The 72,089-nt window shown below is 37.2% G+C and overlaps 1 protein-coding gene and 1 non-coding gene across 4 annotated transcripts; both read left to right on the plus strand.

Moving 5' to 3' along the window:
* The first annotated feature begins 25,289 nt into the window (after positions 1 to 25,289).
* On the plus strand, positions 25,290 to 31,575 carry LOC107789494 (uncharacterized). Of its 3 annotated transcripts, none has more exons than XR_012693862.1 (14): positions 25,290 to 25,482; positions 27,050 to 27,470; positions 27,665 to 27,756; positions 28,015 to 28,173; positions 28,323 to 28,659; positions 29,126 to 29,244; positions 29,344 to 29,416; positions 29,481 to 29,701; positions 29,783 to 29,839; positions 29,923 to 30,085; positions 30,305 to 30,419; positions 30,500 to 30,670; positions 31,059 to 31,118; positions 31,193 to 31,575. XR_012693862.1 is itself a non-coding variant. In XM_016611317.2 (14 exons), exons 1-14 carry the CDS (start codon positions 25,439 to 25,441, stop codon positions 31,310 to 31,312), a joined length of 2,157 nt encoding a protein of 718 aa, XP_016466803.2. In that variant the 5' UTR covers positions 25,290 to 25,438; the 3' UTR covers positions 31,313 to 31,575. The 3 variants fall into 3 exon arrangements, 1 of the variants encoding a protein (XP_016466803.2); XR_001648860.2 differs by having other exon boundaries at positions 30,305 to 30,424; positions 30,500 to 30,797; positions 31,193 to 31,271; XM_016611317.2 differs by having other exon boundaries at positions 30,305 to 30,424.
* A 553-nt stretch (positions 31,576 to 32,128) lies between these two features.
* TRNAN-GUU (transfer RNA asparagine (anticodon GUU)) lies at positions 32,129 to 32,202 on the plus strand. Its single transcript has one exon. It is a non-coding gene; the product is annotated as a tRNA-Asn (tRNA).
* The last annotated feature ends 39,887 nt before the right edge of the window (positions 32,203 to 72,089 follow it).

Below are 72,089 nucleotides of genomic sequence, written 5' to 3' on the forward strand. Positions count from 1 at the left end.
AAAATTGAAATCGTTTCTGATTATAAAACCGAGACTTGGTCAGAGTTTAATAAACTCAAAGGAGTTGTTAAACAAAATCATAGGTATGCTGACAAACCAAGGATGCAGACTTATTATTATCCTCGTCCTACTCCTCAAGATGTGTTGATTGAGGAACGAGATTGGAATCAGACTAATACGTCTTATAACGGTTCCGAAATTTATGAATGGAATCTTGATGGTCTAACTGATAGACAATTAACCATTCTCGTACACAGAATGCTTATGTATTCGACTATTTGTAAAAGTGTTAAAAATACAGATAGAAATATTTGCAAAATGATTATTACAGGATTTACTGGCCAACTTCGTGGCTGGTGGGATAATCATTTATCTGTAGAGGAAAAGGCTTTCGTTATTAATGCTACGGCAACCGACGAAGGTGTTGATAACATAGGTATGGCTCTAGTAATGGGTAGAGAAGATGCAGTTTATACCCTTATCCTTACAATCTTAGAACATTTCAATGGTAGATTTACCTCAAATCATCAGACCATCCGAACCTTACTTAATGGACTTAGATGTAAGACCCTTAGTGAATTTAGATGGTATAAAGATACTTTTATGAGTAGAGTTATGGAACTACCCGACAATAAATTTGAGCATTGGAAAGCCAAGTTTATAGACGGTCTCCCTTCCTTATTTGCTGAAAGAGTAAGGGATGTGTTAAAGGGTAGTTGCGGTGAGATTCTGTATAATAATTATACCTATGGTAAGCTTATAGGAGTTTGTACACAAGAAGGATTGAAATTGTGTAATGAGCTAAGGCTTTCTAGATACCTTAAGATTGATAAGCTTAAAGAAAAATCCCAATTAGGTGACTTCTGTACCCAGTTCGGTTTACCAGGAACTTCTACTCAAAGTAGGAAGAAGAAAAACAGGTATCATAGGTATCCTTACCCGGATAGCCCGTATAAGAAAAAGAGGTCTCGATATAGGCCTAAGGAAGAACGTGATACTAGAAAAGCACATCGGAAATCTACTCGATTTACGAAGAATAGATCTAAAAGAGATCTCGCTGATATTAAGTGTTATAAGTGTGGAAAGTTTGGTCATATTTCTCCAAATTGCAAGCTTCAAAAGCTAAAAACCTTAGAACTCGATGATGAGTTACACGATAAGGTTTATGGCTTGTTATACACTTCAGGATCAGAATCTGACTATTACTCGGAGACTGAATCTGAAGCTGAAGTTGAGTTAATTGATTTTTCTGATAATAAAAATATTGATACTTCTTGCACTGCTTGCAAAGATGATATTTGTACTTGTGATAGTGACGAATTTTATAAATTGCAATCACAATTTGATAATCTAAATATAAAAACTATTACATCTGATAATGTAATAGAACTTTTAAAAGAAGTTACTGATGAAAAACTTCGTGAAAAAATTATTAATTTAGCTGCAAGTTCTAGTTCTAGTAGTTCAAAATCTGTTGAAAAATACAAGAACGAATTTGAACATTTTGCACCTTATTCTTTATCTGAAATAAATAGAAGACTTCAAAAGTCCAGTACGCCTAGTAGAGATACTTCTTTTAATGATTTAAAAGAAGAAATTGAGAATTTGAAAAGGTATATTAAGTCTCTTAAGCAAAATCAAATGATTTGCGATCACCGAATTACTCAAATTGAGAAAAATAATTCTCTACCTGAATTTTCGACTAAAGAAGTTTCTGAATTATCTAATGATAAAGGAAAAGAAACTTCTGATCCAACTGCAGAAAAATCTAATTTGTTTTTAGGTATGATGCAAATTATTACTGCACATAAATGGTATATTAAATGTACTATTTTGATCGATAATAATTTTTCTATAACTGATATAGCTATGATTGATAGTGGTGCAGATGTAAGCTGCATTCAGGAAGGATTAATTCCAATTAAATATTTTCAAAAGACCACCCATTTGGTTAAATCCGCTTCTGGTCATGCTTTAGATATAGAGTATAAACTGCCAAATACTCATATTTGCCAAAATAAAGTCTGTATTCCTCATTTCTTCTTTTTGGTAAAAACCCAGTTATACCCCCCAATTATACTTGGAACCCCTTTTATTAATGCTATTTATCCGTTCAATAAAATAGATGAACATGGTTTTTCTGCTACTTATCAAGATAAAAAGATAAGTTATTCCTTTGTTACAGATCCCGTAACTAGAGATATTAATGCCTTGATTAATATGAAACAAAGGCATGTTGATTCATTACAATTAGAAATTCTTAGCATGAATATATTCGATACTTTACAGTCTGCTAAAGTTCAGCAAAAGATTAAATTAATTGCTGAAAAGATGGCGGTTGATGTTTGCGCCGATCACCCTAGTGCCTTTTGGAACCGGAAAAGGCATATTGTAACTCTTCCTTACGAAGAAAACTTCTCTGATGATGATATTCCTACTAAATCTCGACCTTGCCAGTTGAATTCTGCAAAAACGAGATTGATAGTTTGTTACAAAAGGGTTTGATAAAACCCTCAATATCTCCTTGGTCATGTTCTGCCTTTTATGTTAATAATGCAGCAGAAAAGGAACGAGGTATTCCTCGCTTAGTTATAAATTATAAACCATTAAATAAACATCTAAAATGGATTAGATACCCTATCCCCAATAAAAGGGACTTGCTATCTAGGTTATATGACGCCAATATATTTTCAAAATTTGATTTAAAATCTGGTTATTGGCAAATTCAAATCTTTAAAGAGCATACTTATAGAACTGCTTTCAATGTTCCATTTGGGCAATATGAATGGAATGTTATGCCATTTGGTTTGAAAAATGCCCCTTCTGAATTTTAAAAAATTATGAATGATATTTTTAACCCTTATTTAGATTTTATCATCATTTATATTGACGACATATTAGTATTTTCTAAAACTTTGGAGATGCATATTAAGAATCTTGATATTTTTAAGAAAATTGTTATACAAAACGGTTTAGTAATTTCTAAACCAAAGATGAGTCTATTCCAAACGAATGTTCGTTAACAGAGACTTAAAGGAACTCATACTTGAAAAAGTTATGGCTGACACTATTCATAATATTGAAGAAGATTACTCTAATTCTAATGAAGTTATTAATATTCTTCAGTTAATTGAAAATGAGTTTCCCAGCCAAGATTATATCGGCAATAGAATTATGATATCTTTTTTAATTAATAATGACTTGCTATTTATGCAGAATGGACCCTTCATGGGCCACCAGGGGCAGAGGTAGGGGAAGATCTTCCCCTAGTAGGACTTATTCTCAAGGATCGCCATACGGATCCTCATCAAATTCCCCAGTAATACAAAGAGGAAAAAAAGAGTTTGATAAACTCAAAGGTACCGCATACAGGTGAATCATCAGGACATTCTATACATCTGGAAGATATTCCAGAAGATAGTCCTTTATATGGACATCTGCAAGCTTATTTGGCATCCAAAAATTAAAGTGATACTTTTGCTTCAATTTCTAAAGAAGAAGACAACGATGATATCAAGTCATACGAAAAATTACCAAAGAGAGAAATGATATTTCTCCTTGAAAACTCTGAGATTCATAGAAAAGAAGAACCATGGAAAATATTCCAGAGATATCTGATTAATGGATTATACTACCCGGGCGAATCATATAAAACCCTCACCTATTATGAGACTATCCTAATCAGTACATGAAGTGCAGAATTTCAGCACTTTTCGGGTTATAACACAAACGAAAACGTTTATAACTTTTCAAAAGTCATTATCAAACAGATTATATCAGTTGAAGAATGGGGTATTTCAACAATTAAAGAAAGGCAGATAAGCCTTAATAAATCACCTATGAATTTTACTTATTTGGATTATATCCAAGCATTTGATAGGGTGCTTTATTATAATAATGAGAGACATAAACATACTTGGTTTATCAAAGTATGTGCAAAGGTATTTACAGGACCTATCCCTAACTGGTTTTTAAACTGGTGGTCATACCACGGCCCCACAACAAAAATTCTGCCTGAACCATTCCTTAAGTTATACAAAGAATGGGCAAAAGTTTCGCCGTTCCTAACCGAGTTATATCACGCAGATCATATCTGCTACCTAGAAAAAATTGATCAAATCTACTTCTTTATTGAATTCTCTATCCCCTAGATCCATAAATGGACTCCTGAATTAGGTTATACGGAAGAACAAATCCCTTGTTTATATAGAGTATTCTACAACAATTTTTGGGACAAATTGATGAAGACTAATCCCAAAACAAAAACATTATATGGACAAGAATTATTGGATTCCATTAAAACACAAATCCAATTATATGTAACGACCCCTCAAAAGAAGATGATAGAAGAGAGCACAGTTAAACATATTGCTCGAAGAATATCAATTCAAGAAGGAGATAAAATTGTTTTTATAAATAAATACTTGGAAGAAGTGAAGAGAAACTTGCTTCAGTCACTGGATCAGTGCGAAAAATCAGACACTTCAATGAGAAGTGAGACAAGTGGTGATGACCTTGTGGAAGATACACAACCAATACAGCCAGAAATAATATTATCTGACAGAGATATAGAAAAGGTGGAAGATTTCCTCCAACAAATGCACAATTTGGACAAAAAGAAGACTTGACAGCTTACCAGCCGCCAAGACCCACTCAACAGTAGATACACTGTTCATCCACAGTAGAAACATTATTCATCAACAGTAAAAACACTGTGTAGGGACCCAGATGTGGGACCCAATTTACTATTTTAGATTTTTTTTGTTATATAAAAAGACTTCTTCATTTGAAGAAGCAAGAGTCGGAACCCCCCCTCTCTCTCTACACTCTCTCTCTCACCTCCCTTTGTAAAGATTTAGTTTATTAGTTTGTAAATCAGTTGAAGATTAATAAAAGTTTTGAAGTTCAGTTCATCTTCAGGGCCTTGCTTCTCGGCCTTCAAGGTACTTATTCTATTTTCTTTTTAGTATACAAGATACATAGTTTCTCTCCCCAGCCGTGACTATATCCGGCTAAACGGATTTATATCTATGTTAAAGAACTAATTTCTCTTGCATATTAACCATGAAGAATCCAGACTCTTTCAAAATATAAAGGAATTTTAATATAGTTTCTTGGATTGGTTCCAAGATGGTGGTACAGTCGGTTCTGGTACTACTCTTATTGGCTTTGCCTTAGTGGCTATGTCTAGTCAGCTGTGACATTAAAAGCCCACTGAAGTTGTCAAAAGGGCTATCCCTTTCACAGTTAGAACTGCTAGACACATGGGCTCAGTAAGAGTATGTATCGGACCTGGACAGGCCCCTTGCTTGGGTAAAAGGATATAGATCCTTCCATACATTAATTAAACTATAATAGAATTTCCGTATATTTCGAATCCTTATTGGTCGTGCGGACTACCGCCAACCTTTAAAGGGTACTAAAGCAGCTAGATCTAGATGGCCGTGCGGACTACCGCCTGCCTACCCTGATCCTGGTGTAATATAGCCGTGACTATGTCCGGCTAAACGGATTCATATCTATGTTGAAGAACTAATTTCTCTTGCATATTAAACATGAAGAATCCAGACTCTTTCAAAATATAAAGGAATTTTAATATAGTTTCTTGGATTGGTTCCAAGATGGTGGTACAGTCGGTTCTGGTACTACTCTTATTGGCTTTGCCTTAGTGGCTACGTCTAGTCAGCTGTGACATTAAAAGCCCACTGAAGTTGTCAAAAGGGCTATCCCTTTCAGTACAGGAAGAACTGCTAGACACATGGGCTCAGTAAGAGTATGTATCGGACCTGGACAGGCCCCTTGCTTGGGTAAAAGGATATAGATCCTTCCATACATTCATTAAACTATAATAGAATTTCCGTATATTTCGAATCCTTATTGGTCGTGCGGACTACCGCCAACCTTTAAAGGGTACTAAAGCAGCTAGATCTGGATGGCCGTGCGGACTACCGCCTGCCTACCCTGATCCTGGTGTAATATGGTATCAGAGCCTAGGAATTTTCATGGTAAATATGTAATAGATATGAATCCGTTTAGACGGACATAGTCACGGCTGGGGAGAGAAACTAAGTATCTTGTATACTAAAAAGAAAATAGAATAAGTACCTTGAAGGCCGAGAAGCAAGGCCCTGAAGATGAACTGAACTTCAAAACTTTTATTAATCTTCAACTGATTTACAAACTAATAAACTAAATCTTTACAAAGGGAGGTGAGAGAGAGAGTGTAGAGAGAGAGGGGGGTTCCGACTCTTGCTTCTTCAAATGAAGAAGTCTCTTTATATAACAAAAAAAATCTAAAATAGTAAATTGGGTCCCACATCTGGGTCCCTACACAGTGTTTTTACTGTTGATGAACAATGTTTCTACTGTGGATGAACAGTGTATCTACTGTTGAGTGGGTCTTGGCGGCTGGTAAGCTGTCAAGTCTTCTTTTTATCCAAATTGTGCATTTGTTGGAGGAAATCTTCCACCTTTTCTATATCTCTATCAGATAATATTATTTCTGGCTGTATTGGTTGTGTATCTTCCACAAGGTCATCAACACTTGTCTCACTTCGCATTGAAGTGTCTGATTTTTCGCACTGATCCAGTGACTGAAGCAAGTTTCTCTTCACTTCTTCCAAGTATTTATCTATCAAATCAATTTTATCTCCTTCTTGAATTGATATTCTTCGAGCAATATGTTTAACTGTGCTCTCTTCTATCATCTTCTTTTGAGGGGTCATTACATATAATTGGATTTTTGTTTTAATGGAATCCAATAATTCTTGTCCATATAATGTTTTTGTTTTGGGATCAGTCTTCATCAATTTGTCCCAAAAATTGTTGTAGAATACTCTATATAAACAAGGGATTTGTTCTTCCGTATAACCTAATTCAGGAGTCCATTTATGGATCCAGGGGATAGAGAATTCAATAAATAAGTAGATTTGATCAATTTTTTCTAGGTAGCAGATATGATCTGCGTGATATAACTCGGTTAGGAACGACGAAACTTTTGCCCATTCTTTGTATAACTTAAGGAATGGTTCAGGCAGAATTTTTGTTGTGGGACCGTGGTATGACCACCAGTTTAAAAACCAGTTAGGGATAGGTCCTGTAAATACCTTTGCACATACTTTGATAAACCAAGTATGTTTATGTCTCTCATTATTATAATAAAGCACCCTATCAAATGCTTAGATATAATCTCAATAAGTAAAATTCAAAGGTGATTTATTAAGGCTTATCTACCTTTCTTTCATTGTTGAAATACCCCATTCTTCAACAGATATAATCTGTTTGATAATGACTTTTGAAAAGTTATAAACGTTTTTCGTTTGTGTTATAACCCGAAAAGTACTGAAATTCTGCACTTCCTGTACTGATTAGGATAGTCTCATAATAGGTGCGAGTTTTATATGATTCACCCGGGTAGTATAATCCATTAATCAGATATCTCTGGAATATTTTCCATGGTTCTTCTTTTCTCTGAATCTCAGAGTTTTCAAGGAGAAATATCATTTCTCTCTTTGGTAATTTTTCGTATGACTTGATATCATCGTTGTCTTCTTCTTTAGCAATTGAAGCAAAAGTATCACTTTGCTTTTTGGATGCCAAATAAGCTTGCAGATGTCCATATAAAGGACTATCTTCTGGAATATCTTCCAGATGTATAGAATGTCCTGATGATTCACCTGTATGCGGTACCTTTGAGTTTATCAAACTCTTTTTTCCTCTTTGTATTACTGGGGAATTTGATGAGGATCCGTATGACGATCCCTGAGAATAAGTCCTACTAGGGGAAGATCTTCCCCTACCTCTACCCCCGGTGGCCCATGAAGGGTCCATTCTGCATAAATAGCAAGTCATTATTAATTAAAAAAGATATCATACTGGGAAACTCATTTTCAATTAATTGAAGAATATTAATAACTTCATTAGAATCAGAGTAATCTTCTTCAATATTATGAATAGTGTCAGCCATAACTTTTTCAAGTATGAGTTCCTTTAAGTCTCTGTTTAAATTAATCACTTTAAGAATAGTGATCAATACCTTATCATCAAATAACATGGTATAATAATTCATAAATTATTCTAAATATTCACGAGATAGAAATCCGGAAGGGAATTATCAATTCCTTTTTTGTATTGTATTTCAAAATCAAAAGGCGCCAGCTGAGCCTGCCATCTAGCAAATATTAATTTAGAAGCATCGTGCTTAAAATCTTTGTCAAACATATATTTAACAGATTGAGCATCAGTTTTTATCAAAAACTTTTGGTTATATAAGTCGTCTTGAAATTTTAATACACATTTAACAATTTGTAACATTTCATGTGCCACAGTGGCGTATTTCTTCTACGCTTCGGTCCATTTACCAGAGTGAAATCTTATTAGGTATTCACTCTTATTGTTGAGATTTACTTGTTTTAAAATCCCTCCATATCCAACATTAGACGCATCTGTCTCGATAACCTTTTACCAAGTAGGATTAGCAAGGGTTAAACAAGGTAGAGATTTAACACTCTGTTTAATACTTTTGACTAACTCAGTATGTTGGTCAGTCCAAGGATGTCTATGATCCTTCTTCAGCCTATCGTATAGAGGAGCTAGATCTCATGATAAACTTTTATAGAAAGGGGATATATAATTCATACTTCCCAAAAATCTTTGTAATTGAGTCCTGTCAGTAATAACATCAGGAAATTTCGAGGCAAAATCAATTGATCTTTGTATTGGGGTAATTTTTCCCTGGCAAATATTATGACCTAAAAAACGAACATTCGTTTGGAATAGACTCATCTTTGGTTTAGAAATTACTAAACTGTTTTGTATAACAATTTTCTTTAAAATATCAAGATGCTTAATATGCATCTCCAAAGTTTTAGAAAATACTAATATGTCGTCAATATAAACGATGATAAAATCTAAATAAGGGTTAAAAATATCATTCATAATTTTTTGAAATTCAGAAGGGGCATTTTTCAAACCAAATGGCATAACATTCCATTCATATTGCCCAAATGGAACATTGAAAGCAGTTCTATAAGTATGCTCTTTAAGGATTTGAATTTGCCAATAACCATATTTTAAATCAAATTTTGAAAATATATTGGCGTCATATAACCTAGATAGCAAGTCCCTTTTATTGGGGATAGGGTATCTAATCCATTATAGATGTTTATTTAATGGTTTATAATTTATAACTAAGCGAGGAATACCTCGATCCTTTTCTACCGCATTATTAAAATAAAAGGCAGAACATGACCAAGGAGATTTGAGGGTTTTATCAAACCCTTTTGTAACAAACTATCAATCTCGTTTTTGCAGAATTCAACTAGTTCAGCATTCATCTGGCAAGGTCGAGATTTAGTAGGAATATCATCATCAGAGAAGTTTTCTTCGTAAGGAAGAGTTACAATATGCCTTTTCCGGTTCCATAAGGCACTAGGGTGATCGGCGCAAACATCAACCGCCATCTTTTCAGCAATTAATTTAATCTTTTGCTGAACTTTAGCAGACTATAAAGTATCGAATATATTCATGCTAAGAATTTCTAATTGTAATGAATCAACATGCCTTTATTTCATATTAATCAAGGCATTAATATCTCTAGTTACGGGATCTGTAACAAAGGAATAACTTATCTTTTTATCTTGATAAGTAGCAGAAAAACCATGTTCATCTATTTTATTGAACGGATAAATAGCATTAATAAAAGGGGTTCCAAGTATAATTGGAGGGTATAACTTGTTTTTTACCAAAAAGAAGAAATGAGGAATACATACTTTATTTTGGCAAATATGAGTATTTGGCAGTTTGTACTCTATATCTAAAGCATGACCAGAAGCGGATTTAACCAAATGAGTGGTCTTTTGAAAATATTTAGTTGGAATTAATCCTTCCTGAATGCAGCTTACATCTGCACCACTATCAATCATAGCTATATCAGTTATAGAAAAATTATTATCGATCAAAATAGTACATTTAATATACCATTTATGTGCAGTAATAATTTGCATCATACCTAAAAACAAATCAGATTTTTCTGCAGTTGGATCAGAAGTTTCTTTTCCTTTATCATTAGAAAATTCAGAAACTTCTTTAGTCGAAAATTCAGGTAGAGAATTATTTTTCTCAATTTGAGTAATTCGGTGATCGCAAATCATTTGATTTTGCTTAAGAGACTTAATATACCTTTTCAAATTCTCAATTTCTTCTTTTAAATCATTAAAAGAAGTATCTCTACTAGGCGTACTGGACTTTTGAAGTCTTCTATTTATTTCAGATAAAGAATAAGGTGCAAAATGTTCAAATTCGTTCTTGTATTTTTCAACAGATTTTGAACTACTAGAACTAGAACTTGCAGCTAAATTAATAATTTTTTCACGAAGTTTTTCATCAGTAACTTCTTTTAAAAGTTCTATTACATTATCAGATGTAATAGTTTTTATATTTAGATTATCAAATTGTGATTGCAATTTATAAAATTCGTCACTATCACAAGTACAAATATCATCTTTGCAAGCAGTGCAAGAAGTATCAATATTTTTATTATCAGAAAAATCAATTAACTCAACTTCAGCTTCAGATTCAGTCTCCGAGTAATAGTCAGATTCTGATCCTGAAGTGTATAACAAGCCATAAACCTTATCGTGTAACTCATCATCGAGTTCTAAGGTTTTTAGCTTTTGAAGCTTGCAATTTGGAGAAATATGACCAAACTTTCCACACTTATAACACTTAATATCAGCGAGATCTCTTTTAGATCTATTCTTCGTAAATCGAGTAGATTTCCGATGCGCTTTTCTAGTATCACGTCTAGATATAGGCCTAAGGAAGAACGTGATACTAGAAAAGCGCATCGGAAATCTACTCGATTTACGAAGAATAGATCTAAAAGAGATCTCGCTGATATTAAGTGTTATAAGTGTGGAAAGTTTGGTCATATTTCTCCAAATTGCAAGCTTCAAAAGCTAAAAACCTTAGAACTCGATGATGAGATACACGATAAGGTTTATGGCTTGTTATACACTTCAGGATCATAATCTGACTATTACTCGGAGACTGAATCTGAAGCTGAAGTTGAGTTAATTGATTTTTCTGATAATAAAAATATTGATACTTCTTGCACTGCTTGCAAAGATGATATTTGTACTTGTGATAGTGACGAATTTTATAAATTGCAATCACAATTTGATAATCTAAATATAAAAACTATTACATCTGATAATGTAATAGAACTTTTAAAAGAAGTTACTGATGAAAAACTTCGTGAGAAAATTATTAATTTAGCTGCAAGTTCTAGTTCTAGTAGTTCAAAATCTGTTGAAAAATACAATAACGAATTTGAACATTTTGCACCTTATTCTTTATCTGAAATAAATAGAAGACTTCAAAAGTCCAGTACGCCTAGTAGAGATACTTATTACTAAAACAATTTATCCTCCTCAGGCTCCCTTTATTCTACCTAATAATACTGGTATTACTTTCACTGCCTTTCAAAAATTTATTGATGATAACGTGGCAGCTATTAGTATTGCAGAAATTAATAAATTGATTTCTCAAAACAATTACTTGGGTTTGTATGTAAAATTTTTAGGAGAACATATTGGTTCTCTTGATAAAAAACTTGATGATTTGACTATTTAATAAAAGAAATGGGTACTAAGAAGGGACCAACTGATATTACATCCACTTCAGGAAGTAAAACAGTTGATCAAGCTATTCCTACTCATATTCAAAGACCTCCTGAGATTCAGGATTTTAAATTTAAATCTCTTGATGACTTAGCTCAGCTTTTAGATAAAAAGCTTTCTGGTTTAAATATTAGGCCTATTGATTTATCGAAAAATTTTGCTGATAAAATTGAAACCGTTTCTGATTATAAAACCGAGACTTGGTCAGAGTTTAATAAACTCAAAGGAGTTGTTAAACAAAATCATAGGTATGCTGACAAACCAAGAATGCAGACTTATTATTATCCCCGTCCTACTCCTCAAGATGTGTTGATTGAGGAACGCGATTGGAATCAGACTAATACGTCTTATAACGGTTCCGAAATTTATGAATGGAATCTTGATGGTCTAACTGATAGACAATTAACCATTCTCGTACACAGAATGCTTATGTATTTGACTATCTATAAAAGTGTTAAAAATACAGATAGAAATATTTGCAAAATGATTATTGCAGGATTTACTGGCCAACTTCGTGGTTGGTGGGATAATCATTTATCTGTAGAGGAAAAGGCTTTCGTTATTAATGCTACGGCAACCGATGAAGGTGTTGATAACATAGGTATGGCTCTAGTAATGGGTAGAGAAGTTGCAGTTTATACCCTTATCCTTACAATCATAGAACATTTCAATGGTAGATTTACCTCAAATCATCAGACCATCCGAACCTTACTTAATGGACTTAGATGTAAGACCCTTAGTGAATTTAGATGGTATAAAGACACTTTTATGAGTAGAGTTATGGAACTACCCGACAATAAATTTGAGCATTGGAAAGCCAAGTTTATAGACGGTCTCCCTTCCTTATTTGCTGAAAGAGTAAGGGATGTGTTAAAAGGTAGTTGCGGTGAGATTCTGTATAATAATTATACCTATGGTAAGCTTATAGGAGTTTGTATACAAGAAGGATTGAAATTGTGTAATGAGCTAAGACTTTCTAGACAGCTTAAGATTGATAAGCTTAAAAAAATCCCAATTAGGTGACTTCTGTACCCAGTTCGGTTTACCAGGAACTTCTACTGGAAGTCTGAATTATATATCCCCTTTCTATAAAAGTTTATCACGAGATCTAGCTCCTCTATACGATAGGCTGAAGAAGGATCATAGACACCCTTGGACTGACCAACATACTGAGTTAGTCAAAAGTATTAAACAGCGTGTTAAATCTCTACCTTGTTTAACCCTTGCTAATCCTACTTGGCAAAAGGTTATCGAGACATATGCGTCTAATGTTGGATATGGAGGAATTTTAAAACAAGTAAATCCCAACAATAAGAGTGAATATCATCTCTTTCTGATGTTAATATTCTTGATGCTTTGACTTTAAATGTGAAAACGCATGGTTATAATTATGCGCCTGGTTCTGAACTTATATGTCTGTCTTATAGAATTTATTTCAAATTGTTATCCACATTGAATCCTAGATGTAAGTTATATGATACATCGGATCAGACCATTTTGGTAGAAACCAATTTTGCAAGGTCCAAGGTCACTACTAGGAGACCTATTAGGTGGGAGGAAATTAATTTTCCAACTACTTGGACTTTAAATTCGGTTATATCCCCAAGTCAGATTACGAATGACTTGTCAAATACTGAATTTTCGCATATCACTCAAAATCCGGATGGTAGGATTTGTATTCAATTTGATGATAAGTCTACTATTTATAATAGACATTCATTTTCTAATCATAGACTACTACCTTCTATTCAACATATTTCCCTTGTTGAACCAGTCTACAGTCCAGCTCGCAATCGTGCAGCTTCTTTACACACTATTGCTAGTGATAAGCCTGATCAAAAGGTTAAGAGAGTTGAAAGGGTTAAGATTAACCCTCATACAAATATTGTTCAAGACAATGACAATATTTCAGATAAGGATATTCCTTCTGTATCCGAGATGGATTTCGACCCCAATAATATTTAATGATTCCACACCAAATAGATTTTAGCCCCGGTTCTCGGGCACGTAATTATATTCAAAAGGAATTTTTCAGTAATAAGTGGAACCAGTTTAAAACATGGTTTTTTGATACTTATAGCAAAGATGATTTGAACAATATATCTCAAGAATTTTATGAAACTTGTGCCTTGCATAATCAAATTATGTATTTTGTTCCTTGGTTTATAACAACTTATTTACCTCTTTATATAAAGGTTTTGGAAAGATCTTATAAAGACGGTAGTGGTAATATTACTAAAGCAATTTATCCTCCTCAGGCTCCCTTTATTCTACCGGGATATATAATTCATACTTCCCAAAAATTTTTGTAATTGAGTCCTGTCAGTAATAACATCAGGAAATTTCGAGGCAAAATCAATTGATCTTTGTATTGGGGTAATTTTTCCCTTGCAAATATTATGACCTAAAAAACGAACATTCGTTTGGAATAGACTCATCTTTGGTTTAGAAATTACTAAACCAATACCTCTAGGTCATAATACACATATATATATATATATACTACAAAACATTATAAGAAATTATATATATATATATATATATATATATATATATATATATATATATATATATATATATATATATATATATATATATATATATATATATATATATATATATATATATATATATATATATATATATATATATATATATATATATATATATATATATATATATACTATACTAGTATACTATATATACTACAAAACAAGATTTTTCAAAATTCAAAATGAGGGCCCCACCCCCAATGACCACCAACGGCCATATTGCACAAATAGCCATTTTTTTTTCAATTTACAAAACTAACCTTCTCTAACACTATAAATACCCCCTCCCTCTTCTTCATTTCAATACTCAATACTCATTTCTCAATCTAAATTTCTCTCAATCTCTCAATCTCCAATTTTCAAGACTTCAAGTCTCAATCTTAATTTTCAAGTTACATCATGCCTCGTTCGGAAAGAGTGCGCTTATTTGTTTCGCACTACTATGAAGTGCTTGAAGAAAATAAAGAAGACCAAATATTAAAATGCAAGAACTGTGGAAGAGTCTTAAATTTTCGTTCAGAGTGTACCACATGCATTTTAAGGAGGCATATAACGTATTGTGTTGATGGTATTTATCCGCAAATTCATCTTTAAGATATTTCAACAATTTGTGTAATTTTACAATTATTAGACGTATTTATGCTTCATGTTGTAATTTCTTATTAATTTATTATGCATGGCAATTTAGTTTTACTATTGTTTTGTTATTTTACTTTTTCGTCAAACACTTTAATAATTAGATTTCTACATATATATTACATATATATTATTTATATAACCATGATATGGTTTACAAGAAATTGCCTTAAACAAAAAAAATTAAAAAAAGAAGCCCGGAAATTAAAAAGCCCGTTAGGCCCGCTAAGCCCGGCCCATTTAGCCCAGGACCATGTGGGCTTAGGCCCGTCACGGGCTGGTTCCACCCGTTGAGCCCACGAAGCCCGGGACCGTGAGGCCCGAGACCGCTAGAGCCCAGGCCCGCTAAGCCTAGGCCCGTTAAGCCGGCCCGTTTGGCCTATTTAGGCCCGGGCCCGGCCCAGAATACAACATTACCCAGGAATGCTACTATAAAACCAAACCCCACCTTGCCTCCCATTTATCTTTATTTCCGGCATGGGTCAGACCAGTATTCGGTGCTTCAAAACCTTAGGGATTGCCATAGCGTTGGTACAAGAACTGAAAAGTGCAAAACCCTTCAGATAAATTCCCATCTTGAATATCCCGGCTAATACTCAACCTATCTAGAAATTTGTGAGGAGATACTGGTCTCGGTGACACCGGGTATCAACTTCTAAGGTTTCCGCTAAGGCCGGCGTAACCCGCAATTTCCTCTAACATGGGTGTGAGCTCAAAATCAGAAAAGCGGAACACATTACGAGTCGGATCCCAAAAAGGTATCAAGGCTTCAATCACGTCCAATTTTGGCTTGACTTTCAAAAGTCCGACAAGACCATCCAAAACTTTTACCACGGTTCCTCGGCTGGCTTTTCCTAAGTCGTTCCACCACATGTGGAGCTGTAAGGAGATCTCCTTAAGAGTTGCGAAGGGTTAAGTTTCATTTGTGCTCATCCTGCACATTTATTAGGGTGATTTAATTAAAAAAGATTAAGCCTCATTTTGACTCAAGAAAAAGTTATCACTATATATATATATATATATATATATATATATATATATATATATATATATATTGTTTTTCATAAAACAAATCTGGCTTTGCAGATACGGCCTTTTAGCACTTCGAGGAAGAAGGTTTTAAGGCTGTGTTTGCTAACCGTCCAAAACCTTGAAAAGTGACCAAAGGTGGCAGTTCTTGCAAAAACGGCCTTCCGGCGCCCTTTTGGGGACATTCGGCTATTTTAGACAAGAATGACATCACCTTACTTATTTATAATAAAAAATAAAATTTTTTGTTCTTTTTGGGCTATTTTTGCAAAAAGGAAAGTTGGACCCGATGGGGGTTGCCTACGTATCCCACATCCAGTGAGAATCAAACTGGCGTAGTTCATGCAGATTTGAACAAACAAAACCAACTATTTAAAAAAAAGATTTTCTTTTTTTCTTGTTTTTCCCAAAATTTCGGCAGAATTTCAGTATATTTTTTGGACATTGTTTTTTTTTTTTCAAAAATAGACAATTATCTCTTTTAGCCTTCATATTGACTATTCTGTTTTCCCAACTTTTCTCCTATTATTCATAAGCCGGTCAACATGCAAATTCGAAGCAAATAAATGCACAAGTAGCAAGTAGGATGCATCAGGGTGGTCTTTTCATTTCGGGTACACCTATCCTAGACAGACCCAACCCCTATTTGAGTCTCCAAAGTCAAATGCACGTGATGCAACAAACGTTCCTACTAAGGATCCGGCATGAGGTTTTGTTATACTAGGTTTAAAACCTGGGTGTATTGTTCTAGACCTAGCTTACCCGAGCGGACAGCTCGAGCCGAGGGGGGGCAGCGTACCGAAAATATAGAAGCTTCACCGGCTTTGCAACTTGTCCGAACCTCGTTCTAAAATTGGATAAGACTCTAAACAGAAGAGAAGTCACACGAAGTGCACACTCCCCAGATGATTTAGAAGACTTAGAGAGAAGAAGGGTTTCGTAACAGTTTCTATACAGTTCATACAATATCAAAGCGGTAAAAGCGGTATTTAGCACATTAGGCTCAAACATGTAGAAAAATTAGATAATAAATAAAGCCAACTACAACAGTTATTCTAAGCTCAAATTCTTAAATCCTGAACCGAAGTTCTGGGTTTTCTATCCCCAGCAGAGTCGCCAGAGCTGTCATACCTCCTTTTTACACACCCGAGGGGTATAGATATGGAGGTTTTCCAATTTAAGTGACATTATTCGAAATGAGATTATTTATTTATCAGAGTCGCCACTTGGAATATTTTAAATGGTGTCACAAGTCACCGGTTTATTTTAAAATCTCAAATCGAGGAAATTCGACTTTCCTTTTGAAGTCTGCGAACCAGAAATTCTAAGTAAGGAATTCTGTTAACCCGAGGGAAGGTGTTAGGCAGCTCCAAATTCCTTGGTTCTAGCACGGTCGCTTAAACTATTACAATTAGCCTATTATCTGATTTTAATACATGTTTTAGCCTATAGTATACTTTAACTTATTAAACCGCTTTTAATTAATTTTAGGAAGATTCAACGTTATTTAAAACACGCCTTGAACCACACCACATAAAATGCACCCGCGGTCCACGACACATTTTATTTAATGTTGTTGAGATTTGAAGTTGGGTCACATGAAATGCACACCCGAGTTTAAGGAAATTAATTCAAATAGCGCGCCTAAAGCAACTACGCACTTTCAGGTTTGCGAGGGCCATGAAAAATTTAACTAAATGGCACGCCTCGATTTCTAAGGATTAAAATTAATTAAATGAGGGCCATGAGTTTTGGAATTTTATTTGGCACGACACACCTCAAATTATTCTATTAAAGGTATTTCTATACTTAGTTTTGAGGACCATAGCCATTGGTGTTATTTCATATGGCATACCTCAACTAATTGAAGGAATCTAACCAATTAATGAAGATTTAAAGCACCCTAATTATTTTAGGCTAATGTTCGAGCTTGGCCTAGTAATTAATGGCGTGCATTAAACTAAAGCAAAACATTTGATTTTCAGGGCTTAGGCCAACAGTGGACCCCATTGCCAATCGTTGATTTCTTGACAACCACAGCAACACAACTGGGCTTAACGCGAAGCCCAGGTCGAGAAAAGCTAAATGCTGCTGAGAAAAATTAGCATAACTGGGCCAACACTTAGCAGCATAGATTCGATTCTGCATTAACAGTTGATGTGGAAACATTCTTTCTATAAAAATCTTGAATTGGAACAGATACAAAGACACATTCAATGCCAACATATATTCTAAAATGAAGATTCCTAATATGATAGCAACTCTTACACAAATTATTTCACCATTCTAACATTGCAAATTCATTGGTTACAACTCATGCACTCTCTGATTCAGACCAACACCTTTGACTCGAACTTTTCCAAAATGAACAAGATGTAAAGAGTCAAGCTAAATCTGAAAATTCTAGATCTGAAATCAAACTCAAATTCCATTTGAAAGTCCTTTTGAAATTCAAAGTGCTTGTACATGAACAGGGGCAGAACTAAATTACAAATTTCTAAAATTAGTAGACTATGCTTCAGGCTACATATAAGGAAGTCTAAACATATGATTAATGGGAAACAAACTCAACTCAGATTTACTAGACTGAACCAGGAATGGTTTGAACTAATAAGCATGTAACCTATAGCTATGAAAACACACTCAAAACCAGCCAACCTCACAATCAAACTAAAGAGTTACAGTCTTCAGTTAATACATATTATACTAAATCTGAAAGACATTCATGAATCAACTACATTCAAATAAAACCCCATATCTAAATCTTAAGACAAAACATGTAGCCTTGATGTCATGAATGACTATACATAAGAAATCTATGCTTAAAGAAACACAAAACAGAATACAACAAACTAAAAAAACTGATAAAGCAACAGATAATTAACAATTGTTAATTTCTTCAACTTGAATTACATGGCTTCACATAACAGCTTAATCGAGCTTCATTTCCATTCATGGTTTGAAGGAAGTACCTAGAAATTAAGAAGGAATCAAAGGGAATGAAGGGTTAACTACAGCAACGGCAGGATCAGCAATGTAACAGTGCCCAGAACAGCAAACCAAAAACCCATACTTCAGAAAACCAGACCCTAAACAATTCAAACCCAAACTTTTAAACCCAAAATCGAGCCATTTTTACCCAGGTGCAGGAATTTGAAGTTTTTTCAGAAGTTCTAACTAACAAAGAGGATCAGAAAACTAAAACCAAACAGAATTTTGAGCTATCTTTCCAAAGAATATCCGGGATTTCAATGTTATTTTAGGCTTTTTCTCTAGATTCAGCCGTTTCAATTTTTCAGAATTTTAATCTCTAAAAATCTGTCTTGTGAGTGAAGAAAGAGTACCTTTATAGGCAAGCCTTAGGGCAGCATAAAATGAATTCAGTTTTGCACTTTTTACCCTTTTGAAAATTTTCTTTTTGTTGTTTAATCCCTAACTTAAAAATCAGTTTTTCATCTAAGTCCCAATCCCAACTTCTAGGAAGCTTCCCTATTCAGTTACAAGAAATTCCCCCACCTACAATTCCTAAACTAACCCTTAAACCTCTGAAAATTACTTCAACCTACAAAACAGACAAATGACCCAAAGGTCTTGGGCTACTGTACTAGCTGGTTCTACGACCTTTGGGCTCCTGAACCCTTGAAGCCCAAATTGTGACCCAAAAAACCATAGGCCGCGAATAGATAAACCCAGAAGCTCTACCATTTTCGGCATCAAAAGAAGAACGAACAGAGCAGAACAAAGGAAGAATTGCAAATAACAACAGGCAAAATCTGAAATTGAAAAAGAATACTAAAGAATAAAATGTTAATTACACTAATATGCTGATAATTACTAATATGACTTAAATCTTAAACATGCAACATGGATCGATTCGAACTAACAAAAAAAGAAGAAAGAAATAAGAAGAAACAAACAATATGCAACTTGAAATGCATACAAAAACAGACAGAAAAGATAGGAGATAAAAAGGGGAAGAAGGCAGAAGAAGATGAACATGTGAAAAGCAACACAAAAATGATGAGAGGCAGAGAAATACCTAAAATAGTCAAACGGGAAAAGGGCTTGAACGGACTTCCAATGCTCTCCGATTTGAGGCGAAAAAGGAGTGTTAGTCGGTTTGTTCTTGTGAGAACAAATGTCTAGCACTCATTTTGGCACAAAATCATCTTCGAAAGTTTAGAGAATAACGGAGCCAGACCTTTTAAATGAAGAATTGAAGGCAGACATAAGTCTAGGGTTCCGTTTTAAGATTTGAAATTAAGGAGAAGTGGAAAGGATTTAGGGGGAATTGGTTGTGGTTTAGTGTTTAAGGGACTATGGGGATTATGGGGTTGAAGTTTGGTGGTGATTGGAAGCTGTCTCGCTGGTAAAAATGACGGATCGCTCAAGGTCGGCGTTAGGTTAAGGAACTCTCTGATGAGGGAGATGAGAGAGGCAAATGGGGAGTTGTTTGGACTAGGTTTAATTGATGGAATTCAGACATATTAATTAAAATGGGAGGAGTAGTTTGAGCCGTTGGATCTGATGAATGAATGGCTAAGATTGGATTAAAAATAAAGAACTCTAAACTATGTTGTTTGGGTGTCAAAAAGGAGCTGACCGGGTTGGACACAGGTTTGAGCTTATTTTGGAATGGGTAATGGGGCATAATCATTTGGGCCTGAGGAATTTCAATTAAAATGGCCCAAAAATCAGATTCTCTCATTCTTTTTGTTTCTTTTTCCCTTTCTTTTTCAAATTCAAAATTCTTTTCCTTTTTTTTTTCAAATTAAAAATAAAAATCTAAATTAATTCTTAAAACTAAATTAAATCATCAAAAATATTAATTAACTCTAACTAATAATTACCACAACTAACTAAATACCAAATTAAAAGAAAACTATCAAAATTCAAGGCTAAAAATTAAAAATTCAAAAATTAGTCATATTTTTGTGATTTTTTTATTTTTGTAAAACACTAAATTACTAATTAATCTAAAAAATATAATTAAATCCTAAATGCAAATGCAATGTATTTTTGTATTTTTATGATTTAAACAAGATTAAACATGCACACGAAAATGCAAATAATTAGAAAAATTCTACAATAATTCCTAAAATAACAAATAATTAAAGACAAAATCTAATTTTTGGGAATTCTGTAGGAGTAATTCATGTGAGGCAAAAATCACGTGCTCACAATACCGTTGTGAATATCCACCCAAGTTGTCACTTCGAACTCGAGCAAGTTTTCTTTCAACTTTCGGGAAGCATCAGAACTTCTCAGATTCAAACCCTTGGTGAATGCTTCAGCCGCCCATTCATCCAGAACGGACAGGAGCAACATCCTTTCCTTCTAAAACCGGGTTACAAATTCCTGCAATAACTCGTACTCTTCTTGTGCAACCCTGAATATATCAGTCTTTCAGGCCTGCACCTTTCTAGCCCCATCATTGGCCTTAATGAAACAATCCGCGAGCATCTCGAAAGAGTCTATGGAATGCTCAGGCAAAAGCGAATACCACGTCAAGGCTTCCTTCGAGAGAGTCTCTCCGAATTTCTTCAGCAAAACTGATTCAATCTCATGGGGAGCCAAATCATTCCCCTTTACCGCCATTGTATAGGTGGTGATGGGGATCTGAAGTCCCATCATATTTCGGCACATCTGGCATTTTAAACCACTTCAGGATCGATTCTGGTGTCGCGCTTGGTTTGTACGGCAATTGAGGGTACTTCTTTGAGTCTGGCCCTTTCAGTACTAGTGGTGCGCCCGGAATTTGATCCATGCGGGCGTTTACTTTCCTCATAAACCGTATGAGTTCGCTGTTGAAGGGATCGATCTCGTTGTTATGATCGGATCCACTCCCCCCGACCCCATCAAAGCTGACCTCTCCCCTCGAGGTGTTATTGTCGACCTTCCGTGTTGTTTGATATGCGTGAGCATCGGGAGGAACTGGACCTCGTCCATTCACATTTTTGGAAGCACCCGATAATGCCTGCTTCAGCTCGGTGATAACCTTATCCTGCCGTGTAAGATGGCCTCTTGTTGTTCTTGAAAGACCCTTACCGCTTCGACGATGTGCTCTTCTTCAGCATCATCAAGAGTCGTCTCTCGAACATGTCGTGATTACCGCCTTTCGTGGACCGGAGTGGCCTCGTTCCCCTCACTGCGAGTATCACTGATTAAATTCTCATACTAAGGCTGATTTCCTTGGGCCTCAAGGTTGTGTGTGTTGCTAACACCATTATTTGCCATTTTTATGATTTTTTACTAAGAACAAATAATCAAACACATTAGTAAAAGAGGCAAGGACCAACTTAAATACACAACTATCTAAGCCCCATGGTGGGCACCAAACTGTTTACTCGTAAAATAGTACAGTTGAATTTATAGGTGGTTTATAGACAAGTGAATTAATTTGATCCACAAAAAATAGAAGAATTAGATAAAAAATATAATACTTAGCCGTGAGATGGAGATAAAAATAACAGAAATAGTAATTCCGGGAGCAGGGCTTCCGGCACAATAACAACGATATCAGTAAATAAAAAGATAAAATTATATTGAACTTTGAATAAAGTGTAGCGTATGTTTGCCAGAAAATTCGTATCATTTACAATGATAATAGAGCTCACTATTTATAGTTGCACCTAGGGAACAAGGTCGTAGGATCAAACCCCTATTTAATGTCAATTATGAGGGTCGTTGAAGAAGGGTAACGACAGACAGTGAATGCCATATTCTTTGTTACGGGCTGCGTACTTAATGTTGTAGAATATTCCTCATTAAATACTACCAGGTGGCAGACATTTACTTCATCTTTATGAGTATCATTTCTCTCGTAACACACAAGATCGCTGCCTCAGATTCAACTATCTTCTATTTTCGGCTCCACATATCACTTTCTCATGGGATCATTTAATATAAACATATTTTACCGTATACACTTCCTTTTGCGATGCCACGGTATATTAATCGACTTTTAGGCATCTCCATAACGTTTTATTATTAGTGTATTAACCATATCGGGTGCCTTGAGGCAATTGGGTGAGAATGGTCCTACTAATATAAATTCGAACAAACACCCCAAGTTTAGTACTTTAGCTACCACCATTATATACTACTAGTAAAGATGCTTTTCTTAGCATGTGTATTTATTATATTCACATCCTTAAATATGGACCAGTCCATAAAGTGCATCCTTTCATAACTATTTCTCTTATTATATACTCGTATTTTTAATTTATGTGATTCATTTTTTCAATCTATCCCGCAAAGAATGAGTTTATTTTATATTTAAAATATTTAATTTTAAATTTTCTATATTATAGTCACACAAATATTTATAGCTTGGTTCAGAGTATAAATTTTAAATATTTTTTTTTACTTAAACTCTATGCCTAGTCAAAATACATAAAATACAATAGGACAAAGGGAGTATCATTTACTTTCTTTACTATTTCATCATTTGAAGTTTGAACTAAGCTAGACTTTGTAGAGTATTTTGAATGAATTGGTGGTAGAAGTATTTGGAAAAAAGCTGCAATTGGAATACGTTCAATTTATCCAAATGATTACGTAATTTTTTTTTTTTTCATTTTTTGGATTAGTTTCCTAGCTACTTCCTTCGAAGCGAATCAAATAGTAAAGGTTAGCTTCATAAAATTTTGAATTTTACTTTTAATTGTTTTCAAAATGTTCAAAGTTTTGTATTTTATACTAATATCAATGATCATGATTCATGATATATTTCTTCTTCTTGTAAACTCGTCGCATATATATGGCTTTGTTTCTATCTATTATGCTGTGTGAGCTCTAGGAAACTTAGTGGGCGTTTGGACATAAGAATTGTAAAATTTTAAAATAGGGTGAAAATTTTTTTCAAGTGAAAACGGTATTTAAAATTTAGAATTATGCTTGGACATGAATATAATTTTGGGTTGTTTTTGAAGTTTTGTGAGTAGAAATTTTGGAAAACAATATTTGGAGTTTTTCAAATTTTCGAAAATTTCCAAAATGCATCTTTAAGTGAAAATTGAAAATTTTATGAACAAACGTTCATTTCAGAAAAAAGTGAAATTTTTTTTAAGAAAAGGGAAAAAAAAAGTCTATCGGGCTCTTAGAACTTTCGTATTTGTGACATTGTGGGTATTCTTGTTCATCTCTGAGCTTTTGAGCTGACAGCGCATTTGGATTTTTTTTCTCTAGTTGTTGCGTTATTCAATTGGTTTTGACGTGGAATGTTAATCTTTGTTGTACAATTAATTTCTGTAGAGATCTAAAAGTCGATTTACATTAAAGTAAGGGGTGGGAGTTCGGGCGTTTGAATTGGATATGAGAATTTGATTTTGATTTTTGATTTTTGGATTAAAGAGATGACAATCTAAATTCAGATTATTTATGTTCGGTTTCAGATTAATCGGTTTGGATATTATGGATTTTCGGTTTCGAGTGTATAAATTGAGATGTTTCTACTATTTACAAAAATGAATATTCAAATGAAGTACTCATCTTAATTGCCTGAAAGTTCCTCATTCTTGCCGCAACCATCCAAATAAAATATTCAAGTAATGAAATTATTATTAAAAAAAAATACAACAGAGATATTAATACGGCCGATAAGAAGAAGCAATAGTAAAATTATGTCCAAATAAAGTATTCTGATAGTAACTTAGTAATTAACATTGAATATATGAGATAATATCTAATAGGTAGGATATTGAACTTATTACTATTGACATATGGATAAGTGACTAAATATAAAATATAAAAAATTTCGAATTTTCGGATATCCAAAAATCCGAAGTACCAAATCCAATATCCAATCCGAAATCTAAAAATTTTAAAAATTAATCCAAGATCCAATTCATAATCCTAAAATCCAAACCAAAAATTCAAAAATTCAAATTTCGGATTTGTCCAAACTATACTCACCCTTAGTTGAGGTGTGATAACATTAATTTTCCAAAAAAGCCTTCTCTCTTCTACATTCTCTTTATCTATTATTCACGAGCTCACTCTCGTCTCTTTGCTCTAATATACTAATACAGTGCTACAAGCAGGAGCTGAAAATGATAGTGTGTATGCAGACCTCACTTCTGCCTTGTAAAAATAGAGAAATTATTTTCGATAAAATCTCTGATCAAGATACAAATGTTCTAATTATTATGCTTTAAGCTAAACTCAATTTACTTTGTTTGGATAAATTAAATTTACGTGTGTAAAATTACACAATAAATAATTATAATGACAAATTTCTTAAACTAGTTATAATAGGACTAATATTTAATATTATCACCCCAATTAAACAGTGTAGCGTCGTTTTTCCTAGTATCAAAACCAAAAAATGGAATTTCGGGAGAACGAAAGGGGAGATAGCTGGTGGGAGCTAAAAACCAAGTGGGTTTTACGTATTGAAGTCCAAAACCCACCAATATCAAATTCGTGTTCCAATCCTCTTTCTCTCTCTACCTCGATGGCTTCGCTTCAAGCTCTCCCTTTAAATATTCGCTTTTCATCCCTATCCATTTTCTTCTTCCCTTTTTCTTCGCTTTTTCCATGGCTTCCCTTTTTTCTCTCCGAACTTCCAGTTTCCATAATCAGTAAGTTCTCTCTATTGCCTCACATTTTCTCTTATATTTACAACTATGCTTTCCAATTCCGTCGTTATATCATATATATACTTGATGAATCCTGAAATCTCTCAGCTATACATAAGAGTCAACGAATTTTTTTGCGTTTGATATTTCTTAATTAAGTAATGTGCTTAGTGTAGATTTACTGTTAAGTATCAGATTCATTTCCGAGACGGAAATTCAGGGGCAAAAATGTGAATGCGCACTCTGTGCTTGGGGAATTAATGAAGTATAAATTAATGGTGGAGTAGATTTGTGGATTTCTTTTTGTTTCATGAATTAAGAAAGAAACCTTGATCTATAAAGCATCAATCTCTGTTGTTCTTTCATTTAGTTAATAGTAAAGAAGCTTATTTAGAGAATGACACGGATGAAAATGTAACACTAAAATTAATTAGATTGATTGGATAGTGGAGTGAGTGATATGCGATATGAAGATGTCTAAAAAGTGAAAGACAAGTTCTATAGAATGACATTCATTCGTGTATTATATGGCAATTTCTTAAGAAAGATGTGCTTACGCAATTATAAAAGATTGGACGGTGACAAAGGGGACAAGTGTAGTACATACTGAAAATAGAATGAGAGAAGATTGCTAGAGATGTGATCAAGTAACTAGGATGATTGAGGATACTAAATTGGAGATGAGATAGGGACCTAAATCACATGGAGGAAAGTTGTTTCATAAGATATTCAATCTTGTGAAATCAATGTGAATTTAGCTAAGAACAAACTATAATGCAAGCAAATCGTCCATATAGCAGCAACCAGTTGGGATTACTGTTCAAAGTTTAGTTGTTATACACTTCAAGTTCGGTGTTTGACGAAAGTATTTTTATTCTTGTAATAGACTTGTATATCAATATGGAGATACTTTGAGATTTAGAGAAATTCTACTTTTAGATAACTCCTAAGTTACCTCAGAATATGATTTATTTAGTATTCGCATGAAATAAATCCAAATTGAGTGGCATGGATATTGTGACTCATATAGTCAACCCCAACTAGTTTGGGACGGAGCATAACTGGTTTATTGAAATACTAAGTGCAATAGGAAAAAGTCCAAGTGCTTACAACTGAACAAGGAAAGAAAAGGTTTTACTATTATCATTCTTGTACTAGCTCTAGAGTTGCATACAATGGTGGTACATCCAAAATGGAAAAGATTTGAAGCTTGGTTGACGGTTGTCCTTCATCAAGTCATAAGTTATCACTTAATCACCTCAGTTTAGCTATCTGAACTTTTGTGTTTGAAGGAGAGTGTAAATCATTCCACTGAAAAGCTTACTATCAACCTTAGATGAATTTGGCCAGGAAACTTTAAACACCATCTGAAGGAAAGACCAAGCAAGTCTACAAGGTTTAGGGTTCTTAACTTGAAAGCCCCAATCAGAAATCTTTAAATTATAGATAGATGCATTTGCATTGGTTTACTTTTGTGAGAATACAGAGGTAGATTATGAAGGTCCTTGAGACCTCTGATTCCTTTTTCAGCCATTTAATAAAATTCAACATTGGCTCTTTTTTGCTGCAGAGAAATTGTCCGATCATGGAACTTAGAAAAATCTGGGTGTAGGAAACTATGTGCATCAAATATATATGTGAAAGACCACGGTTTAGGCTGTCTAAAATACATCATTCTGCAAGGATATCTTTCTGCATCATTGTCCCAGAAGATTTCAAGGAAATGCATCCCTTCAGAAGCTCTAGGATCAGTGGCAGCTGCAGGCAACCCTGATCAAAACATTATTGAAATGGATCCTTCCTTAGCTAGTTGTAACAGGAATGAGCTGGAATTCAGTCGAGTCAATTGTCTTGTGTGGGTACTGCATGAATCTGCGAGAAGCTTTTCAGTTTCAGTGCAGACCCTTGAATTGGCTAAAAATGGGCCTGAGCTTGCAATGGCATGGGTTGGGGTGGATGTGCATGCGTGGCATAAAAGCATCGCGTATCAGGTATGGAAGTGCAGCCTGCAGTTCCGTAAATAGAGATTTTTGACACACTGCATTTGTTCTTCAGTTTTTGATTGTGAAGGTTGATATCAGAGTCAATTTTCTATCTTAAACACTTAGCTCATAACTATGATAATTGGAAAGTTTGCGAACTTTGGAACCTATGCAACAAATAAAAAGCAGATGATGCTACACAGGTAGCAATTTATGCTTTGCTCAAAGCAGCAATAGAAGTGGAAGTGTTTCTTTCTCGCAAACGCAGCAACAATGCTTCTTCTGTTCATGAAATGTAAGTTTGACTATCTTGAACTTTTCCACATTTGTGTATTATTGTGTAGTTTAAACATTAAGACTTAAGACTATCAATCCCTCGCTCCCTCAGTTTTTATCTTCTCTTTTGATCATATTCATTCTTCATCATGGAACTCACATCATGAACCCATTTCTGTTTGCATGTGTTCTATGGAGAAGGAAACTGCATGACACATTTTGGCGGTCTTGTCTTTATTCTTATTTTCATTTTCTTCTCCTTTTTGCTTTGCCTCAGCCTATCCCCAATCACCGACTTACTGGGGGAGCGCATCGAAAGTCAGTTGAATGTAAGGAATCCAAAGTTGGTGCAGTGGTTTAGAACACTGGAGCTGCCACGGATAGCGGGAATGTTCATTCCCCTTTTCAAGAAATGGTCTGTGGATTACGCAGGAAGGTATGTCCTTAAAATCCGTTCTTTTTTTATCAGGTTATATTTGCTGTCTTCATGATGCAACCAAACTCTTTTAACAGTAATCTGCTGATTGATATTGGGCGTGTTCTTTATCTCTCAGTTGTTAAAACATCTTATACAGAATTATTCAGTGGTGTTGCAGGAAATATCTTGGCCATAAGTTGTTGCACCGCAGTAAGGAAGTTAGGCTCAGGGCGAGTTTCTTGTCCTTTGTTTTCTGCTTCGATTGAAGATGCACTAGTAGAGCTCATGAACTTGTCACATAGACTTGTTTCGGTTGATAAGTTGCACTATTTAGCAACTGAGGCTGGATTTGAAGAAGACTTCTTGTTTCATTTTGGTAGAAAGGTTCTACCAAGTAACAGTATTGAAGATGTAGAATTTTGGATAGGATTGGTTCAAAGAAAACTCAGTAATGCATTCCACAGAGAAAATGTGATTACAGACAAGCATGCTTTTCACGAGAAGGTTAGCGTTTACTAATTGATTGGAGGCAATTAATGTTGTGAAATATCTCCTTGTTACTCTTGCATAAGAACTGCGGAATACCTACAAACTTATGATATCTCACTGTAACTCCCTTATAAAACTATGTTTCGGTCTTGAAATTCAGAGAAAGAAGGATACGTCTATGATTCTTATTCTCTCTGTTATGTGCGCTTGTTATCAGAAATTGTCTTTAATGTTAAAGAAACTCTATCTTGCAACTGGTTCTGAACGGATAAACTTTTTCTCCCTATATCTATAAATTCTATAAAACATATTGATGATAGCAACAATAACAATAATTATGAAATAGTTAGTTAGAGGACTTAAGGTTTCCCCTGCCTAAAAAGATAATGAAGATTCTTCGACAACTTGGATGCATCAGTTAATTATGAAGTTGATAAAATAAGTTATATATTGAACTGATTGTAGTTTCGATGTCTGACAGGTTCAGGAAAATAGTTTGGCTACCCTGGGGCTTTTTGCATATTTGGGAAGAGAGACAAGATTGTTCCTCTCAGAAATGGGTGTAAAGGATCTTGATGAGCAAACTAAAGATTTTCTGAGGTATCTACAATAGAGAGCCTACTTACTTTCCCCTACTCTAGTCAGTGTGGTTTGTTCATTTGATTGAAATTGGACAAATTTTGTGCTTTCTCCCTGCAGTTACTTAGAATGCGGTAGCCTTCTTATGTATCCTGAATTCTCCACTCTGTCTGAGTATCAGCTCTTCATGGAGGTTAGTACTTACATTAATTTGGAAGACAAAGGAAATAAACAATTGATTAGAACAATTCTCGCAGGTAGTAGCGAATGAAATTGGATGGCTCGACTTTTATGCTGCATCTGCTACCAAATTTTGTGACAAAAGAAGATCCAAACAACATCCAATTCAAGCAGAGAAAGAAATAATCTTGTACACTGTTTTAACTGTATGCTATGATATTATAGCTGGATTTGCTCACTATAGCAACTCTGCGCAGCAGCCATTAGAAGCAGATTTACTGGACTTCTTGCTTCAGAGGTATCAAATCGTTCTGAGAATGCACTGTTGGAATGTCTAAATGTCGTTCACTTTTTAGCTAATTTCCGTCAATCTCTTTAGTCAGAGTCTGCTTTCTGGATGCCTGGAGGACTACTGGGCAGCTTATGATAGAACAGGGTATGTTGCCTTTATTAGATAAGAGAAGATACCTTCTGTTGCTGCAACATTCCAATAATGTGTTGTCTATCTCTCTCGAGCAGAGAACTGCAAAAAAAAGCTGAAAGAAGTGCATCTGATCCAGCAGCATCTTTGATTATTAAAGGTGGCATGAGTTCATCCATCATATTGGAAGCGAAGGAGAAGCCAACTGAGTTGATAAAAACGGAAAATCATCCATATGGATCTAGATTGAATCAGATACAGGTAGCAGATTGAATAAATAGGAAATAAACCATCAAGAACTCTTGGTCCAAAGAGTCTGGATTACTAAATTCGGTGTCCGACAAGAAAATTCTCTCTAGGCATAGTAGACAGTTCTTACTTTATTCATCAATTCTTCCGAACATTTGTACACAACCTTTTAACTTGATAGTAGTTTATGAAGCCCTTTATAGATTTTTCATTTCTCTTATTGAATGTCAGGCCACCAGCTCCGGTGTGATGGACCCTTTGACGTTGGTGGAGTTGGATTGCTCTACTGCACCAAAAACACGTCAAAATTTTCTAACAAAATCTACGACCAAGCTGATATCTGCAAGTACGGTAAGTTACTCCAGTTATTCAATCAAATCAAAAGAGTATGCTCTACAGTTGTTAATTCGTACTGCATTGTGCTAGGATATCTGGATGGGTAGTGAATTGCTCTTTACGGACATATCGGATGCTTTGAGCCTACTTATAAAGCAGTTGAAAGGCCGCCGACTAACAAAAAGGGAGGGAAAGAAAATGAAGAGAACGCTGGGTGATATTGCTAACCTTGTGCCCATAACCATCTTAATGCTACTTCCTGTAAGCATCAACTATATGAAACAATGGATTTCCGTCTGTCTGCTCAAAGCTTCAGTTTTTGGCTGAATGAACTGGTCTTCTAGTCCACTCCATGCTATATGCTAAAAATGGTTTAAGGGACTAAAAAGTAAGCAGGATAAAATCTTTTTATAAGGCAATGATTCGGAAAATGTGCCATGTCTATCTTGGTCCCAAGATTACTAAAAACTTCCTACTTTTTTGTCTTCTACAGTATTGTATTAATGGAAGTGTATTGATTCTAATAGTTGCTTGACCACAAACTTCCGTCATGAACAACTTTCATCTAGTTTCAGGATGTCAATGTGAAATTCTTTCCTATTGTTCTCACAAAAAGCTTCTCAAAGATTCACTTTGATAAATCTAACAGGTTTCTGCCGTGGGTCATGCAGCCATGCTAGCCGCGATCAAGAAATATGTCCCGAGCTTGGTACTGTAATCTATCATTCTACACATTATTCCTCCTCCTGTTATGTGCTTATATTATTTTTTTTGTGTTCCCAGATTCCTTCTCCTTATTCTTCCGAAAGGCTTGATCTAATTAAACAATTAAAGAGAACGAAGAAGAAGGAAATCCAAGCTCGGAGCAGCAGTGGCGACCCTTCTTTTAAAGCTGTAAAGTGAATTAAAGCTGTTGGAAACAACTTTAGTATCATGGTTCTGGTTCGGCTCAACATTCTGTAAAGTGGCAAGTAGAGTTGCATATGCCTCATTGTAGCCGGCTATTAGGGAAACAGAAAGAATACTTCGTTCAAAAGCACCTTTACACACAAATCCTGCTAAATTTAGTTCTAGAGAAAGCAACTTTGATCAAGTGTATTTGGTTAGGTATTGTCTGACAATTGTTCATATTGGCCATGGTTTAAAGTGAAGCTTTCAGTTTCAAGGATTCATTTGTGTCCACAATATTTTGATGTGCGTACAGTGATTTGATTCACAGTGAATCCAGCTCATGATGTCGTTATACAACACAGTTAGCATTTTATTTCACTGAGAAACAGACAAATGCTTTGACGTAGACAAATGCAGAACACTGCAAGAATATATTAAGGTTTTCCTATAGCATGAGATTCTTTTGTAGCATGGTTGTAGGTACAGAAGATTTCGTAAATGTAAAATATGAAAATACTTCTTATGCATTTTAAAGGAGAGAGAGAGAGAGAACTTTATTTTCTTTACTTTTGGTTAGGATGGGAGAAAAAAAATACTCTTCTTGGGCTAACTTAGTAGATTTAATGGGAAGAATGAAAAGATAACTTCCTTTTTCTATCCGTCATGTTTAGCTTATATATATTTTTTGTTCTGATGCTTGTCATGAGAACAAAGGTGTTTCCCTGATGTACCTCTGTTTTGGTTTGGTCGTATAAATATTTGTTGCCTCTAAAAAAAAAGACTTCCTTGTTATGAAGAAATACTTTTAATGCTCATTCACTCACAGTGGCTGGAATAGCTCAGTTGGTTAGAGCGTGTGGCTGTTAACCACAAGGTCGGAGGTTCAAGCCCTCCTTCTAGCGTACGAGTTAAATGTTTTTTCAAGTGCTTCTTTAAGACAAACCTCTAACTAAAGAGAGTTCAGATCTTTCAATTCGCTTCTTTCTCCTTTTGGGGTATTTTAGAAGTTTTAATGACCGATAACATTAAATGTTTTCCAGTTGCAGTCGGTCACTAGCGCTACTGAACCGTCGCCGCTCGCCTATAAATACAAGGCCCCTTCTTCGAATTGAGAACTTTACTTCCATCTTTGAACCTCCTCCTAATTTCTCTGATATCTCTCCTTCTCTTCATTTCTTTGTCTCACCACCTGCTATTTCTGCCCTTTTAATGCCGAAAAATACCAAACTCCGCTTCTTTTCGCTTATCTAAATCTAAATCAATGGCAAAAACTTCTAAAACAGTTTTGACCTCTAAAATAGTACCGTTAGACAGCTGTGGCCTTGAGATCACGATATGAATTCCAGAACGGCTTTGTACTAGGCGGTTAGACAACTGTATAATAAGATTCCTTACTACAATTAGAATTGTACCTTATTTAGGATTCCCCTACTATATAAACGGGATTCCAATCATTTGTAACGCATCAATCATTGACAAGAGAATATGTTCTTCACTTTCTTGCTTATTGCTCATTAGAATTGTCTTTTAACTTTATTGATCTTACTGACCTACCTCGAGGCCAGCTTAGCTCGAGGTCGAGACTGGCTTGTCTACTGGTTTGATTCAACTTATTTCTTTAATTTATACGTTTGATTCTTTGATTATCAGTTGGTATTGGACTAAATCACATATCTTTAAGACCACAATACAAATTTAGTTGTTACACAGATTTTAGGGTAAACAGTTTGGCGCCCACCGTGGGACTAAAGATAATGTTGATACCCATTTTTTCCCTAATATTTTCAAAACTATGCGTTGGCACTAATTAGTATTTTTCATACAATTTCTGCATTTTAAGAATATTTTAATTAATTTATCCCAATATTTTATTTACAAAACAATCACTGATTGCATCACAAAATAGTTTTATAATAATTTTTGTGGCTTAATTTATCATTTGCATTTATATTAAATTTCAATTATTGCGCAAATAGCCACATTGGTATTTTTAGGATGCAATTGCAATTACTTTGCGATTATAGCCTATGCATGCATTATTATATTATTTTTACCGAAAAATAGCCTTTTATATTTTTAAAATATTAAGTAATTACTTTAAAATATTTCCATGTAAGAAAATCATTTTTATAATTTATTAACTATTTCTTAAAATTATTTTAGCAATTAATTACGTATTTAATAAACAACTTTTTTTATTTATTTTGGACCTAGCCGATTAAATTAGCCCAATTTTAACCTCCCCCAATCCCAATTGAGCCCAAAACTTACCCAGCCCAAATCTATAACACCCCACCCGGCCCCAAATCTGTTCAATCTTGGCCGTTGATCATAGAGATCAACGACCATCATTACTCCTTACCTTTTTAGTTCCAAACGACCCCCCAAACCCAGCCATTCTCACCCAAACAGCCGCCCTGAAACCCCTTTCCTCTCCAATGCTCTCAAAACCTAACCCTAATCCACCATCGTCGTCACTCATCTATGGCCATCCATGGTGGTTTCTCACCACCCCAGGCCTCTAATGGCCTCTCCTGTACTGGTATCACCATCTCCAGGGTCCTCAAGGGACCAGGGTTAGTCTGCTTATGCCTTTGGTCTTTGCTCGCCTATTTTAGGTTGTTCCAGTTCGATTTTGAGTAAGATCTTCCTATATCGCCTTAGATCTATGGATTTCTAAGCTTGCTTCTTCATCTCTGTGTTGTTCTTCTTGAAATCCTAATTTTTGTCCTTTGAACTTCTCAGATCCGTGCAAGATCTGAGATAGATCGAAACTATTTCGTATGAGTTTTACAAGAACCTTTTGATTTTTACAAGAACCTTTTGATTTTCGAATGGTTTGCCATTTTTCTAAACTAAGGTTTCCCGGAATTTTTTTTCCCAAAATATTTGATAATTTTGAGTGTTTAGTCTTCTATTTCTTATTTTTTAACCGATTTCGTAAGGTTTGCTCTAACCCTAACTCGTTTATGCTAAAAACCCTATTTTTTTAACATTTGTTTGGTTTCTGAGTTACTTGCGTACCTAATTTGTCCTATGCTTTGATTCCTGTAATTTTTCTTTAGCCTAATTAGATGTCTTGTGATTTTTATCCTAATGTGCCTCTATTAAGGTTCTTGGTTCGACTTTTCTACTAATTCTATGTGTCTATATTCATTTTTTGCCTATTCATGGTAAACCTATACTTTTCTCCTTAAATCAGTAACTGATTTGGATTCTTGATTTGTCAATTTGTTTCGTTAAGACCTATGTGCTAATTCCTGACTATTTTCTTTATTTACAATCTTGATTAGCTTTCTTACCTTATTCGATTAACCATGATATTTACTGATACTTTACTAATCATTTCCTTAATTAAACTTCAGTCTATTTACCCCTAATTGCTCATTTGATTTTCTTTCCTTAAATATATTCTACCTTTACCGTTGGTTAATTACCCTTAATTAAGGGAAAATTACACTAATTGGTGTATAATCGATTCTGTGGCTTCCTTAATTGCAGAAGAGTTGATTCCCTTTACCTTATTTTCCTTGCTCTTAACTGCTATATATACTCTCCTTTACTCCTCACTTCAAAAAAACACGAACACTAGTTCCTCTACACTCTCACACTCTCAAAAGCTCTCTCTCTATATTCTCTTCTATTACTTGTAATTCTCACTAATCCTGTCAGCTGTATGCCAAGGCTGGCTATTTGCACCATCTTTGCTCTATGCTCTGTATTCTCTTCTTAACTGGTATGTCCTGATTTAATTCACAATCCAAAACTATGTGTTTATCTCTGTTACTGCAGTTCTTTAGTTGTGATTTCCAGTTCTATTTGCTATTCTACTGTCACATGCTCAATGTGTAACCAACATGCGTAGATTACACTGCCTAATTACTATATCACTCAGCATGTTTAAGTTTGTTCCGTTAAAAGCTATAGCTAGTATACTGTTTAGTATGCCTAATTATGCTTTAGATAATTGCATGGATCCTATTTGTTCACTAGTATGTCCAAGCTGCATTGTGTGTTTACTGTCTCATCCAACATGTCTAAATTCTGCTTGTTCTACATGTGATTAGTATTTGTAAAACTTAAAATGCTTTATGAAGTTCTTGTCTAGTTTGTTCAAGTCCAATGAGATCCTGTTAAGACATCTAGTCCTTTCAAAGGTACTCTAGTTGTGTGTATTGGTCATGTCTAAGACCTATGTGTTCTCAACATATCTTTGTAACTAACTTGTCAATTCCATAACTTCTCGAGGAATCTATGTATTTGTTTTCTATCACTAAGGTGTATTCTAGGTGTCCCCTACCCCTTCTCCTTGTGTGAAGTTTGTTCTGGGATTGGTATTCTGATTTCAAGATGTTCTTTTTCATGCTTTTCCAGCTATTGTTTTACTCAAACCAGTACAGATTTTCAGAAAACTCTTTTCATTCCCAAGACCTTTCTTTATATTGTTTACCAAACTCTTTCAAATCATAATGCACTCTCACATTACTCTTAGATTACTAAGTCCTGCCCCTCTAGTATGTGTATTGCTTTGAGACCCTTGAGATCTCTCTGAACTCTGGCATATCAGGGTTGACACTTCCACACTGCACATAAATCAGTTCTTATTTGAGAAAGGTCTGGGTGTGAGCACTGCTCGGGATCCTTGAGGTCCTTAGGGAACTCTGACACACCTAGACATGAAATTGGCTATGGAACTTTGAGCACTTAAGACTACTGAAGGCTTGGAAATTACTTTGGGCCTACTTCAGGCTCCCTATAGATTAATGTATATTTGTAGTTATGTAATTTATTCAGTTCTTGGTCTGTAATAATTGATTGTAAACAAATATTGGGGTGACTAGTTAAAAGGGAGGGTAGTTGTATACTGTGGGTAAAATTGGGTAGATAACATGCCTATAGGGTTTATTTTGATTTATATATGCGGTGTTAGACAACCTGCCTATAGGATTTCTTGGTTGAAATGAATTCTACCTTTTCTATTTCATATAATTAGATATCATGCCTATAAGGGTAAAGTAACTGAGGTTCAGTTTCCATTACATCATTTATTCAAATTCATATCCTTAGAAATCATGCCTATATGATTAAAAATCAGCTTTAATAGAAACCATGCCTATAGGGATTTCGCTTTGGTCAAATAAGTTCTGCTTGCTTCACCTTACGCTTAATTAGAAATCATGCCTATAGGATCTAAAACCAGTTTAGTTAGACCTAAAATAAGTTTAACTTTAACTCATGTTTGTAGATTTCGAATTGGTTTAATTAACTAATCTATTCGTTTCTTTAATAAGTTTCCAACGCTGCATTAATTAATATTACTAGAGAGCATGCCTATAGGATCCAAATTGCTCGTTTAAAATTGTTTACTGTCTCATTGCATTCCTCATTATGATTAGATACCATGCTCATAGGACATCACTATTATACGCCTAAGCAAGCCTGTAAGGCGACTAAAATTTTGCAATTGTAAAACTGCACCTTGTATTTGTAACTGCTCATGTTTCAACAGGTTTAAAAAAAATCAGTAGGCAATGGATTAAGTTCTTCACTTTGGTCTTAACTCAATATTGCATATTCACTGCTCACCTATATATCATGTTCTAGAGTTCTTCTTAAATATCTGAAAACTGTTGTTTGAGACATGCACTTACTTGTTTTGTTTGTGGAGGTAAAATATGAGCCTTTAATTTTTCCCTCTTTAATGCGGTCCTAATATTTTTTGGTTGACGCCTAGATTTTTTTTCCTTTAAGTACCTTAGGATGGTCTAGAACTACCTAAATTAGAGGGTCCTAAATACCTCCAGGGCCACAAGGAAGGGACGGGTAATGCACGCATAGGATATCTGTCAAGGTTGCTACAACGTTTTAGGCTATGACCAACGGAAGGGAATTAGGTAGTAAGGATATGATGACTACGCGCTAATGTCACGTGTAGCCCCTCATTGAGGAGTGATTACCGGACATTGTGTGGGTATGATCCTGTAGGCTAACCAACCTAGGACCCATCTTTCCCAACTCCCGTTGCTTAAATAAATTTACTTTTCTTTACATATGTGCAAGTTGTTCAAACCTCTCTCCTTCTCCCATTACCTGAATCATACATGTGTTTAGAATGTATAAACATGCTTTTATTTGCGAATGGTTGTTGAAATTGTTTACTTGCTAAAAGACTAATTCACATAGTTTAAGTTCGGCCGGGACCCACCGTTGTGGATCACGAGGGGTGTCTAACACTTTCCCTCAAGGTTATTTCGAGCCCTTACCCTAATCTCTGGTGATGCAAACTAGTTACATGAGTTAACCGCTCTAGGTGACCTAACGCACCATAATCTGTTAGGTGGCGACTCTTCAAATACCCAAATCCCAAAAGAAAATGAGTTGTTCCCAATAAATGTCAAAACCCAGACTTCCGCGAGGAAAAAGGGGGACAGCACGACGACTCTGCTGGGGATATTTTTAGGCTCTTACCATAATGAACTTATTTTTTATGAATTAGTCCAAGCATGCCTTATCCCGTACCCTTTCCCTTATTTGAATTTAACTGTCTATTTTCAAGCATTTATGATTTCTTTTCCTGAAATTGACTTGTCTCTTTATTTTCTTTTTTTGTAACTTCCTTTTAATTATTTAAATACTGTATTTATTATTTTTCCTACATGAATATACCTGACAACATGCCATTTATTGTTGCATAAATCATGCTCCACATTATATTCCACTCGTGCGTATCAAATCCTATAGCAACGCTTGATGAGTGGTTGCGCTCTTCCAATTTATTACCCTTAAATTTGGAAAGGCTTATTTACGGTAAAACTAGTCGATCAGCGGTGCAGTCGATGGTTCCGTGCCTTCCCCCCTCAAGTTGTCCGCTTGAGGTTACCGGTCTAGGCCCCATAGTAACCTTAATCTGATCGTAATTGTGCATGTATCATGGTCAAACCTAGTCGGATTAATATATTGTCCACATAATAATACTTTAAGATGAGCCTTATCCAAAAGTCCACCGGGGTTTCCATAATCCTAACAGACATAATCACGTTCTGTGCATTAATTTGGAGAACTAAATGCCATTATGCTAATCATGAATGTACAAATAGTGGAGTCTGGTGGGGGAGAAGGGCCTAACATTTTTGTTTTGCAGAAAATGAGGCATGAGGTCCCTAGATTCGACATGGTCAGCAATATTCCATCATTGCTACTAGATTGGTGGGAGGACCTTTCCTCAAGTGACAAAAAACACGTAAGAAAGCACTTGGGAAATTTACCTTCTCTACTAGACATTCAGCCAAACAATAGGTTGCTTGAGGCTCCACTTTGTTCTGGGATAGTGAAAGGGTTGTTTTCCATTTCGACGACATAGAAATGACTCCCCTCCTAGAAGAAATTGAGGGACTTGCAGGACTGACTTGGGATATCCCTGGGTTGTTGGTACTGGAGAACCGTACTGGTAAAGGGTTCCTAAAGATGCTGGGGTTGAAGAAAAATGCTGACTTGGAATGCTTGAAGAAATCCTACATACCCTTCGAGTACCTATATGAGAGATATGGCCATAGCAAGTCCTACCGTACCTTCCACGACGAGCTTTCTATCACTTCATTGTGTGCTTCTTGGGCCTGATAGTATTCCCAATGCAAAGAGAAAGAATCCATACGAGGTTGGCCATGGTCTCCAAAACTTTGATGGAAGGGATTAATGTACAAATATACACTGTAGTCCCCATGATCATATCCGATATATACAGGGCTCTAGAGCGTTGTCAAAGAGGAATTAAGCATTTCGAGGGTTGTAACCTGTTGTTGCAGTTGTGGTTATTAGAACATCTTTAAAGGGGTCACTATAGCCAAGAATTTCCGCGAAAGGGCTTGAAACGACCATATTGCCTTCCATCACCCTAAGCGGATGACTTACATTCCGGACATATTTGCTCAGCCAAAAAGTGCCAAAGAGTGGGTAGAGTTCTTCAACAATCTGACTGAGGAACAAGTGTAATGGATATTTGAATGGTTCCCAATAGATGAATTCATCATCAGATCCAGGGACGCTCCACACTTGGTGCTGATTGGGTTGAGAGGGATATACCCTTATTTCCCTATCCGAGTTATGAGGAAAGCAGGTAGAAAATAGGTTGTACCAAGTATCGCCAAGATGAGCCATTTCAGAGTGAATTTTCAGGATGACAATGTCCCTTACAAATTCCATGCTCAGCATATGTGGCACTGCAAGATCATTTTGGAAAAGAACACCATTGAGCCAGACATGTATCATACGGGGTGTGAACCTCTCTACCCAGCATGGTTAGAGGACAATTTGAAGGAAATGGTAAGGCCAGTAGTCGATCAAGGGAATATGATCATAAAAGAAGAAGCTGAACCTCAAGTCAAATACAATAGGCTACGCAAGAGGGTCCACGACTCTAAGAATGAGCACCGAGAAATACACGAGAGAAATATGAGGTTGATCGACGAGTGAAAAGAAATGGTTGTCACTTCCAATAGAAAATTGGAATATCTGGAGCGAGGATTAGTGAAGTTGGAGGGTAAAGTCTTAAAGAGGATTGAGGATTGCCAGAACGCTAAAGGAAGTGAAGGAGGACATTTGGCTAGAGCCTACCTACTGCTGGATCTGCGTGAGCTGGGGAACCTATATGATGGAGTTAAGAAGATCGAATCTGGGGAGGGTCCTTCTAGGACCAAGTAGACTAGATTTATTTGCTTTCCTAAATGTAATAAGACCAAGTGCCAATAGTGACTTACTTTTCTATTATCTTTGTGTCGTTTTAGGATTCGTTTATTTTCATATTATGAAATGAGGCATTTACTGGCATCTAAAGTTCTCCAAATCTATTTGTCGCTAGTCCAACCTCAGGCACAATGAAGCTCCCAAATTAGGACGCGAATTTACATTCTCGCAATATGTGTTTAAATACTGCAAACATTTCAGAATCCTTACTAACTTGTCTACCTTTTTATTTTTCTTTATTCTTTATTCCCATCCCCAAAGGTTGGTTCTCTATACTAGCATCATCAGCATATCACACTAGATCTAGGGGCCCTCCTCCTCCTCCAAGCAATACAAAAGGCAAAGGAAAAGCAAAAATGGATGACTTAAGTGGTATCCGAAAGGAGAACGCTGAGAATGTAGAAACCTCGAATGGCCGGAGTACTCCAACACCAAATAATCTAGTCTTGAGATTAGAGCAAAAGATACTGGAACTACAAGGAGAGCATGAGCAGGTCCGCAACTTAGCAAACTTGTTACTCACAAAGAACCCAGCACCTCCCCAAAACACACCAAACCAACATCCACAAAACCCTCATGCACCGCATCAATACGCAACCCCACCCCAAAATCTCAATCTCCTACCAATACGAACTCCGCCACAACACTACCATCAACCAATTTAGTACCCACAAACCGCCACTTATCATACTCCCCAGAATACACTACAACCCATTCCTGACCCTCAAAACTCTACCAATGACCACCATTACACCCAGGCACCTGGCACTCACCAAAACAACCCTATATATGTGGAAACTGTACCTCATTCTATCCAACCAATCTCTTATACACCAGAATCCTCCGAGAAGGACCTGCTCATTAAAAACATGCCTGAAGAACTCAAGACGCTGACAAGTCGAGTTCAGGGTATCGAAGGCGGCAAAGGAATAGAAGGTTTGAATTATGAAGACCTATGCATACAACCAGATGTAGAACTTCCAGAGGGTTACAAACATCTCAAGTTCAAAATGTTTGCGGTATAGGTGATCCCAAGGTTCATCTGAGGACCTATTGTGACAAGCTTGTTGGTGTCAGAAAGGATGAAAAGATCTGGATGAAACTCTTCATGAGGAGTCTTACTAGAGATGCTTTGTCCTGGAATACCAGCCAGGATCCCAAGAAATGGTCCAATTGGGTGAGTATGACATCTGATTTTATGGACCGGTTCAGGTTCAATACCGAAAATGTACCAGATGTTTTCTACATCCAGAATCTTAAAAAGAAACCCACCGAAACTTTTCGCGAGTATGCTACTCGTTGGAAGTCAGAAGCAGCCAAAGTCAGGCCGTCTTTGGACGAGGAACATACGAACAAGTTCTTCGTCAGAGCGCATGATCCACAATATTATGAAAGGTTGATGGTTATTGAAAATCATAAATTCTCTGATATCATCAAACTCGGAGAAAGAATCGAAGAAGGAATCAAAAGCGGGATGGTGACAAACTTTGAGGCATTACAGGCCACAAACAAGGCATTACAATCAGGCGGCATATCAAAGAAAAGAGATGTTGGGGCAGTAATGGTGGCTCAAGGCCCGAAATCTCCACTTACATATCAAACACTTCCACCCACATATTGTTGATACCCAATTTTTCCCTATATATTTTCAATATGCAAAATAACTTCAAAATGACATATATAAGCATATCCAAATGTTTTATTATTTTTCCATGATTTCTAAAGGTTTTTAAATCAATTTATTTTCCTCTTTTATCCATAAAAACCCAATAATTATTTCCAAAATTATTATTTTGGTAATTCATCTATTGGATTTTAATCTTTATGCCAAAGTATGGCTAAGGTAATATTTACATATTTTTACAATTTTATTTAGTATTTGTTTTAAAGCTAATTGCACATAATTGCAATATTAGCCATGTTAAGATTTTATTGTATTTTATATTCATAAAATTAAGTCCTATATTTTTAAATTTTTATTTACATGTTGTGAATCATTTTAGTGCTTTCAATTTATTTCCAAAAATTTATTTACTATTTTTTATAATTTAAAAAGGGGAACATTGGCTATTTAAATAACAACCCATTTGTATTTAATTTTTAGCCTAAATTGAACCCCAAATCAGACCCCATTTCCCCGTCCCAATTACAATTAAACCCGACCCCAACCCAATTTCAACCAATCCCAAACCCAGATTCCCCACCTACCCGTTTAATCCAGGTCGTTGATCATTCAGATCAACGACCACCGTTTACCCTTCCTAAAATAAACCTAGACGACCCCTTACCCTAATTCATTTTCCACCAAACGCCGCCCTTGAATCCCTGTTCTCTCAACTCTCTCTGCAGCCTCACATGAACCCTAGCCTCCGCCATCTAATTCCACTCTAATTCTCCTCAACCCCTGCCTAATACATGGCTTCTCATGGCCATTTGAGATGTGTATCGGCCTCCTATGGCTCCTGGATGTTTGTTTCCATGATTTCATGGCCAGATCTCAAAGAGATCCGGTCCATTCCTTGCTCAACCTCTGTCTCTGGTCTTTCTCCAGCCAACAATGGCCATTCAAATAAGATCCTTGACTTTTCTGGTTAGATCGGTAACTTTCAAAGCCTTTCTCACCTTTTCTGGGTTCTCTAAAACCCTAGACTTAAGATCTTTTGATTTTATTTCAGATCTATCATAGATCTGTACTTACTATGAACTTCTTAAGTGTTTTCTCGAAGGTTCTTCAATTTTTCTTTCAAAATGACTCTTCAGTTTTTCAACGATTAGGGTTTTTCTCTTAACCTCTTTTTAAAGATCTCTTCTCTGATTTTTTTTGGTGTTGTTTCATGATTTTACCATGTTCAAGCAGCTTGTTATGCTTTCCTTCTACTTGAGCCAGCATGTTGAAAACCCTAGTTCCTTTTTGGTCTCATCCGAGTTCTGAAATTGTTTGTTTAAATGTGTACTTGTTTGATTAAGTTCTTTGTTTTTGACTCTCTTCTCCTTGTTTGATTTATCTGATTTGAGTTCTTATCGTCTCTTAAACTCGACTATTGTCGAAGCCCTAATTTATTAAAAGAGTTTTCCTCACTTGTTACTTTGAGACCTTTACTTGCTTCTGACTCTCTTACCTGTTACTATGTTCTTCACTGTTGATTCTATGTGACTACTTGACCTACTAGACTACTGTGCTTCGAATATTTTCTTACTGCTGAATCCTAGTTACCCCTACTGCTATTGTATGTTTTGTTGTTTCTTTTTGTCAACATGTTTGACCCTGCATGCATGTTCATTCCTTGCTATTTATATGTTGAGGTGCAGAATCATTGGTTGATTCTGACTCCCTCAATGTTGCGACTGATTGCAAAAGTTTTCTTATGAACCCTAATCTTACTCGTTTGTTTGAATTAATTGATTCCTCTCCTTTAATTATTATGATGTTTTACCTTACTGAATCTTTTCCCAAAACTAAGTATACTTTGAACTTAGTCTCAATCATTTACCTCATACTTTTACTACCCCCTTATATAACAAGAATCAATTTGTTTCAAACTGATTTCTTTTCTTAATTAAACCTGTTAGTATCCGTTAAGCAGTGATCCCTTAATTAAAGGGAATCACTTATGTTAATTGATTCTGATTATGATTATTTCCATGTTTGTATTAAGACTTTACTTATTACCTTATTTTTCACTCGTTTTCAAAACTATAAATACCCGCCCTCTCTTCTTTCAAACACACGAACAATTTGAGTTCAGAACACACAATTACACTCAAAAACTCTCCTTCTTTACTACTACTTGCACTACTGTTTTGTCTAGCTGGCTAAAAGCCAAGGCTAGATTGTGAAATTTTGCTTACTTTTCCTTCTGCACTTTGCTTCTCTACTGGTATGTCCTAGTTAATTTTTTTAGAGCCCCAACAACAACATGTTTCTTTGATTGTTCCAATTTATTTCATTCTTGTCTACTCCTGTTTATGTTTCTGCAGTTAAGTTGTATTACTAGCATATGTTCCCATCCCCTTTAAATTAATGCTTCCCTATGTGTGTACTCTGTCAGTCACTTGTTATGTGTTTGCTGACTTATGAATCCCAAACCTCCATATCCCCTCTATGTATTTGTGTTCTCTAGCTGGTTTGTGGGTATGCCAACATCATCTATTACGGTGCATGACCAAACCTGACCTCTACTGGAGTCATATGCTTCATACAGTGTATTCCCAAAACCCCTTGACCCCTTTGTGTGACTACTGATTCTATGTGTTTAAGTTTTGTTCATTACCCCAACTGATTTCAAACACTTATGCTACTGATTACTTTCAAAATGGACTTGCCAGTCCAGTTTTAAACAAACTCTTTTTTCTACTATGTTCTGCACTTCCACTATATTCCTATAATTTAAGTTCTGCCCCTCTTGTGTGAGCTTTGCCTTGGGACCTTTGAGCTCCCTCTGAACTTGGACACACAAGGGCTGGCCCTTCCACACTGCACTCATTTTTGTCTGGTTATGCAAACCTGGGTGTGAGCACTGCCCGGGATCCGATGAGGTCCTTAGGGAACTTTGACACACCCAGGTATGAGAAAGTCTTGAAACATCATTGGCATGTGAGGTGATTTATTCCATAACTCAAAGAGGAAGTCAGAATCAGGCTTCCTGTGGTTGTAACTTCTTATTTTGCACCTTTTCGGATGTAATTCAATCATTTGGTCTGTAATAATTTGTAACAAATGTTGGGGTTGGCTAGTGGAAAGGGATGGAGCGATTATGCATGCTTTAACTATTATAAGGGTAGATAACATGTCTATAGGGTGTATCTCGATATGATCTGTTAGAGAACATGCCTATAGGATCTGCTTTGGTTTAATGAAATTCTGCATGCTTTACTTTCACACAAATAGAGATCATGCCTATAGGATTAAAAGTCACTTTTAATAGAAATCATGCCTATAGGAATTTCGCTTTGATCAAATAAATCCTGCCTACTTCCCTTCGTGTTCAATTAGATGTCATGCCTATAGGACCAAAATCAGCCTTTAATACTTAGATACCATGTTTATAGGAATTAAAATCAGCTATAATAGAGATCATGCCTATAAGATCTAAAACCAGCTTAGTTAAAAATCCGTTTGACTCACGTCCATCTGAATCAGATTAATAACCTACTCTTCTTAATTAATACGATTAGAAAGCATGCCTATAGAATCCAAATCGCTCATTTAAAAATTGATCACTGTCTTACTATACTCTTAATCAGCGATAGATATCATGCTTATAAGGCATCACCATTACACACCCAGGCAACCTTTAGGTAATAATGATAAAACTGAATCGGCCTTTGTTAATTAGCAACTGCTACAACCAGCAGGCAGGCCTGATTCGAACTTCATATATGAGTTATGTAATAAATTTGGTCTGCTTCAACAATTTAAACACCCTACTTTAGTACTTTAAATTCCGACCCTAACTGTGTTTAAGTCATGCTATTTATATGCTCTATTTGTGGAGGTGTACATGAGCCTTTAAATTGTTTATATGTTTCCCTTAAAAATGCAGTCCTACATGTTTTGTATGTCGCTCTAGCCTTTTACCTTTAAACCTAAGAGTCAGCCTAAAATCCTCCCTCTTATAGGAATAGTAGTCCTAAATCCCTCCGGGACTGATAGGAATGGGATGGGTAATAGCATGCAATAGAGGTCGAGACCAATCCACGCTTTAATACCTTAAAAGGGTGGGAAAGGTAGATATGGATATGATGACCGGTGCGCAATACCATGTGTATCCCCTCTTTTGAGGAGTGTCATACCGGATATTGCATTGATGTGATCCATATTATAAACAAACCTAGGACCCCTCTCCCTTTTACATTCTCAAATATATGTAAACTGTAACTCCTTTTCAAAATTCGTCTTTTAATAATTGTTTTCAAACCCTTATGTGTTTAAACCTAAATATCCTACTATTTGAGCCTATACTTGTCTATTTTCTAATTGTACAAATTCACAAAACTGTCTGGCCGGGAACCATACTAATGGATCCTAAGGGGTGCCTAACACCTTCCCCTTAGGATAATTTCAATCCCTTACCCTATCTATGGTTATCAAACAAACTTAGAAATGAACCATATAGGTGTCCTAATGCACCTTAAATCATTAGGTGGCTACTCTTCAAATACAAACCCAGTTGCCAAAAGGAATGAGTTGTCCCATACCCAAAATGTCATAAACCCGATTTTCCGAAGTGAAGAGGGAAAAAGGGGGCGCGACACATATCAAACACCTCCACCCACATATTAAATACCTCCACCTACATACCAAGCACCGCCACCTACATATCAACCATCATTTCCCAGATATTCCCAACTAGCCACTGTCTATCATACCTATAATTCTCAACCATCCCAGTTCCAATCACCTATGACTCGCCAAAATTATCCAAGACCAAGACCCAATTTTGACCGCAAGCCACCCAGACAATACACCGCCATTGCCGAACCCATCGACCAGCTGTATGAGAGGTTGAAAGCCACATGTTACGTTACTTCTATTCTCGTTGTGGCATTAGAAAATCCATCCCAATAGGTCAATCTAAACAAAACTTATGCATACTATTCTGGTATGAAAGGGCAAAACCATTGACGAGTGCCAAACATTGAAAGATAATATCCACACGCTGATTGACAACAAGGTTATACAGGCAAAAGAAGTTGCACCTAATATCCGCAACAACCCCCTCCCTGATCATAGGGGTGGTGGGATATATATGATAGAAATGGATGAGGAATGGGATCCTGAGGGGTCAATCGGGCTTATTCGAGAAGGCGATGACTTTAAGCTTGTAGTCACACTTACTCCTATTATAGTACAGACTCAGACACCAATCAAGGTTGAGGTAGCTGAACCAGTTCCATTTTAGGTAGAGGTGGCTCCACCTACGGCCACCCCTGCTCCGTTTGAAGTAGAAGTGGTCACACCTCTCACAGTGACAATATCAACCACACCTCCTTTCAATTCAAAAGTAATACCTTGGGATTATATTGCCAAAGCTCGGCGAAAAGGGAAGGCAAAAGTAGAGGAATCCGATGTTGCATAAGAAATGACTTGGACCGGAAGGGTCTATACACCTGGGAGGACCAAGTAAGGATGCCACTACCAAGCAACCCGTCATTGAAACATGGCCAGATGACCTTTGGAGGAAAGTACAGGCAAAGGAGTATTCTGTCATTGATCATTTGAACAAAACCCCATCTCAAATATCCATCCTGTCATTGTTGCAAAATTCAGAGGTGCATAAAAATGCTTTGATGAAGGTGTTGAGTGAAGCCTACGTGCCCAATAATATCACATACGGAGAGATGGCCAATATGGTAGGGCAGGTGCTGGAAAGTCATAAAATAATCTTCCACGAAGATGAGCTACCACCGAAAGGATTGAATCACAATCGAGCATTGTATATCACAGTGCAATTTGAATAAAAATTTATTGCTAGGGTCTTGATTGATGGAGGTTCAAGCCTCAATATTTTTCTGTTGGATACTCTGAAAAGACTAGGCAAAGGTTTCCATGAAATACTTGCAGGGAGCATGAATGTGAAAGCTTTCGATGGGTCCCAAAGGGCCACGATTGGGGAAATTAATTTTTGTCTACAGAGGGGGCCAACTTGGTTCGACCTTAAATTTCAAGTGCTCGACATATCAGCCTCATACAATCTTCTATTGGGCCGACCATGGATACATGTCGCTGGGGTTGTGGCTTCCACACTACATCAAGTCGTGAAATTCGAATAGAACCATCAGGAGGTGATTACCATGGAGATGGGAGTAACCCCATTTACACCAGTCAAACTATCCCGGTTATTGGAAACATAAGAAGGCTAGGAGGGGAAAACTACCATTATATTGAACGTGTCAATGCCGTTGAAAAAGACAAATGGTGGAGCAGCAAAATAGAAAGCATACTGGCATGGTCTGGGTATGAACCCGGAAAAGGGGCTTGGGAAGAATCTCTGGGGTATTACTAAGCCGATACAGCTGAAGCGTCATGGCACTACCTTCGAGCTCGGATACCAGTATCATGATAAGAGTATGATAATTAGTTGCCTCAATGGCACGGACCTTATTACCCTCTTAAGCAACCGGTGCCGCATCTGGATCTTCACCAAGCTGACACAATATGGGGAACTACAGAAGAAGAAGCGTTAGCGGGGCTGATAAATATGTTTTTGGAGGATGAAGGCATGGACTGCAGTGCAATAATTAATAAGGAGGAAGAGGAAGAAGGCCTCATTATTCAGACTGTAGAGTAGGGAGCTGTTCTCAGGAACTGGACCGCCACACCATCCCGGGCCCGCTGAGTCCCTGGGTAGCTCGACAGATTTTATTCCTATAGCCATTCTAGGCATTTAAGATTTTTAGTAATTTTGTTTTTTAAAGACTCGCTTGTTTCAAAATAAATGCTCGAATCATCGAGACGTACTCGTTTGGATGTTTTAAGTATTAATCAAATGCATTGCTCTTTATTATTTTTTATTATCTTTCATATTTTTCTTTTTACTGCGTTATTGTTACTTTTCTTGATGAACCGGTGACAATGACATGTAACGAGGAAACACAATATGATAATAGTGATTCAGATGAAGAAGATGAGATACCTGAGGAAATTGTCAGGGAAGTTGAAAACTTTGAGAATAAGCCTAAGTCCAACCTGGACGAAACCGAAGCAGTAAATTTAGGGGACACTGAGACCGTCAAGGAGACTCGCATCAACATTCACTTATCGCCGACAGAGAAAGAAGAATACATCCGTTTTCTAAAGAAATATGAGGACATTTTTGCATGGTCATATGATGACATGACCGGTTTGAGCACGTCCATAGTGGCTCACAAGTTGACTACCAATCCCATGTGTCTGCTAGTGAAGCATAAACTCAGGAAATTCAAACCAGATATGAGCCTGAAAATCAAGGAGGAAGTTACAGGAGATCAAAGCCAAAGTCCTCAGAGTGGTTGAGTACCCAACCTGGTTAGCCAACATTGTACCAGTTCCAAAGAAAGATGGGAAAGTCAAAGTATGTGTTGACTATCGAGACTTAAATAGAGCAAGTCCCAAGGATGACTTCCCACTTCCAAATATACACATCCTAATCGACAACTGCGTCAAGCATGAACTCCAATCCTTTGTAGATTGCTTTGTGGGTTATCACCAATCTGGATGGATGAAGAAGACGCAGAAAAAATAGCTTTTATTACACTATGGGGAGTATACTGCTACAAGATGATGCCATTTGGTCTCAAGAATACCGGGGCAACCCCTACATGCTAGTTTATGGTAACGAAGTTATCATCCCAGCCAAGGTAGAGATTCCTTCTTTAAGGATTATACAGGAAGCCGAACTCAGCGATGCAGAATGGATAAGGAGCCACTATGAACAATTGGCCCTTATAGATGGAAAAAGTATGAACGCAGTATGTCACGGTCAACTTTATCAGAATAGAATGTCCAGAGCTTTCAATAAAAGGGTCAAACCAAGGTAATTCGCTCCAGGACAGCTAGTACTGAAGAAGATCTTCCCACATCAAGATGAAGACAAAGGGAAATTCTCTCCTAACTGGCAAGGCCCATACATAGTTCACAGGGTACTGACAGGAGGAACACTCATACTTGCAGAAATGGACGAAGATATTTTGCCAAAACCAATCAATTCAGAGGCAGTCAATAGATACTATGCTTAGACTACTTACATTTCTTTATCTGATCAATTGAACTATGCTTGACCTGATTCCTATTTAAGAGGGGATACGTAGGTAGCCTTATGGGTTCGGTCATATCATAATAAAATTTCCATTTTCCCCAAGATCGGAAACTGGGGCAGAATTTTGAGGAGGACCCACAAAATTCTGGAGCAAGTCCAGCCAATGCCAACATATGTCAGACTGTCAGAAATCGGTTAAGAAACTGGGGCAAAATTTTGAGAAGGATTCTCAAAATTCCGAAGAAGGTTCAACAAGGCTCATTACCCGCAAACAGCTGAAGGGTCATCTACCAAACTGGGGCAGAATTTTGAGGAGGACCCTCAAAATTTCGGAGCAAGTCACCTAACTCCAACATATGTCAAATAGTCAGAAATCGGTTAAGAAACTGGGGCAGAATTTTGAGATGGATTCTCAACATTCCGAAGAAGGTTCAACAAGGCTCATTACCCGCAAATAGCTGAAAGGTCATTTACCAAACTGGGGCAGAATTTTGAGGACCCTCAAAATTCTAACATGAGAAAACTGCAATGTCTCTGAAATGTGTTACAATCACTAGTTCATCTAAAAATCATTTGATATATCAATATGTTTCTAAAGTGACTCTATTTTATCAATAATTACATATTTTTGAAAACATTATTTCCGTAACAGTCAGGTGTTACCCAGGGAAACTCAAAAAGGCCTTCAGAATGGAGCAAAGCAAGGCCAGTAGACAGAAGCACGAACCAACCTCTCCCTCACAAAACTTACAATTTTTCTTTGAATGCAGGCACATATGATGCAACGATAGCGTCCGCAAATATATGCACGTAACAGGGTCAATATCAATCAGGCCATCAGACACCGAATATATCTCCAGCTAAGACATATACTACTCTTATTTGCTACTCACTCTTTGTATGGGACTAAGCCCTGTCCCACATAATGAGGCTAATCCCTGCCTCCATATTTGCATGAGGCTAATCATTGCCTCCATATTTGCATGAGGCTAATCCTTTGCACCATATCTGCATGAGGCTAATCCTTTCCTCCATATTTGCATGAGGCTAATCCTCCCTCCATATTTGTAGGAGGCTAATCCTTACCTCCATATCTGCATGAGGCTAATTATTGCCTCCATATCTGCATGAGGCTAATCCTTGCCTCCATATCTACATAAGGCTAATCCCTGCCTCCATATTTGTAGGAGGCTACTCCTTGCCTCCATATTTGCATGAGGCCAATCATTGCCTCCATATTTGCATGAGGCTAATACTTGCCTTCATATCTGCATGAGGCTAATCCTTTCCTCCATATTTGCATGAGGCTAATCCCTGCCTCCATATTTGCAGGAGGCTAATCCTTGCCTCCATATATGCATGAGGCTAATCCTTGCCTCCATATCTACATAAGGCTAATCCCTGCCTCCATATTTGTAGGAGGCTAATCCCTGCCTCTATATTTGCATGAGGCTAATCCGTGCCTCCATATTTGCATGAGGCTAATCCTTGCCTCCATATCTGCATGAGGCTAATCCTTGCCTACATATCTGCATGAGGCTAATCCTTGACTTCATAATTGCATGAGGCTAATTCTTGCCTCCATATTTGCATGGGGCTAATCCCTGCCTCCATATTTGCATGAGGCTAATCCCTACCTTCATATCTGTATGAGGCTAATCCTTGCCTCCATACTCTTATTTGCTACTGGCTCTTTGAATGGGACTAAGTCTTGTCTCACATACTTGCATGAGGCTAATCCCTACCTCCATATCTGCATGAGGCTAATCCTTGCCTCCATATTTGCATGAGGCTAATCCCTGCCTCCATATCTACATGAGGCTAATCCTTGCCTCCATACCTGCATGAGGCTAATCCCTACCTCCATATTTGCATGAGGCTATTCCCTGCCTCTATATTTGCATGAGGCTAATCCATGCCTCCATATTTGCATGAGGCTAATCCCTGCCTCCCTGTTTGCATGAGGCTAATCCTTGCCTCCATATCTGCATGAGGCTAATCCCTGCCTCCATATTTGCATGAGGCTAATCCTTGCCTCCACGTCTGAATGGGGCTACTCTCTGCCTCTATATATGCATGAGGCTAATCCTTGCCTCCACGTTTGCATGGGGACTAAGCATTGTCTCCACGTTTGCATGGGGACTAAGCATTGTCCTTCCTTGCATAAATATCGATCTATTTTGGTACTATCTATTTGTTTTTCGATTGGGCTAAGCTCTGCCCTTCATCTTACAAGACTAAGCCTTGTCTTGGTAGCATCATATTATTGCATCTCATGGGATGAAATATCGTCAACCTATCCAAAGGCATCATAATCTAAAAGGCATCATCCTTATAGCCGGAAGATACCATGCCATGGACTGAAGATCTCTCAAATTTGCATATCAATGTTCAAAGGCATCATGGTTCGGAGGCACCATCTTCATGGCCCAAGAACATCATTTCATGGCCTACGAATCCCGCACTAAAACAATTCATGGCCCAGGACATCATGGTCTGAGGACGTCATCCTTAACCGTCCGAAGACAACTTTCATGGTACAAAGGGAATCTGTATCATGTTTAAATTTTCGCACATGTTTGTAGCGTCTCTTTATCTGCAAGTGACCAGCAAGATACCGCTATCCTAGCAGGAGCGACCTTGCTCTAGTTCCTTCAAACTATCTCAAAATTAACCGTTCACCATAACCACTCTTGCACCCAATCCGAAATCTCGTGTCCATTCTTGTAATGACTTCATTGGTATATTCCACCAATGAACCCAAAAATACATATGGCCTGATTCCTATAAAACCAAGGATATGTAGGCAGCTCAAAGATTGGAGTCCGGCCTCTATCATTCGAAACATCCCATCCGATCAAAATTGGCCATCATGTCTTTACCCGAAAACTCTTTCATCCTTCCCGGGTAAAGAGGGACAGCTATTGATACCCAATTTTTCCAATAATATTTTTAAAACTATGCCTTGGCATCAGTTAGTATTTTATACAATTTTTGCATTTTAAAAATATTTTAATTAATTTATCCCAACATTTTATTTATAAAACAATCACTGATTGCATCACAAAATAGTTTTATAATAGTTTTTGTGGATTAATTTATCATTTGCATTTATAGTAAGTTTCAATTATTGCACAAATGGCCACATTGGTATTTTTAGGATGCAATTGCAATTACTTTGCAATTATAGCCTATGCATGCATTATTACATTATTTTTACCAGAAAATAGCCTTTTATATTTTTTAAATATTAAATTATTACTTTAAAACATTTCAATGCATGAAAATCATTTTTATAATTTATTAACCATTTTTTAAAATTGTTTTAGCAATTAATTATGTATTTAACAAATAGCCATTTTTTTTATTTTGGACCTAGCCTATTAAATTAGCCCAATTTTAACCTCCCCCAATCCTAATCGGGCCCAAAACATACCCAGCCCAAATCGATAACACCTAACCCGGCCCCAAATCTTTTCAATCTTGGCCGTTGATCAAAGAGATCAACGACCACCATTACCCCTTACCTTTTTTAGTTCCAAACGACCCCCCAAACTCGGCCATTCTCACCCAAACAGCTGCTTTGAAATCCCTTTCTTCTCCAATGCTCTCAAAACCTAATCCTAATCCACCCTCGCCATCACTCATCTATGGCCATCCATGGTGGTTTCTCACCACCCCTAGGCCTCTAATGGCCTTTCCTATGCTGGTATCATCAACTCCATGGTCCTCAAGGGACCTAGGTTAGTCTGCTTATGCCTTTGGTCCTTGGTCGTCTGTTTCAGGTTGTTTTGGTTCGATTTTGAGTAAGATCTTCCTATATCTCCTTAGATCTATGGATTTCTAAGCTTGCTTCTTCATCTCTGTGTTGTTCTTCTCGAAACCCTAATTTTTGTCCTTTGAATTTCTCAGATCTATGCAAGATCTGAGATAGATCAAACCTATTTTGTATGAGTTTTGCAAGAACCTTATAATTTTTGAATGGTTTTCCATTTTTTCTAAACTAAGGTTTCCCGAAAATTTCCTTTTTCCAAAACATTTATAATTTTGAGTGTTTAATCTTATATTTTGTCGCACCCACTTTTTTCTCCCTTTTGACGGGGAAGTCCGGGTTTCGACATTCACAGGGTATAATGACTCATTTCCTTTTGGGAATTGGGTATTTGAAGAGTCGCCACCTAACGGATTATGGTGCGTTAGGGCACCTAGAGCGATTAACTCTTGGGTTGGTTTGCATTACCAGAGATTAGGGTAAGGGCTCAAAGTAACCTCGAGGGGAAGGTGTTAGGCACCCCTCTTGGTCCACAACTGTGGGTCCCGGGTGAACTTATATTCACAAATTAATCCATTACAAGTAAACGGTTAAATCAAATAGGTTGCAAGTAATGCACGTAGTAAGATAAAGGTTTGGACAAGTTGTAAAACAAAGGTTTAAATAAAGAAGGAATTTGTTAAAGAGGGGTCCTAGGTTGGTTATCCTATAGGATCACCCCATACAATGTCCGGTAAACACTCCTCAATGAAGGGCTACATGTGACATTATTGCGTAGTCATCATATCCCATATCTACTCTTCCAATCCCCTTATTGGTCATGCAAAGCGAGTGTTTGGTCAACGATTTCTATTACTACCCGTCCCATCTTAATGGTCCTGGAGGGAATTAGGACCTCTACCTATAGGTGGTTCTAAACGTACCCCTAGGTTTTAAAAAGCAAAAATTTTAAGGAGTCAATCAAAAACACTTAGGACTTTCAACACATAAAGGGAGCAATTAGAGGCTCAAAATTTCCTCTTCAAACAAAAACATAAGCAGCACGACTCAAGCATAGTTAAGGTCTTTTATTAGACAATGTCCTAAATCAGGATATCTAAGTGAATATGGAGAAGACAAACAACCTCTTTTAGACTCAAAAGTTATACCCTAGGATAAAAAACATTAAGCAATAGAGACAGTTTCAGAGATGCAGTTTTGAAAATGCCCTAAGGGCTTGCCTATACGCGGATTACTAATATCTATATTAATGCAGAAATAAAGAAGGTTTTGAAATGGACTCCTTTAATACCTATAAGCAGGATATCTAATGAGATTGAGGGAGTTTAAAAGAACTTGTTTCAAGAAATATTTAACACTTAATAAAACCAATTCAAAAGTGAACTAGGCGTGATCAAGTTGACTTATTTAGACTAAATTAGATTGACAAACGGAATTTTGAATATGGTTCCTTATAGGCATGATATATACGTTTGACACTAATTTTAAAGGTTTGCAGGCGAGGAAACATACATAAATACTCGTTGTACCAGAATCTGAATTAAGTCCTATAGGCATGACATCTATAAGTTAATATGATTTTAAGACATTGAAAGCATGATTCATATTACGAAATTATCCGAATCCTATAGGCATAGTTTCAAGACGTGATAAGATGTAGAACCTTATAAACATGATTTATACTTAGTAGAGCAAACAGATTTAAAAGTAAGGTCTAGGAGAATGATTTCTACCCGTATTACCCCATAAAGCATGTATCTACCCACCCTTTTTCACTAAATACCCCAATATCTGTTTACAAATTATTACATGCCAATGAATGAATTATATAAATAATAATAAAAAATCAAGAAGCTATTCTATAGGGAGCCTCCGATTAGGCCCAAATTTCCCAAAGCCTCCAATGGCCTCATATGCCTCAATTCCATAGACAAAATCAGAGTCTAGGTGCATCAAAGTTTCCTAAGGATCTCAAGGATCCTGAGTAGTGCTTACACCTAGACTTAGTAACCAAGAATTGAACAAGTGTAGTGTGGAAGGGCTAGCGTCAGTATGCCAGAGTTCAGAGGGTTCTCAAGAGGATTCCAAGGCAGTACACATACTGGAGGGGGCAGAACTTATTGACTAAGAGTAGAGTGAAAGTGATTTACACAAGTTGAAAGGTTTTAGCAAAATACTGTATTAAAACAAAAGTCTGTTTTGAAAGTAATTTAGTAAAGCAACAGAGACTGCTTGAAAAAAGAGAGATTGGAGTAGTTAATAAAGTCTAAACATCTTAGAATAGGTTCATACACAGCCAGGAGTCACATCATCAAGGCAGGTTTGGTAATCACAAACAGGGGTAAAGGGGGTTTGGGAATACATAGGACACAGAGTTAAGCAAAGACCTGGGAATTGGTATAGTCATACTAAGAAGCAGCTAACTAGACATAGTCACAAGATTAGACATAAAGAACAGACTCACATGCAGGGGATAGGGATTTGGAGAATTCATGGTGGTAAATATATAACAAGTAAGAGATGATTGGTAAGACATACTTAGAAACACACATAAGGGGAAATATACTGATCTCAAGGGAAGGGAAGACATGATAACATGCTAATACTATAACTATCAACTACAAGTTTCACAATAAAACTACAAATAGAAGCAAACTAGGAACAAAATGAACTGAAGCAATAAGAGGATCATATTGTGGTTGGAACTTTGAATTGAAACTAGAACATACTAGTGAAGAGGATAGTGAGCAGAATGAAAGAACAAGAGAACGCAAACGGTTAGCCTTGGCTTGCAGCCAGCTAACTTAAAGCAGTAGCAAGTAGTACAAAAGAGCAGAAAGTTTTTAAGTGTGAGAGATAGTTTCGAACCAAGAGTTCGTTTCTGTGCTAATGAAAGACTAGGGTATATATAGTTTGAAAACAGGTAGTAAATAAGGTAAAAAAAATCATATTCCATTAGTAATTAAGGAACTTGAGATCAATCAGTCAGGAAATTAAGGTAAGTCCCCTTTAATTGAGGAGTTAACTTTGAACAGTAATAGACATATGCCAAATAAGGAAAGAAATTGTGTAAGGCTGGACATGCTAATTAAGGAAATATATTTTGCATAGTACAAGAATACAATATGTAATAGAGGCCAAGCTCAACACACATAAATCAAGGAAAGACTTGAGCAATCAATTAACATCATAATTGACCATGGAATAAGGTCAGAAAAGCGTTCTACAAGGTAAAACTTAGCAGAATAATCATGAAAGATCAATCACAAAGATTCAGGGATGCAAGAATAGGAGGTAACACTGATTTAGCACAACTCTATAAGAACAAACACATGGTAAGCAAAATCAGATCCCTAAGAGGTCGAGTAGGACAAAAATCACACATAACATTAGGGATTCATGTAGAGCATAGTCTGAATTAGTAAGCTAAGCATGATACATGTAGGAGAAGTGAAGAATCAGAAACATTGCTGAACCAAATAGGCAAACTCACACAATAGGTAGGGATCACCACAACTAAGAACCATAGCAAACAAACGTAGGGCAAAAAATCACAGAATCATAGAAACATATAGATTACTAAACATATTATCAAAACAAAACTCAGAAACCCATGGTGAGGCTAAGAAATTAGGGTTTTCAACATAGACGAGTTGAAAAAGGAGTAAAAGCATAGAATCATTTGATATATGCAAAGAATAGAAGTTAAAAAATGAAGAATCAATTTAAACAAATTGTAGAAGAAGTTCCAAAAAACCCTAATTTTAAAAGAAAGTAAAACAACTTGAAATCAATGATTTTTGCAAGAGAAGTTCAAGAACAGTGTAAAACATAAAAGGAGCAGACTTGAATCGTTTAAAAATATCCTAGATCTAGGAGGCGTGAACAAAAATTAGGGTTTCAGAAGAAACCCAAATAGAAACGGAAGAACCTGTTTATAACTTCAAAGATCGTAACCAATGTAGTGTGATTTTGCTCAAAATCACACCGGAGAAGCCACAAACAGCTAAAGCAGCAACCCTAGACATAAGTCGGCATGACCCAGGGCCCTTGAAGGCCTAAGAGAAGATGTGCAAGGCTATAGAGAAGCCATTGGAGTCTTGGGGTTGAAAGGTGGTCACCGAAGAAGGAGGCGGCAGTTGAAGAGGGATTAGGGTTAGGATGAGAGAAGAGAGGAGACGAGAGGATTCAAAGGCGGCGAGGGTTTGGAAATGAGGTAGGGTTAGGAGGTAATTTGAATTAAAAAAGGAAAGGGATCGTATGGACCGTTAATCTGGGAGATCAACGGTTAGGAATTGACCAGGTAGATAGGTTCCGGGTTTGGGTAAGTGTGTATAGGTCTGGGTCGGATATTTTTGTAAGAAATTAGGTTGGGCTTGTGTCCAATTTGGGCTGCAATTGAAATGCCATATCCGACTATAATTTAAATAGCTAATTTTTTTTAATTTAATTTATAACAAATAATAAACAATTTCTAAAAAATAATTTTCTATACCAAAATGATTTAAAATATGTAATTATCATTTTAAAAATATAGGGACCAATACATGTAATTATAAAAATGAATAAAAAGTATATTAACCGCATTTTGGTATAAGTATAGAAATTAAATGAATAAATCATCATAGCAATAATTTGGGAAATAATTATTAGGGATTTTATGAATAAAAGGGGAGAAAATAAATCAATTTAAGCCCTTAAATTATGAGAAAAATTATAAAAAGTGCATGCTTATATATGCTATTTTGAAGGTATTTATGTATATTTAAAAATAAATAGGAAAAAATTTGGTATCAACAGCTGCCCCTCTATACTCGGGAAGGATGAAAGAGTTTTCGGGTAAAGGAATGATGGCCAATTTTAACCGGATGGGATGTTTTGAAAGACGGAGGCCGAACTCCGGTTTTTGAGTTACCTGCATATCCATGGTTTTATAGGAATCAGGACATGTGTAGTTATGGATTCACCCACGGAGTAGGCCGATGAAATTATTGCAGGAACGGACACGAGATGCGGAAGCAGCTACAGTTAGAGATTAAGGTTCGGGACGGTTGGAGGGAATTGAAGCGAGATTGATCCTGATAAGATAGTGGTTGCTTACTGGTTACATGCAGATAAAAGATGCTACAAACGTTTTTGTGAAAACTTAAACATGATGCAGATTCCCTTTGGATCATGAAGGTTATCTTCAGACGGTTAAAGATGACGTCCTTGGACCATGACGTCCTGGGATATGAATTGTTTAGTGAGGGATTCGAAGGCCATGAAATGGTGTTCTCGGGCCATGAAAATGGTGCCTCCGAACCATGACACCTTTGAATAATAATATGCAAGTTAGAGAGATCCTCAGGCCATTGCATGGTGTCTTCCGGCTATGAGAATGATGCCCTTAGACTATAACGCCTTCGGATAGATTGGCGATGTTTCAGCCCATGATATGCAATAATATGATGTAACAAGACAAGACTTAGTCTTGTAAAATGGGGGGCAGAGCTTAGCCCGATTGGAAAAACAAGTAGATAGTAGTAGAAATAGAGCAATATTTGTGAAAAGATGGGTAGGGCTTAGTCCCGTGCAAGTGGGGAGGCAAGGCTTAGCCTTATACAAGTGTGGAGACAAGGATTAGCCACGTGCAAATATGGAGTCAAGGACTAGACTCATGCAAATATGGAGTCAAGGAGTAGACTCATGCAAATATGGAGGCAAGGATTAGCCTCATGCAAATTTGGAGTCAAGGATTAGACTCATACAAATATGGAGTCAAGGATTAGACTCATGCAAACGTGGAGTCAGAGATTAGACAAATGCAAATAGGAGGCAAAGGATTGGACTCATGCAAGATTGGAGACATAGCTTAGTCTCATGCAAAGAGAAGGCAGTGCTTAGCCTTATGCAAGTATGGAGGTAGAGCTTAACCTCATGCAAAGAGAAACCAATGCTTAGCCTTTTGCAAATATGGAGTCCGGGATTTGACCCATGCAAGTATGGGGGCAAATATTAGCCTCATGCAAATGTGGTGGACAGGGATTAGTCCGATGCAAATGTGGAGTCCAGGATATAGACTTATGCAAGATTGGAGACAGAGCTTAGTCTCATGCAAAGAGAAGGCAGTGCTTAGCCTTATGCAAATATGGAGGTAGAGTTTAACCTCATGCAAAGAGAAGGCAGTGCTTAGCCTTATGCAAATATGGAGGTAGATCTTAACCTCACGCATGATTCGGGACAGGGCTTAGTCCCATGCAAATGGAAGGCAATGCTTAGATTTATGCAGATATGGAGTTAGGGATTAGACTCATGCAAGTATGGAGTCAAGGATTAGACTCATACAAACATGTAGTCAGAGATTAGACTCATGCAAATGGGAGGCTAGGGTTATCCTTGTGCAAATATGGAGTACAGGATTAGACTCATGCAAATATGGAGTCAAGGATTAGACTTATGCAAACGTGGAGTCAGATATTAGACTCATGCAAAGAGAGAATATCAGATAAGGGTAGGGTATGTCTTAGCTGGAGATATATTCAGTGTCTGATGGCCGGATGGATGGCGAATTTGCTTTGTGTATACAGGTTTCGCGAATGCTACCGTTACGTCAAATGTGCCTGCGTTCAAAGAAAAATCATAAGTTTTATGAGGGGAGGTTGGTTCTTGCTTTGTCTGTCGGACTTGCTCTGCTCCGCTCTAGAAGTCCCCTTCGAGTTTCCCTAGGTAGCACCTAACAGTTATAGAAATAGAATTTTCGAAAAATATGCAATCATTGATAAAATAGAATCGTTTTGGAAGCGTATTGATATATCAAGTAATTCTTGATGAACTAGCGACTGTGACACATTTCAAAGGCATTTCAGCTCTCTTATGTTGGAATTTTGAGGGTCCTCCTCAAAATTCTGTCCTAGTTTGGTAGATGATTTTTAACTGTTTGCGGATGACAGACCCTGCTGAATCTTCTTTAAAATTTTGAGAATCCTTCTCAAAATTCTGCCCTAGTTCTTGATTGATTACTGACTTTCTAGCATATGATGGCGCTGGCTGGACTTGCTCTGAAATTTTGAGGACCTTACTCTAAATTCTGCCCCAATTTCTGATTTTTGGAGGAAAAGAAAATTTTATTTTGATATGACTGAAACCATAAGGCTGCCTACGTATCCCCTCTTAAATGGGAATCAAGTCAATCGTAGTTCAATTATATCAAAAAAGAAATGTGAAATAATCTAGGCATAATATCTCTTGACTGCGTCTAAATTGATTGGTTTTGGCCAGATTTCTCCATCCATTTTTGCAAGTATGAGTGCTCCTCCTATCAGGACCCTGTGAACCATGTACAGACCTTGCTAGTTGGGAGAGAATTTCCCTTTGGCTTCATCTTGATGAGGGAATATTTTCTTCAATACCAGCTACCCTAGTGCGAACTGTCTTGGTTTGACTCTTTTGTTGAAAGCTCTAGACATTCTGTTCTGATAGAGTTGGCTGTGGCGTACTTCGTTCATCCTCTTTCTATCGATAAGGGCCAATTATTGATAGCGACTCCTTATCCACTATGCATCGCTGAGTTCATCTTCCTGTATGACTCTTAAAGAAGGAATCTCCATCTCGGCTGGGATGACAACCTCGGTACCATAAACTAGCATGTAGGGGGTTGCCCTGGTTAATGTGCAAATTGTGGTGCGGTACCCTAACAGAGCAAAGGGTAACTTCTCATGCCACTGTTTGGGATTCTCTACCATTTTCCTTAGTATCTTCTTAATGTTTTTGTTGGCGGCTTCTACGACACCATTCATCTGAGGTCTATAGGCGGTGGAATTATTGTGCTTGATTTTGAAAGTTTAACATATTGCTTTCATCAGATCACTATTGAGGTTAGAGGCATTGTCATTTATAATAGACTTAGGAACTCCGAATAGGTAGACAATACGATCCTTGATAAAATCTGCGATGACTTTCTTGGTTACAACTTTGTAAGATACAACTTCTACCCATTTTGTGAAGTAATCATTGGCTACCAGAATAAACCGGTGTCTGTTATAAGTAGTGGGCTCAATCAGACCAATAACATCCATTCCCCAAGCAGCGAGTGGCTAAGGTGAGCTTGTTGCATTGAGCTCGTTCGGCGGTACTTTTATCATATCGGCATGCACTTGACATTGAAAGCATTTGCGGACATACTGAATACAATCCGTCTCCATGGTCATCCAAAAGTAACCTGCCCTGAGTATTTTCTTAGCCAAAATGAAACCATTCATGTGTGGACCACAGGTCCCAGCATGCACATCCTCAAGTGGCTTAGAAGCTTCCTTTGCATCGACATACCTTAGTAAACCCAAATCCGGAGTTCTTCTGTACAAGTTTCCTCCGCTATGGAAGAAGTGACTTGACAATCTCCGGAGTGTGCATTTCTGAATGTGATTTGCATGCTCTAGGTATTCTCCTTTTGATAAGTACTCCTTGATGTCATGGAACCAAGTCTTTTCATCTGCTTCTTCCTCAACATGAGCACAATATGCCGGCTGATTATGGATTCTCACCGGAATGAGATCAATATAGTTCTTATCTGGATGTTGTATCAATATAGTTATCTGAATTCTGGGCACATATCGAAATTCTATCTTTGTGAACCTCTTTCTCAATTCCTGCACATGGTGCAAATATGGCAATATTTTGGAATTTTTGGTGGCCCACTCTTCTTGTACCTGGTGCACAAGCAAATATGAGTCACTGATCACCAGCAACTCCTGAATATTCATGTTGATTGCCATGTTGAGCGCTAGTATACATGCTTCGTACTCTTCCATGTTGTTGGTGTAGGGAAATCTAAGTTTAGCAGATACCGGATAATGTTGACCCGTTTCTGATACCAAATGGCTCCAATGCCCACTCCTCTGAAATGTGTTGCTCCGTCAAAGAACATCCTTCAACAGTCATATGCTTCAGTAATGTCTTCCCCTAAGAATGATACTTCTTCATCAGGAAAATACGTTTTCAAGGGTTCGTATTCTCCTCTCACCGGATTTTCAGCAAGGTGATCTGCCAATGCTTGTCCCTTGACTGCCTTTTGAGTTACATAGATGATATCGAACTCGCTTAGTAGTATCTGTCATTTAGCCAACTTCCTAGTAGGCATGAGTTTCTGAAATATGTACTTTAGAGGATCCATCCTTGATATAAGGTATGTAGTGTAGGCACATAAATAATGCCTCAATTTCTGGGCTGTCCAAGTCAAAGCATAGCAAGTGTGTTCAAGTAGAGAATACAGTGCTTCATAAGGTGTGAATTTCTTACTCAGGTAATATATGGCTTGCTCCTTTCTTTCTGTCTTATCATGTTATCCCAAAACACATCCGAAGTCTCCATCTAACACGGATAGATAAAGTAGAAAAGGCCGTCCTGGTTCTGGTGGGACCAGAACTGGCGGTGTGGATAGGTATTCCTTGATCTTGTCAAAAGCTTTCTGACAATCCTCGGTCCAACTTGTCTCGGCATCTTTCCTCAGCATCTTGAAGATGGGTTCACATATTACTGTGGACTGTGCTGCGAATTGACTGATGTAGTTGAGCCGTCCTAGGAAGCTCATCATGTCTTTTTTGCTTTTAGGTTGTGGTAACTCCTGAATATCTTTGACTTTAGTCGGATCTAGCTCGATGTCTCGACGACTGACAATGAATCCCAATGACTTTCTTGCAGGAACCGCGAATACACACTTTGTAGGGTTCAACTTCGAATTGTACCTCCTGAGCCTGTCGAAGAACTTCCTCAAGTCTGCTATGTGATCTACAGCCCTCTTGGATTTGATAATGACATCGTCCACATACACTTCTATTTCCTTGTGTATCATATCATGGAAGATGGTTGTCATGGCCCTCATGTAAGTAGCCCCAACATTCTTTAGACCGAATGGCATCATCTTGTAACAGTATACACCCTAAGGCATAATGAAAGCTGTCTTCTCAGCATCTTCTTCATCCATCCAGATCTGGTGATAACCTGCGAAGCAATCTACAAAGGATTGGAGTTCATGCTTGGCGTAGTTATCGATCAGAATGTGTATATTTGGCAGTGAAAAATCGTCCTTGGGACTTGCTTTGTTTAAATACCGATAATCAACACATACCCTGACCTTCCCATCCTTCTTAGGAACTGACACAATGTTAGCTAACCAGGTTGGGTACTCAAACACCCTGAGAACTTTGGCTTTGATCTGCTTGGTAACTTCCTCCTTGATTTTCAAACTCATGTATGGTTTGAATTTTCTGAGTTTCTGCTTGACTGGCGAACACATGAGATTAGTAGTTAACTTGTGAGCCACTATAGATGTGCTAAAACCGGTCATATCGTCATACGACCATGCGAAGATGTCCTCATATTACTTTAGAAAGCGGATGTATTCTTCCTTCTCTGTTGGTGAGAAGTGAATGTTGATGTGGGTCTCTTTGACGGTCTCTGCGTCTCCCAAATTTATTGCTTCTATTTCATCCAAGTTGGACTTAGGCTTGTTCTCAAAATTCTCAACTTCTCTGACAATTTCCTCGGGTATCTCATCTTTTTCCTCTAAGTCACTATTCTCATATTGCGTTGCCTCATTACATGTCATAGTCACTAGTTCATCAGGAAAAGTAATAATAACACCAGGGACTCGGTGGGTTCAGGATGGTATGACGGTCCAGTTTCTGAGAACAACTCCCTTTGCCACATTCTGAATGGTGAGACCTTCTTCTTCATCCTCCTCAATTATGGCACATGAATCCATGTCCTCGTCTTCCAAGAACAGATCCTTCAGCCTACCTAGTGCTTCTTCTTCTGCAGTTCCCTATATTGTGTCAGCCTAATGGAAAGCTTGTTCTAAATGTGGTACTGATTGCTCAAGAGGGTAATACGGTCCACGCCATGGAGGCGTCCAATCATTGTATTTTTGTTATGTATACTGGTATCCGAGCCGAAAGGTGGTACCATGATTTTCCAGCCATATCGGCTTGGTAATGCCTTGGAGGTTCCTTCCCAACCCTTTGTCGGGTTCATATTCGGACCATACTAGTATGCTTTCTATTTTGTTACTCCACCACTTATCCTTCTTGACGGCATTGACCCGTTCAATGTGATGATAGGTTGCCCCTCCTAGCCTTCTTCTATGTCTAATGGCCGGGATGGTTTGACTAGTGTAGATGGGTTACTCCCATCTCCATGAATGATTACCTCTTGACGGTTACATTCGATTTTACGGCTTGATATAGTGTGGAGGGCACGGTTCTAGCAGCATGGATCCATGGGAGGCCCAACAAAAAATTATATGAGGCTAGTATGTCAATTACTTGGAATTCAACGTCGAACCAAGTTGGCCCTATCTGCTAGAAAAGGTTGATTTCCCCAATCGTGGCCCTCTAGGACCCATCAAAAGCCTTCACATTCATGATTCCGATCGGTATTTTATGGAAACCTTTGTCCCACCTTTTCAGGGTATCCAGTGGACAAATATTTAGACTTGAACCTCCATCAACCAGGACCCTGGAAATGAACTTGTCTTCAAATTGTACTGTGATATGCAATGCTCGATTGTGATTTAAACCTTCAGGCGGTAGCTCATCTTCGTAGAAGGTAATCTTGTGGCTCTCCAATACTTGACCGATCATGCTGGCCATTTTTCCACCAATGATGTTATTAGGTACATAAGCCTCGCTCAGTACTTTCATGAGAGCGTTCTTGTGTGCCTTTGAATTCTATAATAGTGACAGGATCGGTATCTGAGCAGGGACTTTGTTCAAATGGTCAATAATAGAATACTCTTTTGCATGTACTTTCCTCCATAGGTCATCTGGCCCTGTCTCAATGATAGGATACCTACCAGTGGCATACTTACTTGATCCTCTCAAATGTTCAGGTGTATAGTCTCTTCTAGTTGTAGTCATCCCTTGTGCGGTGTCAAATTCCTCTATCTTAGTCTTCCCTTTTTGTCGAGCCTCGACAACATAATCTTAGGGTATTTCTTTTAAGTTGAATGGGGGTGTGGTTGACACCGTCACAGTAAAAGGTGTGACCACTTCTACTTTAAATGGAGCGGAGGTGGCTGCGGGCGGAGCTACTTCTACCTCAAATGGAACTGATGCAGTTACCTCAACATCAATAGGTGCCTGAGTCTGAACCATGATAGGGGTAAGTGTGACTGCAACCTTAAAGTCAACGCCTTCTCGAATGAGCCCAATTGACCCCTTAGGGTCCCATTCTTCATTTGTTTCTATAACATGTACACCGTCACCTATATGATCAGGGAGGGGATTGTTGCAGACATTAGGTGCGGCTTCCTTTGCCTATATGACCTTGTTGTCAATGAGGGTCTGGATCTTATCCTTTAATGTTCGTCACTCAATAGTGGTGTGCCCTTTCATACCGGAGTGGTATGCACAGGTTTTGTTCGGATTGACCCATTGTGATGGATTTTCTAGTGCCACAGTAGAAACAAGAGTGACGCAACCTGCAACCTTTAACCTTTCGTACAATTGGTCGATGGGCTCAGCAATGGCGGTATATTGTCTGGGAAGCTTACGGTCGAAGTTGGGTCTTGGTCTTGGATAATTTTTGCGAGTTGGTGGTGATTGGAAGTGAAATAGTTGGGAATTATATGTGTAATTGACAGTGGCTGGTTGGGAATACCTGGGAGATGGAGGTTGATATGTAGGTAGTGATACTTGGTATGTGGGTGGAGGTGTTTGATATGATGGTGGAGGTGTTTGGTAGGTGGGTGGAGGTGTTTGATATGTGAGTGGAGTTTTTGGGCCCTGGGCTACCATTACTGCCCCAACATTTCTCTTCTTCGATATGGCACCTGATTATAGTGCCTTATTTATGGCCTGCAGTGCCTCAAAATTTGTTACCATCCCGCTTTTGATTCCTTCCTCGATCCTTTTCTCGAGCTTGATGATATCACAGAATTTGGGATTTTGATGACCACCAGTCTCTCATAATATGTGGATCGTATGCCCTGACGAAGAATATATTCATCTGTTCTTCATCCAAAGTGGGCCTGACCTTGGCGGCTTCCGACCTCCAACGAGTAGCATATTCGCGGAAAGTCTCAATAGGTTTCTTCTTGAGATTTTGAATATAGAAGACATCCAGTGCATTTTCTGTGTTGAACCTGAACCAATCCATGAAATCTGATGCCATGCTTACCCAATTGGACCATTTCTTAGGATTTTGGCTGATATACCAAGACAAAGCGTCCCTAGTAAGGCTTTTCATAAAGAGCTTCATGCGAATCTTTTCATCCTTTCCAACCCCGACAAACTTGTCTTAGTAGGTCTTTAGGTGAACCCTGGGATCACCTGTACCATCGAACATTTCAAACTTGGGAGGTTTGTACCCCTCTGGCAATTCCACATCGGGCTGTATGCATAGATCTTCATAGTTCAAACCTTTTATTGCTCTATCACCTTCAACACCTTGAACTCGGCTTGTTAACTTTTTGAGTTCTTCGGCCATGTTCTTATTGAGCATGTCCATCTCAGAGGGCTCCGATGCATAGTATATTGGTTAGGTAGAATGTGGTATAGTTTCCACATATATGGGGTTGCTCTGATTGGTGCCAGGGACTTGGGTATAGTGATGGTCATTGGTGGAGTTTTGTTGATCGGGAATGATTGGTGGTGTATTTTGGGGAGTGTGGTAAGTAGTGATTGGTGGGTACGGAATTGGTTGATGATGATGTTGTGGTGGAGTTGGTATTGGCAATGGATTGATATTTTCGGGGTGGAGTTATGTATTGATTTGGTGCTGTAGGATTTTGTGGCTGTTGGTTTTGTGTGTTTAGAGGAGGTGTTGAGCTCTTTGCGTTCTGTTGGTGGATATCAGGGACATTGAGGGTGAGTGATAAGTTTGCCAAGTTGTAGACCTTCTCGAATTTTCCTTGTAATTCTAGTATTTTTTGTTCCAGTCTCAGAACCAGGTCATTCAGGGCCAGAGTACTGCGGCCGTCATAAGTCTCTGCATTCTCAATGTTTTCCTTTCGGATTCCACTTAAGTCGTCCATCTTTGATTTTCCTCTGCCTTTTGTGTTGCTTGTAGGAGGAGGAGGTGAAGGGCCTTTAGATCTGGTATGATATGCTAATGAGGCCAGTATGAGCGAACCAACTTAATGGGATGAGAATAATAATAAAGATAAGCAAAAACAAAAGGTAACAAATTAGTGAGGATTCTGAAATGTTTGCAGTATTTAAACACATATTGCGAAATGTAAACTCGTATCCTAATTTGGGAGGCTCGTTGTGCCTGAGGTAGGCCTAGAAACAAATAACTTTGGAGAACTTCAAATGCTAATAAATGCTTCATTTCATAATATAAAAGTAGACGAATCCAAAATGACACTAACATAATAATAAAACAAGTCGCTACTGGCACTTGGCCTTATTACATTTTAGGAAAAGCAAGTAAATCTAATCTATTTGGTCCCAGAAGGTCATTCCCCATATTCGATCTTCCGGACTCCATCATACATATCTCCCAGCTCGCACAGTCTCAGCAGCAAGTAGGCTCGGGCCAGATGTCCTCCCTTAGCTCCCTTAGCATTCTGGCAGTTTTCAATCCTCTTTATGACTTTTCCCTCCAGTTCCACTATTCCTCGCTCCAGATATTCCAGTTTCCTATTGGAAGTGACTGCCATCTCTTTCCATCCATCGATCAACCTCACATTTATCTCATATATTTCCCGATGCTCATTCTCAGAGTCGTGGGCCGCCTTACGCAACCTGTTGTATTTGACTTGGGTTTCAGCTTCCTCGTCTATGATTCTATTCCCTCGACCAGTCCTCGATGTCACCATTCCTTTCAGATTGTCCTCCAACCATGTCGGGTAGAGAGGCTCGCACCTTGCGTGATATCTGTCTGGCTCAATAGTGATTTTCTCCACAATGATTTTGCATTGCCACATGTGTTGAGCTTGGCACTTGTAAGCTACATCGTCGTCTTGGAAATCTGCCCTGAAATGACTCATCTTGATAACCCTTGGTACAACATATTTTCTGCCTGCTTGCATCATAACTAGCATAGGGACATATGGATATATCCCTCTCAACCAGATCAACACCAAGTGCGGAGCATCCCTAGACCTGATAATAAACTCGTCTGTTAGGAACCATTCAACCATCCACTACACTTGTCCGTCGGTCAGATTATTGAAGAACTCTACCCATTCGCTGGCACTTTCCGGCTGAGCAAATCTGTCTGGAATGTAGGTCATCTGCTTAGGGTGATGGAAGGCAATGTGGGTGTTCCAAGCCCTTCGCGGAAATTCTTGAATATAGCGACCCTTTTGGAGATGCTCCAGCAACCATAACTGTAGCAACAAATTACAACCCTCAAAATGCTTGACCTCTCTCTAACATCGCTCCAGAGCCCTATAGATGTCGGCTATGATAATGGGGACTATGATATATGTCTGCCCATTAATCCCTTTCATCAGAGTCTTGGCGACCATGGCCAACCTAGTACGGATTCTTCTCTTTTTCATTGGGAACAATATCAGGCTTAGAAAGCACATAATGAACACGAACACTCTATGATGGATGTGACCCAGAGAAGTGAGGGAGATCTCGTCATGGTAAGTGCGGAAAGACTTGCTATGGCCATACCTCTCGTACAGATATCCAAAAGGTATGTAGGAATATTTCAAGCACACTAGGTCGACATTCTTTTTCAGCCCCATCATCTTCAAAATTCCCCTACCCGTACGGTTTTCTGGCACCAAAAGCCCAAGACTGTCCCAAGTCAATGTTGATACCCAATTTTTCCCCGTGTATTTTTTATATGTAAAATGCCTTTCAAATAGCATGTATATGCATATATAAGTATACCCCAAGGCTAAATTATTTTTTCTTATTTTTTTAAAGATTTTTAAATCAATTTACTACCCTATTTTATCAAGAAAAACCCAATAATTATCCCAAAAATTATCATCTTGGTGATTCATTTATTGGGTTCTCATATTTTTACCAAAATATAGCTAAAATATTTTTTTCACATTTTTTACAAATTTATTTGTTATTTTTAAGGATAAAATTGCATAATTGCAATATTAGTCTTTTTTATGATTTGATTACATTTATACTTATAAAATTAAGTCCAGTTTTTTTAAATTGATAATTGTAGATATGTGATTTTTGACCCTCCCCGATAGTTTTCATATTTTAGCATGTAAATATTTAATTTAGGCCTAATATAGCTATTTCAACTATTTTTGACTTCTTTACTTTATTTTCGTCATGCAAATGGAAAATTACAAAAAATATTTTAGCTTACGTATCTTTCATAAATTTAAATAGAAAATATATACAAAAATAGTACCTTATTTTTATCTTTACATAATCTTGAAAATACAAAAAATACGTAATAGTTTCATGTTAGCTTTTGGATTGTGTAGTATTTTTATCTTATTTTAAAAGGAGTCAATTAAGGAATTGGATCACAAGAGTTTTAGAGCCAAATTCTTGGCCCAATTTGGATTAGTCCATTAAGCTTAGGGACACTTCTAGACTCTTCTTTGGAACAAAAATAAATAACAAAACCCCAAGGACCTAATACACAAAAAAATTAGGGACTAATGAGAAAAAAAGAACAAAACATATAACCCTAGACCCTACACCTATAAAAGCTAAGGCTAATCGGCCAAAAGGGAGGAAGAAAAAAGAAACAAATTTGGAGCACAACCTTACACAGACAGCCCCCGTCCAAACGCGTCACCAAATAGCTGCTCATGTTGTTCTCTTATCAGTCGTAGATCCTATTTTTTTGGCGAGGGAGTCGAGTTCGTCGTGGTTGATGCTCATTGTTCGAGTTTTCCGATCGAGGTCCTGCTGCACTTGTTCGGAGGTAGTGGAAGTCGTTGTGGGTATCAAAGTTCGGATCAACATCGCAGGGGAACGTTTGCTTTTCTTGTTCGCTACCTCTGGTCCGATTTTTGTGTTTCAGTTTTTGCTAGCAACGACCTTGCTGTTGTACAAATCTTGGCTTGGGTGTTTATTTATAATATATTGGAAAAGGTTTATTTTAGCTGTTATTATCTGCTGAATTTTGGCTGAGTTTCGTTCAAGTGGTTGATAGAATTGTTGTGCCGTGATGCTTGCTGGGCTGTCATTTGCCAGGATTTGAATTTACTTTGGTAAAATTAGGTAAGTCATGAAACCTTTGCACCTATCTTTGATTGGGTAGTGAAATCGTGTGAATGCCGATTTAGAATATTTATGTAATCACTTTTGTTATGCTGGTTTTCAGTCATATCCTTCTTGCTTAAGAGCTCTCTTCTCTCCTCTGCATAATTTCTTGTAAATGCCTTTCGTGATTAATTGTTGACGATTATTTGTTTGCCACAATGAGTTAATTTAAAGTAATGTGTTGGCAATTTATGATTTATTGTTTGGAACCCAGTTGCATCTAATTGTGTGTTGAATGACTGGTAACAAAAATGGTTGGCTAGGAATGTTGAAATCAGGTAGAGTTCTCTTTGATTGATTTGCTCGTAGACAGCATCACAAGTATGACGAGTGGCGCCATATTGATATTGCTTTCACTAGCTGAAATATCCGTTCCATTGAAAAACCTTAGAATAAAAAATCTTGTAGCGTTCTCCAGATTAGAATTAAAAGAAGAAAGGATTCAATTTAATAATTATGTAAGTTGGCTTCTAAAGGTAAATTGGCTTTTGCGTTCTTTTGCAATTTTGGTGTTTTGGTGCATTTCTTAATTATATGTTCTTTTACTTATACTATGTTGGTTTTGTAGTGATTTGTAGTATTTTTTGCTGAATCTTATTGGATAGAACAAATTTTGGAATTAAAGTAAATTGGTTTTTGCGTTAATAAAGGGTGGATTACACTTGTTGTTTTATGATTTCAAATAGTTGTATCGTACACTTGTTCCATAAATAAAACCCCTAAACCCATGGCTTTCATTTAGTTAATTTTTTTTTAAGTCCTTAGAATTCGAGGCGTGCCATCTAGTGGAATTTCCATGGCCCTCGCAAAGTGCAAACGCGTAGTTGCTTTAGGCGCGTTGTTTTAATGATTTACCTTCCTAAACTCGGGTGTGCATTCATGCGACCCAAATCCAAATCTTAGCAACGTTAAATAAACTGTGTCTCGGACTGCGGGTGCATTTCATGTGGCGTGGTCCAAAGACGTGTTTTAGATGACGTTGAAATCTTCCTTAAAATAATTAAAAGCGGTTTAAAGCTAAAATGCACATAGGTCTAAAAGTGTTTTTAAAATCAAATAATTGAGCCAAAAAATAACAGTTGAGCGACCGTGCTAGAACCACAGAACTCGGAAATGCCTAACACCTTCTCCCGGGTTAACAGAATCCTTACCCGGATTTCTATGTTCACGGACTGTAAAACAGAGTCAATCCTTTCCTCGATTCGGGATTTGAACCGGTGACTTGGGACACCATAAAATTATCCCAAATGGCGACTCTGAATCTTTAAATGAAATAATTGTCACACCTCCTTTTTGCGCGCCCGACCCCGAAGGGTTAAATGCGCGAGGGAGTTTTTCCAATTTAAGTGACAATA

The sequence above is a fragment of the Nicotiana tabacum genome, chromosome 8 (assembly GCF_000715075.1).
Source record: "Nicotiana tabacum cultivar K326 chromosome 8, ASM71507v2, whole genome shotgun sequence".
Lineage (NCBI taxonomy): Eukaryota > Viridiplantae > Streptophyta > Magnoliopsida > Solanales > Solanaceae > Nicotiana > Nicotiana tabacum.

Coding starts and splice junctions, on each gene's coding strand:
- LOC107789494 (XM_016611317.2), top strand. CDS start 25,439: ATGGCTTCCCTTTTTTCTCTCCGAACTTCCAGTTTCCATAATCA. Junction 27,757..28,014: donor GCTTCTTCTGTTCATGAAAT/GTAAGTTTGACT, acceptor GCTTTGCCTCAG/CCTATCCCCAATCACCGACT. Junction 29,840..29,922: donor GCAGCTTATGATAGAACAGG/GTATGTTGCCTT, acceptor TCTCTCGAGCAG/AGAACTGCAAAAAAAAGCTG.